Source organism: Gobius niger, assembly GCF_951799975.1.
Source record: "Gobius niger genome assembly, chromosome: 1".
In the NCBI taxonomy this organism is placed as follows: Eukaryota; Metazoa; Chordata; class Actinopteri; order Gobiiformes; family Gobiidae; genus Gobius; species Gobius niger.
Genome location: NC_136852.1, coordinates 48,066,549 through 48,138,637, shown reverse-complemented (window position 1 = coordinate 48,138,637; position 72,089 = coordinate 48,066,549). Strand labels below are relative to the sequence as shown.

Here is a 72,089-nt window from a genome sequence, read left to right as displayed (position 1 = left end):
ATGTTCCATCCATGTCCTAATGTGTAGAATGAGCCCCGACCTATTCACCACAACTGTAAATCCTGCACTGTCACTCAAAACTCTGTTACTTCGGGTCCGAGTTAATATAGAAACTGCAGTTACGCGTAAGACCTGAGGTGGCAGTAGCGAGTATGAAAATGACAGCTTCCTTCTAGGCTCTTTTAAAATATGGAATATTATTACGGCCACTGTATCACAATATACTTGAATGCCGATATGTATTGTGAAGTTGTTGGCAATAGCCAGCCCTAGTGGCACATGTCCTACTGTGTTTCAGTATCATACTTACAACATAATAACCTTGTTTTAACTAATAATGTGCTAGCTTTTCAATCCAGTTAGCTGTTTAAAACAAAGGCCTTTTTTTTTACTTTTCGTCCCTATTTAAGGGCCTCACTTTTTTTTGCTTTTTCACCTGTTAAAGGGACTATACGGAGTTTTAAAATGGTAAAACGATCTAATTTCCTCCCCCTAAATGTTCCAACAATGTCCTAAGGTGTAGAATGAGCCCCGACCTGTTCACCACAACTGTCTCTAAAATCTTGCACTGTCACTCAAAAAGGTGTCACTTCGGGTCCGAATTGCCGTCATGCATGCGCTTCATATAGAAGGTGCAGTTTACACGTATGACCTGAGGTGGCAGTAGTGAGTATAAAATGGCTAACTTGCATCTAGCCCCTTTAAGAATAATCCCTGCACTGAAGAGCATCAAAAGGATGTGCTTGTAAACATGCTTACACGATGTATAAAGACACAGAAGCCCACCATACATTTATTCATAATTGGGAATTGTATTTTATTATATATATGTCATTACGTGCCTATCTTTATCGAGAGGTTGCGTTGCTAACCACTCTGCCACCTTGCCCCTCCGTTTCTGTCGAATCCAAAAGCACCGAGAGACATTCTTGCATTTCATCATACCACAGAGTGAAGTTGTTGCAGTCGTCTGAAGAAAACAAGTGAAGAAAACAAGTGTGCGCTCTGAGAGAAGGCTTGAGGTGCCGCTGGACTTTGATCTAGCCTTCTGCCGCGTCCTCCTCCTCCTCCCCAACTCTTTGACCTCTCCTTTGAGTGCTGCGGCTTTCGGGCGTTGCGTCTGTAGACTACGGTCCTGTGGCTGTAATACAAGTCGTGCAAAAAAAAAAGGAAAAAAAAAAGACGTCACTGCTTTGACCTCGCACCCTCTGACTCTCTGCTGCGTCCCTGCGCCTCTCTGGGGGTGTCTGGGGGGGCACTAGGGGAGCTGAGTGAGGAGAGATCCCAGGGGAGGAGGAGGTGTCCCCCTGGGCTTTGGATTCGGTTGCAGCTCTAGACCGAGGGCAAACAGTGCAGTGAGCGACTGCGGGGGACGCGACGTGTCAACAGGCTTACAAGCGCCAGTCTCTCTCCATGTCTTTCATACATTATTCGCAATGGCTTTTATAGATAAAGTTCTACTGTGACACTCTTTCATGTCAACAGCCATGGTAAGGCTTACTAAGATGTATTACTGGTCAGTGTTTCTGCACTGTCTGAAGCCTCTTGTCCTTGAGTCTGGCCTTTTGTTTTCACATATTGTCATTAGGAAGGATTTCGTCCAAAACATATACAAGTAGGGCTGTCACGATAATTACTATATCGACTTTGTATTTTATGTTTATTACAGCTTGTGTGGTATTTTAGGATATGATCATGCACTTTTAGAACAAAGGTTTTCTTTCATATATATGCCTGAGGGTTGACAGTATCTAGTATCGTCAGTCAATAATATCGTTTATCGTGATACTTCCCTGCCTCAATATATCACACTTCAAATTTGTTATCGTGACAGGCTTATATATATAAGTTGATTTGTTTAAGTCCGTTAACTAACTGTAGTCGGCGCCCGTCACACACAAGAAACAGGACACAGCATTTTATGAATTACAGCTCCCACAAAATCTGTGGCTTACTTTCTTGTTTTTATGGGTTTGTAAACATTCAGCTGTTTTGTGACTATTATACAGTGAGGGGCAATGCTTACAACCTACTAGCGAATGTCCTGAATACAAACAGTAGGCCAGTCATTCTTAAAGTCCAGTGCATCGTGGCCCCCGTATCGAAAAGATAATCCCATGGGGGCCCCCCAGTGATAATAATATTCTACTGTCTAATTGTCCTGTCTTACTGATTTACAGCTTAAATGGTATAAAATAGTGAGTGGTAATATACTGATTTAAAGTAGTGCATTTTCTCCAGTTCAGCCTCACCGGTCACACACTATAGGCCAGAGTAACGCCTCATTTGAAAGCTAAGACCAACAAAACTGATCTAGAAGGATCTTTTTCCTCGCGTAGTTGCCGTGTTTTTACAACATTTTTAACATTTTGTTTTGTCATTTGTGTGTCTCTTTTTATTCCTCGTTTTCATCTTGTTTTTGTTGCCATTTTGACACTTTTTTCAAGAAGATTTTGAGAAAATGCGCCTTTCAGGTGGGGGTTAATACATGTAAACATCCTTGTAAAATATACACTTTGTGGACAAGCTTTGGGGGGGGCCCTATAGTGCTTCTGAGGACCCGCAGGGGGACCCCACTTTGGGAACCACTGCAGTAGGCTATTACATGTTTGCTCATTGGTAATAAGTACAAGTTGACTTTGGGTTCACTAAAACGTTTTCCTTATTGGAAGTGCCAGACATGAAAACGGTAAAGTTTGGGATTAAATGATACAAATTTAGTGTTACCATTAAAATCCGCAATCTTAGGAGTTACTGGCAAACGTTGTCCATAGACTAACATTAGCTAAAAGCACAACATATGAATAAATATAATCTAGAACTCTGTTAGCTGCCGGGTCACTGCTGGTAAAAAAAACAGTCGTGTCCAAATGCATTTAGTATATGAACAATAACAATATTTTAAATGTTAAAATCTCCATTGTTTTAATTTTATGGAATGCGCCAGAAATCCCTGAAATATTTGCGGTTCTGACGGCACAATACCACGCTCTAAAGAGAGGGAGAAAAAGGTTACGTTGCAGAAGTAAGAAACTGTATTGTCATTGCTGAATTTAAACAGACCTCTTGGGCTGCCTCCTGATTGGTTGATCTTCTGCCTGCTGTCTCTGTGATCCTCCGTTCCCACCACTTCTTCTTGAGGTTGGGATATTTTTAGACCGTTACTAAATAGAGGTCTTGTTTTGGGGGTGCACTCCCCTTTCCCCGCTGACAGCCCCACCCTTTTATCTAAACCACATTCAAAAGGCGAGCCCGACTTATTCAACCAAAACCGTACTATTTTTGATGCACATGAAGCAGCGCCGCACACTCGCAGCCAATCAGAAATCGACTTTCTTGCCACATAGGATTGGGTCATTTGTTGCCTAAAACGGGTTGGAGCCATAAAATACTAACAAATGTAGCAAAACATAAACGAGATCATTATGTCGAACAATATAAATGACCAGCTTTCTGAAATATCAAAGACACAATTGCAGAAATAGATTGTGCGGCAAGATTAACGCTGTTCCCAAGCTAAATAAAGTCAAGGATGATGCACCAAAAAGCTCTGATGCTTTTTGTTACTGTGACCGACTGGATGAATGGAGGTTGATGAAGAATTGACTATGGGAGAAAACAAAAATGTATTACAATCTTAAAGTGGACCTCTTTTGAGATTTTAACCATATTTAACCATGCCACACATTTCTTCATCAAACACTACCTTGAATAGTGTTTTGCTTCATTTACGTCGTTTTGAGTCATCCTGTTCACTTTGGAAATCTTCTTCTCTGATCTTGATTTCCTAGATTATGTTGTGTAAAAGATTTAATCCATACGTTAGCGCCTTTCTACCTACTTTAGGCACCCATTCATACGCCAGTGTACGCAGAAACTGGAGGCAAGGTGGGTGAAGTGTCTTGCTCAAGGACACCACGACATTGTGTGCCTGCGGGATTCGAACCGCCGACTTCATTTCTCATACTGCCAGAAAAAGGAAATCCAATGAACATACGAGATGCTTGAAAGAGCAGTCCTTGCTCATCAAGTGTCTCTAAAGGCCCTATACCTGATATACAGTGGGGGAAAAAAGTATTTGGCCAAAATCCAATACAATGTCTATGTGAAACTGACCAAATACTTTTTTTCCCCACTGTATACTGTATATATCTATATATTTTTTTAAATAATAAACAATGAAAGAGGAAACCACAAAATGAAAATAATAGTTGTGGTCCAAGCTCATTTCTAACTTAACATATTTCTCTTTAGCTTCCCAATTCTTCACAGGGACGAGTTTATAGGCACATTTAACGACTTGCGAAACGAAATTGTTCCAAATGCTTTATAATTAGAGGCACAGTGTTTTTACCACAGATGTCTGACTTCACAATACACTAAAGGACAAAACAAATTTGATCCTTTGTCACTGGTTCTGTTCATTACTTTTATGGACAGAATTTCTAGGCGCAGCCAGGGGCCGGAGGGTGTCCGGTTTGGGAGCCTCAGGATCTCATCTCTGCTGTTTGCGGATGATGTTGTTCTGTTGGCTTCAACGAACCAGGACCTTCAGCTGCTCTGGGGCGGTTTGCAGCCGAGTGTGTAGCGGCCGGGATGAGGATCAGCACCTCCAAATCTGAGGCCATGGTTCTCCACCGGAAAAAGGTGGCTTCCCCTCTACAGGTCGGTGGGGAGTCCTTACCTCAAGTGAAGGAGTTCAAGTATCTCGGGGTCTTGTTCACGAGTGAGGGGCGGATGGAGCGTGAGATCGATAGACGGATCGATGCAGCGTCAGCAGTGATGAGGTCGCTGTATCGGTCTGTCGTGGTGAAGAGGGAGCTGAGTCGGGGCAAAGCTCTCGATTTACCGATCGATCTACGTTCCCACCCTCACCTATGGTCATGAGATTTGCCCCAGTGGCATCGAAGGATGGGTTAAATGCAGAGGACAAATTTCCCTACGGGGACAATAAAGTATAAAGTAAGATTTGGGTCATGACCGAAAGGACAAGATCGCGAATACAAGCGGCCGAAATGAGTTTCCTCCGCAGGGTGGCTGGGCGCACCCTCCGAGATCGGGTGAGGAGCTCAGTTACCCGGGAGGAGCTCGGAGTAGAGTCGCTGCTCCTTCACGTCGAAAGGAGCCAGCTGAGGTGGCTAGGGCATCTGTTCCGGATGCCTCCTGGTCGCCTCCCGCGGGAGGTGTTCCATTCATGTCCTAGTGGGACAAGGCCTTGTGGAAGGCCCAGGACACGCTGGTGGGACTATGTCTCCGAGCTGGCCTGGTGTCGCCTCGGGGTCCCCCCAGAACAGCTGGAGGAGGTGTGTGTGGATCGGGAAGTTTGGGCATCTCTACTGAGACTGCTGCCCCCGCGACCCGGCCCCGGATAAAGCGGAAGAAAATGGATGGATGGATGGATGGATGGATGGACAAAACAAATTTCGTTCCAGTTGAAAAAAAAAAAAGTGCCTTTAAATATATTATTTTATATTTAATTGTAGAACGGATTTACCCAGGCGGCAGAGTGCTTGGTTACAAACCACAATTAAAAGATATTTTGAAATGACCTCAAATAATTGACCTCATCATGCTAGAAACATTCAATAATATGTATTTTTGCTTTGAGTAATACAAAGAAAGATCTATGTTTTGGCATTTTCTCACTATATGGCAGTGGCCTCGTAGCCCATTGAATTCTAACATAGCTGTCGAGTGGCGTGAACCTTTCATGGATTGCATGAAAATAACGTATATTTCATAACATAAGCAAATCCAAAGAATATGAACTGGGACAATGAAGGAAAGCTTCGTTTCTCTGCCTTGACATCAGTATAGTGTCTGTATCATATAAAGCTCAGTGGAGGGTTTCATACGTGATGGCTTTATGTCTCTATAGTCGCCTGATTCATCCCAGGTGTTTCCTTTCCCGCTTCAAAATGTGTGCATTAAAGATCAGACCCGATTCTTCTGTTTTCCCCGTTCAACTCCAGCAGCACCGTTTATGCACAATCGCACCCCCCCCCTCCCCACTCAATGCGGAATAATTCATTCGATTCTACGATCAGCGATAATGGACATGGTTAGGTATAATTCATATACGTCCCAGTTCTTTGCGGAAGGAGAGTCGATGGCTTCCACAAAGTGTCCCACCTCCCCTGGTTATACTACCCCCTTTCAAGACTCGGGCGTCTGTTTGAGAAAGACCCATTTATTATTTAAATCCCTCCATAATTCATCCAGTCGCCTCAATGCAGCCTCTTCTGCGCAAATTAGCATGAGCCTTGTATCCCAGTGTGCGTGTTGCCATACAAGGAACACAAGCAAAGCAAAGAGAGCGGGATTATAATAGTTTGGAGTACATAAAGAGCGAGGACCTCTGCAAAGGCATTGGGACGACGTAGTGCCCAGACATGGACTCACGTCAATGCAATTTTCATCGCACTAAAGCCTAATGTCCTGCAAAGTTGACAAATTGTTCTTTTTGAAAGCTGTTTCTTTTAAGCTTATCTCAAAATGGTTTCGAATTAAAACCAAGGGAAAAGGCTGCTTGCTCATTACAACGGCAATTCCTCCGTGGTTTGGTTTCGAGTTTTGGGGAAAATGCTCCCATTAAATCCTCAAGTTCTTAATGTTGAAGACACATTGTGTGCATGGTCTATACTCTGTTCACAATTAATTCCAAAGCAAACTAAAAACATCATTAAAGTAGGATGCACCGATCTGATACTAGTATCAAATATTGGAGCCGACGCCAGAAGAAATTATATCGGTGTCTCTGGCCAGAAAACCACCCTTGCAGGTTTTCTCCACCGTGTCGGAGCCACCAATACACAATAATGGAATCACTGTGTAATTGGATGTACAATATCCCTCTCTCCCTTTGTCTTTTCTGTCAGTGTAGTATTTATTCTGACGGACAATTAATGAGTAAAAAAGTCTTGTCATTATTTTATGTTTTTTCATTACAGTTTATTAAATGATCTCTTATAATTGAGAGATTGATGAACATCTTGTGTGCAAGGAAAAAATAGACTTTATTTATCTCACAATGGAGAACATATGACCAACTTTTTTAGTCACAGCAACAACTTTTAAGAAAGTCTCTTGGCATTGGCTAATATCGGATATTGGCAGATACTCAATACCAGCAAAAAGCTGGATCGGTGCGTATCTAGATTAAAGCACAAGCCTTTTATGCTCTTTTGGTGCTGGATCTCTCACGGGTATTGTCTTTTAATGTTTTCTACTGAGCTCAAAGCCCTAAGTCTTAATCAAAGCAGCACTTTATGAGCGTAATCTGTTCTCCAACTCGTATGTAGCTCACACAATACGTGCGATCGCGATGTCGTCACATCCGGGGGCCGTTTTAAACAAATAAGAATTCTAAAATCCTCAAAAACAGTGTTCATAAGCAGAGCATTGCTTCTCTTGCGCTGTAACAGATTGATCATTTCATAAAACTGTGTTACAGGCCTGGATGCATCAGCCTACCATTCACCAAAACATCTGGCGAAAATTGCGGAAGTAAACTAAATGTATGTTTTGGGCTGCTTTGTCAGACATAGTTCAGCAGATTAGAAAGTTACTTCAGTTTGTGAAACAAGCATGACATATGGTCCAAGTGTTCACTAAAGCCACCTCTGTCAAACAATCTGGGTGTCCATAAAAAATTCCAAGATAAAAAAAAATAGTCTGATGTGCACATCACATTGATGTATGGGATGCAAGTTAAGGTTAAGGTTAAGGTATACTTTATTAATCCCGTAGGGAAATTCATTCTCTGCATTTGACCCATCCTCAATGTCACTGGGGCGACCTGTAAGAGGAGTGAGCTACCAGCATGGGCCGGCGCTCGGGGACCCGTCTCCATGATGTGGAGCCAGGCTGGTGGTCAGAAATACCTGGCTGGAGGATTCACCTATTGTACATGTTTTAGTGGTAAGGGAAACCGGGGTACCCGGAGGAAACCTACGCAGACACGGGGAGAACATGCAAACTCCTCACAGAAAGGCCCCGTCCCTGGTGGGAATTGAACCCGAACCTTCTAGCTGTGAAGCATGAGCACTAACCACTGTACTACCGTGCCGCCCGCCGAAGTAGGTTCAGTTATCTTCTACCTTGCCCGATCATTCATCGAGTGCCATTTACGTCCCGTGTGATCTGTGCACCATCCGGGTAAGGCACGGTAGTGCAGTGGTTAGCGCTTGCGCTTCACAGCTAGAAGGTCCCGGGTTCGCTTTCCACCTGGACAGGGCCTTTCTGTGCGGAGTTTGCATTTTCTCCCTGTGTATGTGTAAGTTTCCTCCGGGTACTCTGGTTTCTCCTACCAATATAAACATGCACAATAGGTTAATCCTCCGACCAGGTGTTTCTGACCATTAACCCGGCACAACATCTGGAGATGGGTCTCCGAGCGCTGACTGCACACGACACATTGAGAATGGGTCAAATGCAGAGAACAACTCTCCCTACGGGGATTAATAAAGCATAACTTATTTACATGAGGGAGTCATGTATGGCCCCCTACCCTTGGCTCGGCTTTCTCACGCTGGCAGCCCAAACACGAGCCTCAAATCAAACGCGTGTTTTAGCTGCCCTCTAAAGCGAAAACAAAACGGAACATTTACGAGCACATGGCCAACACATGACAGTAAGCTGTTGCATTTGTTTTATTTATTTTTTACTCTAGAGCGCTACGATTTAGTTTTCTATTTTGTTTTACACTGCGAGCCCAGGGGCACATTTAATTTTAAAGCAGCTTTGGAAAAATTAGAAGACATTGCCAATTTTATTCTGAGATCATAATTACTGCCTAATGATGAACATTTAGGCTATTTTTATTGGCAAAACCAACTTATTATTTTCATATTGTAATTGCGCACAGTGATGCACCGAACCGACCCGTGAGATGGCTGAACCGTCATGGCCCTACCAACGGCGTGCAGTCGTTTTACTTAACCGTTTCAACTCCTTCCATTAAGTTGAAACAAAAAACATAAGCAACTACTTTGGTTTTGTTTCTTTTCCGTTTGACCATGACTGACCTTATATAAAAGTGACATAAAAAGCATAACTCTTTGCTCTACCACTTGTGCAGTACTGCTTTTGTAACCTTTGAAATTCAACTTAGATGTTCGCACGGAAACTCAGCTGTGCAAAGAAATGTAGAAAATAACATCTCAATTCAACATTGCTTATTCCAATGCAGTTTCTCTCTTGATTTGATATAGTGTGACATATTGAGTCTAATTTGTAGCCTACAGAAGCAAACAGCTGTGGCCTATTTAGCGCGGTGTTGTCGGGGTGATGTCAGTGCCCGGCCCCGCTCTGGGCGCTCTTCATGGGCATGTCAGGAGCGGTTTGCTGAGTGGCTCCTGAGGTGGGCAGGGGTCCGCCAGCTTTCACATTAATGTGATAAGTCAAGCGGCAATGTTAACATGCTGCTCTGGAGATGCCTAATAAGCATTGTTAAATATGTGCCACTGCCACATCCCACATCCGCTTCTGTGCAGCTAACACGGACAGATTGGTTTTAGAGGCAATTTGAACTAAAATGGTCCAAGAAGAGAATTGGGTCTTGTTCAAGTATTAGAAGTTGTAAATATTTTATGCTTTTGATAAGTTATAAAGTCAATTTAGTGGATTGTTCCAGTAAACATAGAATTAGCAATTTAGATTAAGTTTTAATTCTGTTGGCTATAATTTATTATAATACACACTGTAGTAGTTAAATCAAGTTAAGTAGCTAATACATAATCATCACATCTTTGTCTTTTCCAGGTCACCCCCATCTGCCCTTTAGTGTGTGTGGTGTTATTTGCATATTCAGTTAGGCATAATTTAATTCCAGATGCCCTTCCAATGTAAACTACTGGATAATCTCAATTTTAATAAATAAATGCTTTAACTAATCATACTCATGCACTCAATCTTTATAAGTTTGCCTCCTTTGGCACTTTCCCCCAGGGCATTAAAAAATAATCTCCGTTTAACAATATTCAAATGGTGATTTGAAGTATAAAACAATAAATGAACGTTTGTCTTAAATTAATTGAGTTACACAGTGTGTGTTTGCAACGTTTGAAACAAACGCTTGCGCTTCTGATGGTTTGCCCTATTTGTTCTTTCATACAGAAAAATCACTAAAGCGTGCATAAATGTTATGCATATTAGCTCTTCTTTTATGTCACCATTGCTTACTGTGGCTTAAATAAAGCTTCATTTTCCCAAAGGTATAACAGCTATTTCCAAACAACAGTGCTACCACCATAAAGAGGACAGCGTGACGAATGTATTGGTTAATCAGCTAAAAGGCTGTCAAAGTGGCCATTGCGTACTGTATAAGGGAAATTAAATTATATTTGCAAATATCGCATGACAGGGAGTTGCAATCCATTTCTGTGGCATTTGCGGATTATATTCATTGTCGAATGAAACTGAATGTAGTACAGGGATAGAGCAGGGTTTTACAGTTCGGAGCTGCACAATATATCACCAAATTATTTTTGCAAATTACAATATTACAGGACACAGTATCCATTTCGCAAAAAGCCACAATGAACCGCAAAATCACTGAGGTGAGATCTGACTGTGATTTACCTTTTTTTTTGTGTGTGTGCGCAAACATAACCTTAAATGCATAACTGAACCTGATTTTTATTTTTGGTTTAATGGAATGTACAATGTAGAAATAGTGGTGTCAAATATTACGCTAATATTTTACAATACGCAAGACATTTACCAGATATTGCCATTTATTCCTCATAATGCAGCCCTGCCCTGATAGCCTTGGCCTATTTTTGTGCCACTTTTCGCAGAAACAGTTTTTGGCTTGTATTGTTGAATTTCACATGTTTATTGGAAAAAAGAATAAAGGAAACTGAAACTTAACTGCCTTTGAAATTGTTAGACTAAAGTATGACACAGGGATATTTCACAATTTCAAGAGCGTCACCACATGTCAAAAACACTCACCCAGTGCCACAAACAGCACTTTTGGGAACTTGGTTTTCTTGGCATATCTTTGCACGACCTGAAATGTGTGCTTGAGGTCAGATTCCCTTGCACAGAGCGCAGTGGCTCCAGAATGCAGTCCCACAGTGGGGCAGGCCTCAGCTCGTCTGTCCGAGCGTCCCGCCTGAGCATATAGACACAACATGAGCAGCAAACATCACACGCTCACATTCCTGCCCTCTGCTCCGGTTCATGCAGCAAGGGGAGACATGGACATTACAGAGTCTGCTTTACCTGACATTTGTTAAAAGAAGGAAGACTTGCTGCTTGTATTTAGAAGCAAGTTAAAATTCTAGTGAGATATGAAGACTATTTTGTTAGTTTGGTTGTTTTCGAGGCTAAATATATGTATTTTTTAGGTTTCTGCCTGTCACGATGATTACTATATCAACGTATCAGTCAATGGTTTGTGCTTAATTACAGGAGAACTACCGCTATCACATTGCTGAGTATTAGTCTGATGTCTATGTAGTCTCCCTGTGTGTAAGACCCTACAAAACATTACATAGACATCCCACAAACCCACCTTCTTAAAAGGAAGGTGGCATATGCATATGTTGAACGCTTTGATCATATCAACGATAAATATTTTTGGTAAACTCAAGGCAGCGGAACACACAGGACCGAATAAAAACACCAACACTGTGAGAACAATTGATGTTATAGCCTAATGAACATAATGGGGAGAGAATTGCAACATTAATGAGCAGGTGTATCTGAGGTGAGAATTGCAACAACAACCCTAACCCACAAAAAGCAATTAAAAACAACCGGCGCAGTGACTGCGCTAGTGTAAACGAGGCCCCAGAGCCCTCTCATCTCAGTTTCCCGATCGCTTTAGCCAACAATCAAACTACAAGTGTTAGTCCCAGACCGACTACATTACTCTGTGTTGTCATGTTGCTGTTCTGCAGGCTTCGGTTCAAAAGCCAGATTTTACAAAAATGCTGCAGCTGTTTGACAAACAGACTACGGGTTGCCAATAAAAACTGCCTCTCTATGGCCAAATTCACACATGTGCCATCAACAAGACTGTCAGGATTAAGTTAGGGTTTTTCTCCAAAAACACTGACATTGCCACAAGAATGTCCTTGTACAGTTCTGTCTTGATCTACTTTCATTGATTACAAATTAGGTCTGTCTAAATGTTGTTTCTGCTTTGAAGTTGGCCTTGCCCTAGAGGAGAGCATACGTGGCTTTGTATAATTTGGTTCTGATTTTAGGTCATTATGGTTCTGATTTCAACCTGATTTAGTGGCGATATAGACTTTCTGCTACTTGGAAAGCCATGTATGTTTTATTGGCGTGAAAGCTGAGCAGGTTCATACTGTTTAAATTTGTTTGTTCGAATGGTCTTGTCACCAACTTGTCAACCAATTCATTCAACTTTGCCGTTGTGGGTTTAGCATAGGCATGATCCGATACTGATATTGAATATCGGAGCCGATACTGGAAAAAATACGATATAGGGTATCGGCTACAAATATCCGATACTGAACCAATACTACTTTTGGCTTTCTACGCCTTAAAAACACAACTTTTACCGCCTAAATCTAAGTGAATATGGGCATGCTGTATGTCATTGTAAAGCTAAGAACCTGGAGGATTCAACTGCTGAGTTAGATTCGACCGGGAGAATGTTAATGCTAACAAAAACTAAAATCAAGGCTGGGTCAAAAACTATGATAGAAATACCTTAAGAAGCCTAATACAATAAAATAACCACTGCTGAAGCCAAGTGTTTGTATTTTAGTTTAAGAAATAACTGATCTAACATATTTGTAATGATCAGATCACTTCATGTAAGTTATTTATGTTAATGTAACCTAAATCCTGTCATATTTTTTCACTCAGAGAATGCAACTTTTAAAAAATTCTCTTGGTATCGGTAAATATCGGAAAGCCCAGTATCAGTATCAGTAACAAAAAAGCTGGATCAGTGCATCTCTAGTTTAGCATATGCCCCCAATCCAAGGGATGGGCAATAAATAAGTGATTCATTTAAGTCATTCGTAGACTCTCTTCTCACCCTTTACCTGGGCCCCTGTATCCACGTATGAACTTGGAAGTGCTCAGGTGCATTTCTCACATATTTGAGTGTGTCGCAGCATATATATCCAGACAGGCAGGTATGCACCGCGCTGATTGTGTGTGATTAAGCCTGTAACACAGGATGTAGGCTTTAGCGCCAAGTTGCAATTCATTCCTCGCTTAACGGTGGCTTCAAGGTTTTGTCCACTACAAATAAACTGCTATGATAATCAGTCAATCATTGCTCCTGTGTTCAAAAAGAGTGGCCGGCGTGCCTGGCTATTGCAATTCTGCGTCAAAAATAGAAATGTATAAACTGCAGACTCATTCCATTGCTTTCAGTCTTGGCTGTGCTGTCAACATTTGAACCTTCGTAAAGGTTTGCTCATGGTACAGAAGAATAAGCTTCCATCCACGCAGAGAAGCAAAGACATTTACAATAAAACATTTTTTTGAAATCAGACATCAACATACGGAGTAAATGCAGAGGTATGAAGACTTCCCGAACCTACCGTAACTTCACTGGCTCGGCTATTCCCTCCGCTTTGGTTTCATGTTGGTTAATCCCCTTGAAGTAAGTGGAGTTTACTAGTGTCCTACTCGAAATATAAAGTACGTCTCTCATCTATAGGTTGTAATATAAACTTCAAAGCCGCTGCATTATATTGTAAGCACATTTGAATTTTGTTTGCTTTGGCTTCAGCGCTAGCCGTTTGAAGCGGTTTCCAATTGCTCTTTTAATACCACATCATAGGAATTACCATAAGCATGAGGCTGGATGTAATTAAAAGTGCAGTGGATGTCAGAGACGCTGGCAGGCCGAAGAATGGGCAGAGAAATCCTACATTTTAAACACGAGAAGCAGCAAAAGGAATGGGGCTCTTTCATAGCTCAGATGTCTTTAGCGCGAGCGTCACTTTGAGGAGAAATTATGTAAGAAGTCGAGAGAGCAGAACGGCCTGCATAATGAGCACCTGCAGAAAGGATTCAGGACCAGCCAAATAATGTAAAACTAAACCTCCTTGGAAGACCTTTTTGTCTTTTTTTATGTATTTTTTACCTTTTGGTCTTGCTTTAAAAGGTTTTGTGCAGATGTTTGAATTTAGAATAGATTGGCCATTTGAAGCAAGAAGTCGTAACTCTGATGGCGAACACACCATAGACCCGAATTTGATGTTTAGAGGTCTACATGGAGCAAGTCTGTTCTTCCCATGTGTGATTTCCTCTGGGTGCTTCCCTACCACTAAAAAACATGTGTCACCTCAAGGGCCAGGATTCCCTTATTACTGAAAGCCTACTCGGACATATTCATTTGGGTATCCATGACATTGTTGTCGCTGTGCAGATTAGAGATGATGGGCCCGATCTTCTGCCTGGTTCAACAACAGTGTTGCTCAAGATGAAGTTGGAATGATGCGTACAAACAACGGTGTGCCAGAGCTTTCACCGGTCGCCTGAAGGGGTCGCTTAGAGAAAAAAAGGGGTCGGCTGAGGCTTGATGCGCTACAAGCAGTGTTGACCACAAGGAGCTTGCTGCTTCCTAACCTTCGTGTGATCCTTCAATATTGCACCCTTTCAAGACCCTAATTTCAAAAAATGTACACTCCAAAAAAGAGCCTTAAAATAGCCATACATTCATATTTTTTCTGCTTCTTTTTACAAAATTCTTCAGTGGCTTTTGGGTCATTTTGGTAAGCGAATGGAGCCCGCAGCCTTCGGGTCAAAAAGATCCGAAGACTTAAGCCCTTAAAGGACAAACAACAAACTCTTTCTCCCACTGTGAGTTAAACACTGGCCATGTCCCGAATATAGCAATGGTCCTGTTGCTGTTCTGGTTCTTGCATTAGTGTCACTGTTTAATATCATTCTCTCCTCAAATGTGAATGCTAACGGCTTGCAAATGTAATTGCAGCAATGCTTCACAACTGAATACTCGCAGAGATCAATGTTCTGAATGCTGTCTGGCCAAAACGCGTCTTGAACAATCAATTTTCCTAAAGCCCAGTATCACAAAAGCAGTCGTCTCGCAAGCAAATGAAACATCAGTGTCAAGCAAATCTTGGTAAGTGCTCCTAAGTGCCAACCTTCTATCCCTTTGTGTCATGTTCTGGATCGTTTCCCGTTGGCTCTGAACCTGCCAAGTCGGACCCCGTGCACCGCCGCACACCTCTGCCTCTCGCCCCGATCCCAGTGCCCTGTGCCTGGGTCGCTGCCCGGTTGATTAGAGGTCTGCCCTGGGCGTAATGACAGAATCCTGTTCCTGTCGACTCCTGCAGCTCACAGTGGGCTAATAGCCACGTTAGCCCACGCAGCATGTCATTAGCTCCCCAGCCGTAGCCCATTTTGAGGCTAAATCACAGGGCAGAAGGGCCGGAGATCACAGTCACACCGGTGAAGCTCAGGCTGATCATCCACGCCCACTCCTCCACTCTTTTAGACTTAATATACAAAGACTTAAACAGGCTTTATCAACATGGTGGATTAACTTTCACACTGTTTTGTTAAAGGTTTTAAGATGTTATAAAATGCAGTTACACAACACAGCAGTAGAGGGAGCAGCACGTCTTCCTCTTGTGTGCTTTGGTGACCAGAGCAGCAGTGCAAAAACAAGACTTGGATGTGAGCCATTAATCATGTTAAAGAGAAGAGGGTTTGATCTCGGACAGGATCAGAACTGAACTTTGGTGAAGGTGCCCCAAACATTCTCAAATAGCATGGATCATGTGGGCCTCAGTTTGCCCACCTTTGCTACAGACTTTGAAATTCTGAGAAACTTTACGTTGATCGAAGTGTGGAGTTTGCAGAGGAGGAAGACTGACTGAACTGCAAAAACATGTGCAGATGAAACAAAACCCCATTCCAGATATGATGTAGCATAATAATGATGTGGATAAAAGCTCAATAAAGTTGATTTTGGATAATATACCCTTAAAGTGAGAATGTGCGCCGCTTCTTACCGTAATGCCTCGTGTTGTAAAACCTCCCACTCTCACACAAGTGACTGCTACCGTGAAGGCCAGTGTAAACGGTGTGCTTCAAGTTTTAGGGACTGTCAGAGAAGTATGTGCAAGTCAGTACGAAACACATCAAAAGACAGACGGCACCAGTGCGACTTGTGAAAGGTCCTGAGCCATTTTTCATTTGAACTTGTTTACATTGTTTGCGAAATATGTGCCCGTCCTTTTAAATCCAGATTCAAATGGTTGTAGTTCCTCTTTGCCTTGACTCCAACATGATCTATTGACGTGGAGGAATTCCGAGAACACGAGTAGGCGAACATATAGCCCGTGTTAAAACTCGTGTACGTGCGCGTTATCAGAATCGTAATTTGAAGCCCGCTGCTCATTTCTGACATTGATTGGATGTTGCATGGTTATCACTCAGATGATTAGCAGCGCGGCGTAGCATCTATCATAGCTTGGGCTAATCTGCTTTGATTATTAGCCGCTAAGCCTTCCCTCCATGCTGGGCCTGTCAAGTAGGCGCGGAGCAAGAAATTACCCTGCCCTCGTATTTGTATTAATCTATGAGTGCGCACTTGTCAGACTGATAATTGCATCTCTGGTGCAGGCCGTATCGCCACTTCTGGATCGGGACAGTGATCCTCCTGCGACGCACACATGCAAACAGATTTAGGCTCAATTAATTTCTTCCGTTTAAATACTTAGCCCATATGATTATCGCAAATGTGTTTTAGGGTGATGCGACTGACCTCTCATTTCCCACGTATGGCATGTGACTGTCAGCTTCAGTGTTTCCGAGGCGGTTCGGAAGATTTACGATTTATTTTTATCTCCAAAGAAAGCCTTTATAGTTTTCTTTTTGGGCTTAATATGATTATTGTGGGACAGTTTGCTGGGCAACAGAGTATATGGCAGGTCTTTTTCTTGTGTTTATTGATCTGTTATCTGTAATATTGAATTTGTATAAAATCTGTATCTACATCTCAAGCTGTTCTACTTTTTCAGTGGGAACTAATCAATGCCTGTTCCAGTCCAGTTCTCTTATGCCACGTTTTATGCAACAATTTTAACTGTCTTAACAGTACTTTCACGTAGTCCATTTGACCAACAGGCTCAGAAAAGCTGCGAGCAATTGTACAAAGAGTGGTCCCTACACATGCCATACTATGTAATTACATACAATTGCTTCTTATTCAAGGTATACAATGGCTGTCTTGACAGTGTTCTACCCCGAGCTTGAAGCTGTCCAACAAACGCCCATTTCACAGTGTGGCATACATTTACAGTCCATATTAAATCTACATATTACATGATTTGTTCTGCTTAAGATACTGTTATGCATTTAGCATCGACTACATCAAGCTCTAACTTATGGAGACACATGCAAAATTGACTTTTTTCTTTAGTTTTTAACCATGTTACAACCACAAAACCATGGGAATACAGTGGAATTGTGTTTTGCTTCATTCTTCCAGTTTTGAGGAATTCTTTGCCATTGTCTGTCAGACTTGTATTTCCTGGATTTTATTACATCAGGAAACTGAACTTGTCCATGTTTTTAAATCCTTAATCCGTCACTGGGCCTGTGCTGTGCTCAAAGGGCTGCACTCGGTCTGGTCGGGACTATAGGGCTGTCACGATAATCACATCGACTCATCGTTCAATAGATGACAGACTTTTGGGCTCAATATTTATCATCCGAACATTTATTTGCTTTTTTTTTGTCATGTTTTTCTAATGTAGTTCTTTGTGTTTTGATGAAGTATTTTTTAAACAAAGCTTTACTGTAATTTTTAAGATTCAGAGTTAATTTCTGTGGCATTGAAAGGCCTTAATAGAATCGTTTATCGCAATATTTCAAATAGGGCTGTGCAATTAATCGAAATTTGATTAAGATTTCTATAATAACACTAAACGAATACAAAAATATACTTTAAAAAAAACGTTTTTAATAAAAACAGGAATGTTTTTTTTTTTTTTTTAAAGTCAAAGAATATATAACAATTTCAACAGTTGCATTACATTTGACAATCTTACACCAAGCCAGGATTACAAAACAACACAAAATACTGTAGACAATAGTACTGACAAGACAGACAACACAGCACTTTAGCACAATGCATTCCAAAAATAAAAAATAGCAGTAGCTTTAGCAAATGGTTGATGATGAGGATATTCATCCTGTTAACTTATTGAAAAAAAAAACAATTATTAAGATGCCCTCCCACTTGTCCATCCGAAGTGACCTTACGAAGCAAAGCAAACTTGCATTATTTCATGCCTCTGGGATTATTTTCCCTTCGTATTTCACGTGCCATGGCTCATGCTTTTGCCTGACATGAAAACAAACTGAGCAGTGTGATGATGTCATCAGGCCGCGCTGCTCAGCTTACTTGCGCAGGTGTGAGGTTTGGCCAGCAGGGGGCAGGTGTGAAACAGAGACCTCTCCTCAATCAAGGCATACTTGAAATAATTTGTACTTTTATGACTGTTCAGAAAACAGAAAATATTCAGCATAGTTTTTTGATTAATAAGATTAATAAGAAAAGAGAAAAAAAGTGTTTTACTTTTTTTAAAGACAACAAGTAATCGTTTGAATAATCGTGATTTCATTTATGACTTAAATATTATTTTTTCAATAATCAACCATAATTTCAAGCTTCAAATTCTGTTATCGTCTCAGGCCTAGCTGGGCCTTTTCTCTGTGGTCTTTGCACGTTTCCTCTGGATTCTCCGGTTTCCCCGACCACTAAAAACATGTGCAATAGGCCAGGATGAATGAGAGCTAGTTTGTGAGTGCGAGTGCTGGATAACGGATGCAAAAAATAAGCCCAAGTCTGCAACTTGGCATGGTTTATTTACATGCTTGACTTCCATGCGTGTTCGTTTCCATGCACTGTCCTGACCAAATAAAGTGTGTTCTTCGAAGCATCATGACTTTTCCAGCATGTCGTTTGATGAAAGTGTTTGCATAGTCATTCTTTCACTTTTTACAACTTAAAAGGTCAGTACTGAGGTAGGGCTGTCACGATAATTACAATATCGACTTATCGTTCAATCAATGAATTGAATATTCTCTTCCCTCGATATATCGAGCATCAGATTTTGTTAACAGGCGCATAAAACAATGTTTCCCAGCCCGAGTTTTTTCCGTCCGCTTAAAAGAAACGGCTCATGCATGTAGTCCGAACTTGTTGCAGTTTCCCCGAAATCAGCCTCTTTCTAATTGGATGGGACAAAGTGCTAACAGCTTGAAATGCTGAGCCTAAACTGTGCTCTATTAGTTTCAGGTGTTGTACGCTAAAGCTGGACCAAGCGAGATGCTGGCTCTGGCTTCTTACTTCTACATTGGCGGCCATTCATATATGTTTGCATTTTCAAATCCGCCTATTAATCTGCTGGCGTTACATAAAAATACAAGCCCCTTAAAGAAATCCGGGTGAGTCGAATACATTAACGACATGGCATGGAAATTGCGCGTTTATGTGGAGCATTTGTTGGACGTATGCGTGCCATAACCGAATCATTGTACCCTGTTTCTCTTGCACAATGAAAAAACTTCTCTGCATTTTTGCCGCTTATTGGTCACAGTGGGATTTTTTTTCCTTTTTTCTCTTCTAACACCAACCACGACCTGCCCCCGCGGCGAAAACTTCATGGGAAATAATCCGAGTATGATATATTTAACAAATTTTTCAGGCCTTGCGGGTTCTATAAGAAGATAAGACGAAGTGGATTCGCGTTTTGATCCGCGGGAATCTTTTAGCCGAGCGGTGGGTCGATCCGCGAGTCAAGGGGGGACAAGCTGGTAATTATGAGCGAGCGTGACCGCGTTATACAATCTTCGTCTTTTTTTTTTTTTTTTTTTTACTTCTGACCTTTCTGTGGAGATTCGCCTAACTTTGCCCTTTTAACGGGGGCATGTTGTGTAAGAGGAGGAAAAGGGAAAAAAAACAAAACAAGAATAAATCGGGGGGCACGGCATGAATAACATTGGTATTTGCGTCGTGAGAGCTAACTAGAGCAGGAGAATGCCGCTGTTCGGCGAGGTTCACGGCTGTTATTCCTACGGGCCATGAGCGTGAAACGAACTAATGCCATCTGACAGTTTTGGAGCAAGAAGAGGAGGGCTGGACAGCGACGGAGGAGAGCCAGGGATGGAGAGCGCTTGTACGGATGGGGGTGTGGGGGGGAGGTCGGGGTGGAGCGATATGAAGCAGTAGCGGATGATATAGACAAAGCGCGGAAGAAGGGGAAGGGCTAAAGACGAGGAAAACTGTAGAGGCTTCTTTTGTTGTCGTCGCTAAAAAGAAAATGGCCTCCGACAAAAAAACGGGAGCGTTTTTCGGGGCAGATTTGCGGGAAAAAACGACGGAGCAGCTTCTCGCGAAAATTGTGTCGAGGAGGAGGGGGGGTTAAAAAAAAAAAAGAAAAAACAATCAAAAAAAGTCTAAATCGCGGAGCTCAAAGTGGGAGGTGAAGGTTCGTCAGCACTTAGACGCCGGAGATATTCCTTCAGTAGTTATCGGGGAGCGGCACAGTCGGACTCCCTGCGGTGCTCGCGCGGCTGCCATTTTGAAAATCTGCCTTTGAAAACAGCAGTCCGCACAGAATGGGTTTTTTTCTTTTCTTTTTTTGCCTTCATCTCAATCACATTTAACCCAACACAAATGTCGTCATGTATACATTTTTAGCTTTTTGCTTTTTCATTTTAAGCCATGACTGTTTTATTAACCGATACAATAAAATGTCAGTAAAGTCAACAAAGGAAGGATGAAATATTAATACAAACACTGCAATATTTATGCACTGAAAGCATTGGCCGATTAACGTTCCAAATTATATGTGTATAGGGGGGTTTTATTTACTGTTTTAAAATAACTCAAAACGATTACAAATAAGAAAACGATCATTTAATAATGAAATAGTTTTGGAATATATTTTGTATCCCCTTGTGGCGCTTTCATCTGTTATAGCTGCACTGCAGGCTGAACTGTGTATTTGGGTTTATTATAACCATTTCCCACTTAGAAATATGCTTCAAATTTTCAAGTAAGTTTATTCAGTAGAGTTGGCTCTTTTTTACTCTGAAAATGAAATATTGTTTTATTCCTTAGGCCTTTAATACATTTCACTTATATTGCTTGAACGAACATGTCGCTAATTCATATTCGTAAGAACAAAAACCAACACATTGTTCGTATTACAGCCGAGCTCCAGAGAGCAAAGACTAGTCATGGGATTTACGGCTCTTTACTGGGAGCCGAGGCTTTGGGATTCGTTCATTTCAAAGAGTCGTTCAAAAGACTGGCTGTTTGTAATATTTGTATGTAACATTTTAAGAACACCAGCCAGATAACTCACAATATCTAAGATGAGATCAATAAAAGACACTTGTTTTATGTATTTAAATCTATAATGACAATGGGACAGATATTAACGCTTTCAAAAACATGTGTGTGAATTAAATCTTGGGCCACAACTAATAAAAAGAGGCTGCAACTTTCTGACAAATCATTTGCAGTGCATTTTGCTTTGACTTAAGTGCAAAAAGCTTTGTCGCCTGCTCCGTTGTTGGGCTGATTCTTGTGTTCGTTCGTTGGAATTCTGGGTAAAATTGACTGATAAAAAAAAAAGATCCGGTTCTTTTCACAATTGACCTGAAAGAAAGAGCCGTTCAAAAGAGGCGCTCGCTCATAGACGTCACATCACTTGCACAGACTCTTCTAAAAGTTTCTTAAAAGTATCTTTCACAGAAGCTTGTCGTCGTCCTTGTTGGCGCCAGCCTGATTTACTTGCATATGTAAAAAAAAACACATGTCAAACTTTCATAACTTTCTCACACCTTACTTGGGCTGCAGAAGGAAATGTATATCACAAAAAAGCCAGAATTTTCCCGCAAAATCAAAGGTCTTCCATTGGAGATTTTTCAAATTGTTTGCTAGCACAGCCTTAAACGAAAACACAGGGGACTTAAACAAAAGCTCAATTTAAGCCACGATTTTCCTAATTCAGTGCCGAGTCTTATTTCGAAAATCGAATATCCCTTCGTTTTACTGTCAGCTGGGGAAACGGGAGTTACTATACGGCTCAAAATACCATCTTAAACATGAAATAAAGTTGACTTAGTCTTCTAGCAACTTCAAAACAAGTGTCAGTGTCTCAAACCTCCTGCACGTGGTGGATGGCTGACCAAAAAGAAACGAGGTTCTTAAGTTCTTAATTTTGAGCGTTCATCTTGAGTGCTTTTTTTTTTTTTTCGACAAACCCTCATTGCAAGTCCGGTAAAAACCCGCCTCATCTCCAGTTGGTACGGCATTGACAGGCCTGTGTGTAATGTGCATAAACCGATCGGATAATAATGTTTCTTCCCGGGCTTAGGCGTTCTCTTCAAACCATCAACTCTTCTTTGGAAAACAAAGTTGATTGAGCAAATACAATAAGGAGCTAATCTGCGTGGCTTTCATTTCTTAAGTGAACTCCCATTGTCAGGACAAAACAAAGGCATTAATTTTTCAGCCTCGACGTTCTCCCGACGCTCCACCGCTGCGCGTTTAAAAGACAAACTCCTGTCAGAGAATTAGGCCCAGTGGCTCCCCTTGTCGCTGCGGTAATAAAGACATGCCCCCCCCCCCCCCTCATAGACGCAGACAGCAGACAGAAGGAGGCTCGGAGCGGGACACGGTGAGGAGGGACCCACTGTAATTTGACAGGCTCCAGTCCCTCACGGGCCTTTTGAAGCAGCAGACGTCCCGCTAACATGCTAACCTGTTATTACACAGACGCAGGCATGTGACAAGGTAGACGAAGAAGGAAAAAAAGAAGCGCCGTCGCATTAGCTTCAGCAGTTTAAACGTGGGGAAAGAGGTGCCCACATCTGTCCACTTTACTGCGCACGTTTTAAACGCCGTTAATGCACACACGGCATGACAAAAGACGCCTGCAGACCGAAGCAGGAAGGAATTAGCGGGGAGCGACGCTCGGGACGTGGCTTTCTGGATCGTTCGGTTCTTGAACACTTTGGTAATCAGTGGCAGATGATGTAGTTCATTCACAAGTTGCGGTAACAAGTGAGCTAAATGACAACCTTAAAGCTCCCATTCAGGTTCTGATTGTATGAGCAAATTTGACTTCACTCCTCAAAGGCCCGATTCCACTCGATTTGAGCGATTTGCGATTCAGTTAAGGATATCACCCAGTTTGACTTGGATATGGAAGACTTTCTCTGAAGAACTAATGCTGCAAATAGTAGAAACTAACTCCAACTTGGTGCAGCAGGAAGAATATGAATTTTTACTTTATGAATTGAACCCAACGCAGTTGCATTAACCATGTGCTTTTTATTGAACGTGACCTGACCAGAACAGAAATGCAAGAAGTCACATGGCAGAGGCACTTAACTTTTTAAAATCTTAACCTCCACATTAGCAAAAGTTAGAAAAAGTTTTCCATTTAGTTAGTATTTAGTTTCACTTGTAAGGCTGGCTTTAATGAATCGATTTGAACTGACTTTTCCTTTGAATAGCGCTATACCCCTTAACCGAGCACATTTTCTTCAGTTCGACTGCACCCAAAGCTAAAACGCTTGGAAGAAAACGTCAATATAGCGACAAAAACGTGGCGTAAACGAGGATGAAAAGGCAACACAACAGGCGACAAAAACGTGACAAAGGTGTGACAAAAACGTGGCAAAAAAACATGACCAATCATGTCTGACGAAGGGCATGAGGCCCGAAACGTCACTTTAAAGAGGGGGTATTATGCAAAATTGACTTTTTCAAGCTTTACATCATGTTATTCTGTCATTCCCTCATTAAAAACATGCCTGAAGTGTTGCCTTGGCACATTCACGTATTTTTGAGTAATCTGTAAAAACTCTGATTGCAGCCATTTTAGGGATAGGTTTGCCTGAGTCCTCCTAGGAACGCCCCCACCTCCTGGAGACGCCTCCGAGCTTTCGTCACCAGCCGAGTAACCAACCACTGCTCCTCAGCAGAACCCCCTCCCCACTGACGCCAAAGACAGCGTGTGAAGGGGGCGAGTCGGAAAGAGTCAGAGGTTCTTAAAGAGACAGGCCTATTTCAAGACATACAGCCATTTTGAGAGAGCAATTTTATACAAGGCAGTTATTCTAATTTACTGCATTTACAGACCAACAGAATGTTTCGTCATCATTGTAGTGTGCTATAGACTGGTGCTATGTGATTGAAAAAAGCATAATACTCCCTCTTTAAATGGTGTAAGAAATAAATAAAAAAAATTGGGACAAAAACGTGAAAGAAGCGTGACTAAAATACCAATAATGAGTGACGACAGCGCTGTACGCTCCAATCGAGAAGCTTTCAGATTTGGGTAAAGCTGAACTGGAGAAAATGTGCTCGGTTAAGGGGTGTAGGGCCATTCAAAGGAAAAGTCAATTCAAATCGATTCATTAAAGCCAGCCTTACAAGTGAAACTAAATAACTTTTTCTATAGATCCTTTAATGTGGGGAATAAATGAGGTCAAAATGATGTTTCACTGATGTGTTAAAAGCCCTTTGACTTACTGACATTTGCAATTGTACACAAAAAAGAAAACACATTATCAAATTTAAAGGCCCTCTCCATTTAAACCAGTATTTAAGCCGATTCCTCTTGTCAAGATCGAAGGCCAATGTTTCTCAAAGATGGTGCTCGAGGTCATCTGCGTTTTGAAACTGTATTCATTTCAATGGGATAAAGATTCAATAATGCTGCAATGCTTTTAAATGAGTCGTTTCTACACCCAGTTTAGACATCATTTTGTCCAATTTAGACTCAATTGATATCAGGTCTAAGTCAGGTAGGTCTGATATCTTATGACTCGCTAAGCTTCACCGCTTCTTAATTCTTCAAATGATAATCATAATAACACTGTGCCACAATGCTTGTTTTTCTACAGGTTGTTGTTCGAAAGCAGCTTTAAAACTACGACTATTCCCCTTTTTCTCCTAAAACTGTTTACATAAAAGGACAAACCACAAACCAATATGTTACAGTGAGCGTCAGACGCGCCGCTCTTTCAGCCCAATCCATTCGGGGCACGCTTTAATTTTCAGCCATTCATCATTTTAATTGCATCATGTCTTAAGTCTGTGAGTGCTGCCGCTGCCAATAAATCTACACTTTATTGATTTGCATGCAGATTATTATTTTTTTTTTTTAGGGGGGGATAAATAGATTTAAGGAAATGGTTAATTACTGGAACGCGTTTTTCGAGCGTGTATCTTGAAGTACGTTAAAGAGAGTCAGTCATTCAATAAGATGTGTGTATATAAATATATATATATAGGGCTGAAATGTGGGTCATATTGATCGCTGCTCTGCTATAGGCCGACAAAAACCCCATCTGCAAGAGAGACAAAATCGTTTGTTTTCTTTAGTTAAGTTACTGATTACGTTTCTACTTTTAAAATGAATTATTATTTATAAAGAATATGGTTTTGTATGGGTTATTGTACTTCATAACCCTCAGTTTTATCATGGTAATTCGATTAAGTAGCTCTATTTCTGTAAATGCTTCACACTTGGGAATTGTGTCCAGACATTATGATAATACATAAACCGTTTTAAGAGCAGTTTCTCCTACAGGCTTCCATTTTTTTTTTTTTGCCTTCTGTCAATTTTTTTTTCATTAGCTTCAACTTGGCAACTTTATCGGCAATACCCGCGGGCCGTTTTGCCCCATTGAAGTCATTTTTTTTCTTTTTTTTTCTTTTTTTGGGGGTTAAGGGAGGGGTCCCGATTGCCCTCATCCGTAAAAAAAAAAAACCCTGTCTAGAGAAATTTGTCCGGGCATGCAATTGTCGGGACGTTTTCAAGGAACTGCGGCTGCCTTTTGAATAATCATGACACAGCCAAAATATTTTGACAAAAGTGACTGGCCTCGCGCTATTAATGGCTATCTGCAGGTTTAATGTTACGCCTATGAAGAAAAAAAAGGAACCCCCTTTTTTTCTTTTTTTTTGGAAACATCCACGCCTTGATCCCAAATTAAAGACACGGGAGAAGCCGCTTGCTTTAAAACACAGCCCGTATCAAAGGTGATGCTGCTGGTGGCTTTGGCTGCAGATGAGTGGATTAAAGTCGGGAGCCCCCCTCGAGGACCCCCATCATTAACTTCTATGGAGTCAGTCGGCGCTGTGCTTTGATCACAGCCGCTGTTTTGGAACGCACCAATCCCTGACTCTGCACATGCTGCTCACGTCCCAGCGACAGGCAGCTCGTAGTACAGTGATGTGGTGTGATGTGGCACTGCCCTCTGGTGGACAAGTGCGACGCTACAGGATGAGACTTGCAAAAAGTCATAATTTATTATGTCATATATTTAGTAAATGTTCAAAGGCAACCACTACCTCAAGAGGCTCTTTAACCCCTTAACCAAGCGCGTTTTCTCCAGCCCCTAGGCCAGTGTAATGCCTCGTTTGAAAGCTAAGACCTACAAAACTGATCTAAACGGATCTTTTTCCTCGCATTGTTGCTGTCACTTTTTTCACTTTTTGTTTCATTTCATTTTAGCCACTGTTTTGCTGAGTTTCTGTTCTTTTTTTTTTTGTCACGTTTTTGTTGCTTTTCAGTTGCTCCTGTTACTGTTTTTGTTCCGCCATTGTAAAAAAAAAAAAATGTGTGTGTTGCTTTTTTTATTGTGTTTTTGTCACTTTTTTGCTGCACTTCCATCATGTTTTGTCACTTTTTTGTTGTTGTTTTTTTTTGCTTTTCTGATGCTCCCTTCACTTTTTTTTGTTGCACTTTTGTTGATTTTTGTTGTGGCTCTTTTATAGCACGTTTGTCACATTTTTGACACATTTTTGTTGGTTATTTGGGGTTTTTTTGTACGTTTTTTTAAATACTTTTTTAATGCTTTTTCTGAAGAAACTGGAGATAATGTGCTTTGTCCAGGTGGGGGTTAAAGCCTGTGGTTTTGAGCTTTGATCAAGCTAATCCTAGAGGTTCTTGAGTCATCATCTGTACTGCAGTTGATAAAAAATAAACCCACAATGTGTGTTTATATTAGGGACCACCTGCAATACTATGATGCAAAATATGCGCCACAACGAAGGTGGTGACATATGATTTGTTGAAATTCGCAAGGAAGGACCATCAAGATCCACTTATTTACTACAATTAGAAAATATTTTTAAAAATTTTCCTTTTTTTTAAGCTCTTAATTCCTTTATTCATCATCATATACTATCAATTAAGATTTCGTCCCGAATCCCTCCTATTTATTTGACTCTGCAGGATTATAGGGGCAATCGCAGTGATCACAGAGGAGCTCATTCTGCACATCAGGCAATTGTTTAAGCATGTATGGGTTAGAATTTTTTTTATTTTTAACATTTAACGTTGCGCTTAGCACCTTTCAAAAAGAAAATACTATTGTGAAAATACTATTTCTCTTTGAGACTTTGTTTCGGTTTGTTTCGGTTTGTTTCTTGAACCTGACCCATAAGAAAATACTGGAAATATATAGATGTGAATATTTGACCTCTTTACCCCCACGTGAAGCGAGGACATTTTCTCCAGTTCGGCATTACCCAAATCTTAAAGCAAAAAAAAAAAGTGCCAAAAGAGCGGCAAAAACCTGTCTGACAAGCAAACATAATACAAAAACACACGACTGAAGAGTTATGAAAAAACACTAAAAAGAAGTTGCATAAATGAGATGAAAAAGTGACAAAAACACGACAAAAAGAGTGACAAAAACGTGCAACAAAAAAGTGAGAACACAAGACTAAAGAGTGATGAAAAAGTGACAAAAAAATCAACAAGAAATCCACAAAAGTGTATCAAAAAAATGCGATGAATAAAATGATCAAAACACGACCAAAAAAAACAACTACGAAAACGAAACGAAGCAGCGACAGTGCAACAAAAAAGTTTCAGTTTTGGTTAATAACTTGTTAGTTACTTCAAATGCAACACAGAACCTAATATTTTAATGAACCTGGCAAACTTTATTTTTTTTGTTACTTCATGTATTACAACGCTCAATGAGAAAAGGGGCTGTGCAATATGAGAAGAAATGAAATACAAAATCGGAACAAAATAATAAAGTGTAAGTAAATACATTTTGTGGATACCATGCACTTTTGTTTTAGGCTACATTTGCAGAACATGTCAATCTCCTTGGTGATTTAGCGATATGTTGTGGCTTATTGCTATATAAATGTTCTCCTAATAATAATAATAATAATCATAATAAGCGATAGTATGTGCCACCCGACAATTAGACGCCATATTGATCATATTTCAACTCCATTTCCATTTAGTGTAAAAAGGTTACATTTAGCCGACAGAAGCTCTTACACAACTTGGTGTCTGTCCACAAGAGCCAGTGAAATTGTGATCATGTTATCTGTTTACTGGCCAGTTTGTTAAAGTTGAGCACATCTTGACTTTTTTTCCCCAACATGTGGAACCAAAACAGAGGGGTGCAAAGGTCGCGAGGTCAAAAGGCAAACGCAGTCATTCGTCACTGCGTCGGGATACATTGCTCTGTTTAATCCAATGCTAAAGGTGAATTGTCGGATGATATTTTGCCAAGAAAGAAAGACGTCGTTGATTAAGAATCTAAGAAGTAGTGACGGATTTGTCCACGTCCAGTTTCCGAATGACCTGGGGGTGCTGCGCTTCCTGGACAACTTTTTCTGGTTAGTCACAGGGTTAACGCTTTAGAACGGACATTGACTGATCTGCATTCACACTTCCATTCTCTCATGTGGGCAATTTGAAAATCACTGGTCACATGTCTCATGACTCCAAGAAATGGACAAGCGGAATTGGTTCAACTCGTCTTTTTGCCAGATCCTAGAGTTTAAATCAGTTTGGAAATAAACTCTCTCACTTGCTCATTTCCAGCTCCTGTCCCCAGTACAGTCCCTATCACTGCCAGGTTCTTAGCTTTCAAATGTTCACACAAACCCCCAGTGTTCATGAGCAGCTTTAGGGCAAACCAAGTCGCGCTGTGGTGGCTTTTTTAACCTCTTAACCCCCGCCTTAACAGAGTGCATTTTCTCCAGTTCAGCTTAACCCAAATCCATAAAGTCACAGCCTATAGGCCAGTGTTGCGCCTCATTTGAAAGTAAGACCAACAAAATATCTAAATGGAGCTTTTTACTCGCGTTGTTACCGTGTTGTCCTCACTTTTTAAACTTTTTGTCTGCATCGCTTATTTGTTGGGTTTTTATCAAATTTCTGCCACCTTTTTATAGCTTTTTGCACTTTCGTCACTTTTTCCTTTCTCTTTCGTCACTTTTTCCTTACTCTTTCGTCACTCGTCACTTTTTCTTCACTCTTTGGTCACTTTTTCGTCACTCTTTCGACTCTTTTCCGTTACTCTTTTGTCACCTTTTCCTTACTCTTTCGTCACTCTTTCATCACTTTTTCCTTACTCTCTTGTCACTCTTTTGTCACTCTTTCGTCACTCTTTCATCACTTTTTCCTTACTCTCTTGTCACTCTTTTGTCACTCTTTCGTCACTCTTTCGACTCTTTTCCTTCACTCTTTTGTCACCTTTTCCTTACTCTTTCGTCACCTTTTCCTTACTCTTTTATCACTCTTTCTGCTTTTTCGTCCTTGTTTTCGTCGCGATTTTGGCACTGTTTTTATCAAGGAGATTTTAGATTTGGGTGTAGCCAAATTGGAGAAAATGTGCTCGGTTCAGGTGGGGATTAAGAGGTAAAAGCATTCAGAGCCTCCCATAAACCTTCACTTTACTCCATCAACACGTCCACTTTCACTCTATGTGGGGAAAAGTTTGATAAAAATAAAACTGTTGTATCGATGAATCGAATAATCGTAAAGCGAATCGGCAAATTAATCGATTACCAAAATGGGCGTTGGTTGCAGCCCTAATTGCAATTAATATTCATTTATAATCAGGATTATTACACTCAACAACTGCAAAAATAACAATAAAAGACTGTTGATCAGGCCTATTTTGCAAACAGTAATATCCATTTATATGCACTGTCCCAATCAACTAAATTTACACAAACCTTGTAACATTTCTTTTCCAAATCCTGTTTTCGGAGTTTTGCAAAACCATATTGAAGTTGAGACATTGAGCGGGATGAATGATGCAGCCCTGATCACTGTGTGTCGTGAAGCGTCAGGCCGGTCAGTGCAGCTTTATTTGCCCTTTGGAAGTTCAGCAGCAGAACAGTGGCATTGATCCGCACACCTCCATCGGAGCACCCCACAGGCAGACGTACCGGGACCGTCCCATGACAGACCTGGGGCCGATCATTGTAAATCTAATCTTCGGGAGTGGACAGGCCCAGGGGTCATATGACCGTCAATCGATCGTTATTTTGTCATTTTGGAACTAAAATTGCCCAAAATCTTTTCTAAAACTGGACTTGAGCACACTTTTAAGTTGCCATGCGTTTGTTTTTTGCTGCGTCAGATGGAACATGTGATTTGGATTTGAACATTTGGGTTACAATAGTTTGGTGACATTTTGCGCAGCCCTAATAAGAATCAAATCGTTATTCTTGGCATCAGTCATTTTGAAATGTGTTCCCTTGCACCACCTTTGCTCATGTTGACTTAAACCAGCTGCTTGCCTCAGCAAACTACAGTAAAGCCATTGACAAATGCTTTGGCTATTTGCTTAATGGCCCTTGAAGCAGTGAGCTACTGTAGATCCACTGTTGATTTAATTTCTTTGACTTTGTTTGATGTAAACTTAGTAATGTTCATTGTGTGTGCTTGTTACTACTTTAAGATTTCAACATCTTTAATCCTAGTGTCTGACTAAACGAAGATAAAGATGTATTTGTTTGATGTAAATATGTCTGCCAAAAATTAAGGAATAAAGACATCAATCCAATAAAAAACATCAACATCAATCAAATCCTGTTCGATTCATCCAGTTTTGGAGACATTTCCCAATGAAATTAAACTAATTTCTCGATGGAAAGATAATCCCCTTGCTACTATTGTACTTATTTCATTGGTTCTCTTCAAAGTGGCTCCGGGCTCCAGGATAAGGATTAGGTTTAAGGCCCACACCCGAAGGCTGAAAGAGGCTTGTGTATTTCTACTGTGGGAAAGACCAAGACAGAACTTGGGTGGGAAATACTATTATATTTTCTCGATAATTATCATGAAGCAATGTTTATGCCAATACGGTATGTGTGGAAACGTGTTGGTGCTTTTGTCATCCAGAAATGTGTCAATAGTACTATTGGACTGGATTGATTGAGCTTATAATGCAGAAGTATCTACTGTATATCCTTCAATGGTTACAAAGTTTTTTCTTCATCAGAAGTATTTTGTAGCGTTCGTGGCATTGCAGCGTGTCGTTCAGTGTATCATATAACCAGTGCATCTGGTTTTGGGATGCAGATGCGGTTATATGCAGCTGAACCAGAACAGGCTTTTTCCTGCTTTTCTTGTATGTCTTTGTTTGTGAAGTGGATAGTTTCGACCTGATGTGACAATGCTGTCTGGGGGAGGGGCGCACAACAAATGACTTGCCCTTTGTGGCTCCAGTGTTTAGGGAAATGCAGAAAACAGGCCACACCGCGGCTGACCTGGGATGACATTTAGTGAAATTAGCGTCAGCATATGCTTGAAGCGCTTTTTTCTACATTGGTAAACTGTCTATGAAATGGAATACGCCTTAGGATAGATTTCTGCCGAGGGATACAGCAAATGCACTGGGTTTGTTAAGAGTTATGCAAGAATTGAAATGTTTATGTAACTACGGCTTGTTGGCTTTAATGAGCACATCTTCATTTATGTTTCAAAATCAAGATTCAGTAAACTGTGTTTAAGCATGTCCCGGAGCTTTAGCATTTGAAAGCAGATTAAAACAGCTAAACTTGCACAAATACACAGACGATTCAGAACCTAAAAAGAGGAGACAGATGATTTTTATTTGTAAGAATATTGTACTCCCTATTAATAACAGACTTTGCGGCGTGGTATTTGGTCAATGTTTGCTTAACTATTCAAAACAACAAATACAGTACCTGTCCAAAGTTTAGAAACGCTTTTAATATATAGGCTTTTCTTTATTTAGATTTTGTGATTCTCATTGATGACACTGAGTTATTTCACCCTTTTTTATTCCTAGTTTCATTCATAATTGAGTGATTTTATTTGAAATTCTTGCCGCCCTTTATTCTTGGCATTTTCTCAATGAGCTTCATAAGGCAGCCCCCCTGAAATGGTTTTCAGCAAAATAAAGCTGCCCGTTAGTGCTGGGATGTTCATACAGAAAAAGGATCACTGATATCCATCAAATGCTGTCGTGGCCTTTGCTCCAAATTAAAATACAACACAACCTTTTGTTATTTCTAAAGAAAACCATTCTGACTGGTCAACCTCAATGTTTGTTCAAAAAATTTAAATATGTATATATATACCAAACTCACTCACATGGCACGCGTTAGGCCTGTGGAGTGGACTTGGTCCTACCTCGTCCTAGGACTCATTTTTTTAAGAAATCTGTTTCATACAGAGCCAATGCACTATGGAATGAGCTGCCAAAAGAGCTCCCAACAGCACAATCTTTAAGAAAAAAGTAAAATGCTTAATGAAATAATGCATATTTAATATGTTCTTGAATGTTTACTGCATTTCTAATTGTATTTGTTGTTTTTAATGGCATAATTGACACAATCACTTTATAATTCAATATTCTATTGTCTTAGTGATTGTACATTTTTATATTCTGCTAAAATTGCTGTGAAAACACTGTATATTTATTCATTGTAATGTCTCACTGGCAATTTTCTCTTTTAATCGGAACCCCAGGAAGACTAGCAACCACCATGGTGGAAGCTAATGGGGATTCCAAACTAAATAAACAAATAAACAGTCTGAGATGTGAAAACCAAAATGTCAAAAGAGTGCAAAGCATATTTTGAAGAATCTTTTTCACCTTTTTTCTTTTTAAACCTTAATTCCATTCTGACACTTACATGAAGCTGCATATTTGCAACAAGTACCATCTACTTCTAAAATAAATAATAATTTAAAAAGCAACTTCATTCTAGAGGTTGACCGATATATCTGACCGATATTTGGGGATTTTACAATCTCTGCTATCGGTCAATCTAGCGCAGGTAAAAGGCAACATTTCCGGGACCGAAAGTGATAGAGACATCCCATTTTTTTGCATTGGAAAGAGCGAAATGAGGGCTTTAAAACGAGTCCTCCCACAACTTCCTGGGCCTCGGGAACAGTGAAACATTGGGATGAAAATTGGTTAGCTACAAGTTTGTTAAACACAAGTTTCACCAACTAAACCTCTGTCAACACAGGCTGCATGCCATTTGAAGCACAGAACCTGGAGAATTCACTGAGTTAGTTTTAACAGCCGCAATTGTATTTTTGATCGCCACACAAAATGCAGTGGCTAGCAACAGTATGCTAATGCTACCGGTAGCTAATCAAGGCTGAGACAAACTATGAATTCAAAAATTGCCCACTGCGGGAGCCGCCAAGTGTTGTCAAAAATATCGGCCGAGCATTTTGACCAATAAAATCCAAAATAATCCGCATCATAATTCCACGTGTTCATTCACAGTTTATTGCCTTCAGTGAGAATCTACAATGTAAATGTTAAGCAAACCATTCCAAAAAAAAAAAAAATATTCCAAACCTTTGATCAGTAAGGTATAGAATATGTAGGCCACTTAAACAAAAATGATGGTCTTAAACATGTGCAGCTGTAGTTTTGGCTGAAAGTGACCATGTGTTGCCAATTCTGTCCAATTCTCTTTCCTCTGTTTGATGAAATGTCTCCAAATCTTAAGAAATGGATTATGCACAATTTGTTTTCGTTTGTGTCCTTAAAATTTAATGTTTGGGCATTAAAAAGCATTAAATATGACTTGCTTCTGCCTGTATAAACCCTGTTATAGCATTGGTTCTTAAATAGTGAGTCATTTATGTGCTGTAGAAATAAAACAAGCTATAAAATGTCCTGCAGTATCTCGAGAAGTATTTCCCAGATAAGATGGGTCTAGCATTAACATAGAGTGGTCCCCTGGCCCCCTGCGTCCCCTCCCGCGCCGCTCCGTCCCGGCCCAGCACCCCTGACTTCCAAGGTTAAAGCCAACATGGCCGACGATTCTGCTGGTCATCTTCGCCCACGCGGGATAAAAGGTGCTGGGGTCAAGGGTGACATATGGCGCCCCCGCTGCCCTCCCCCCTCCATCGCCGCGCGGGTTTGTTTTGCTATTTGTATGGACAAGACAAGGTTATCCTTCTGAGACGTGTCTACATCCGAGTCGGATCAAGGACTGCATAATGGGCAGCTATTGTAACCCGTAACCTCTGGTATGTTGGTTGGCTTGAGGTGGTTCTCTTAGCACTGCCTCTCAAAAGATATGCAGCTCTCCAGTGAGGACTGAAATTATCAAGAGGTCAAGAAATTTGACGAACCACAAAGATAGCGCCATACTTGCAGGACTAAAGCAAACAAAGGAATGTCTAAAGTGGTGTGGGTGACAGACAGCAGTAATTCAAGTCGGTCTGGTCTAAACTGGGACTAAACTAGAACAGAAACCGGTTTACTCAAGGATAGATTGGACAATACCCGTTACAAATCTGGATAAGACTCAATTCAAACCAAAGAAAAGCATTCACTATCGGATCAAAACTCAAATAAGATGAACCAGAGCTGAAATTGTAATTCACTACAATAGTGTACTGCTACAATAAACCTCATTCCTCATTTGCCTGCACGTCTTCGCTGGCTTCCTGCTGTGATGTCCACCTGCTAACCTTTATAAAATGTTACCTGGATGTAAACATTAGAAAATCGTCTTGTCTCCAGCACGATTTTGCTCGCTGAACTAATACTACAATCTCCATGTAAAACCGTATCCGGTAGCAACGCCTCATCCCTTGCTTTCCTGTAAGCCTTACCTTTGACACAGTGACATATGGCAGCACACTCTTATGGTATTAGTGCAAACGTAGAGACTGCGAGACTCTTTGATCACACATCTCTACGTCTACCTGTCTGCCTGCTGACCTGCCGGGGCCTAAACGGCGTCATGCATTGAAAACCACCCTGAATAAATTGCGTTCACGACATTTAAGAAGCTTGTTATCGTTGCAGATTATGGCACGCACCAGTACATGACTCTGTACGGCTCTGGGCGAATGTTGTACCTTTTAATTGGTTAGGATTTCACTCACATTCGCCATATTTATCGCGTGGCTTAGTCTTTTAATCTGACAAAAATTGTGCTATTATGGCGATCACACCACCGAAACAAAATCACATGATCGATATCTGATAGATGAGAGAGGCTTGTACTCAAATGGTTGTCTCCCGCTGGTCCCGACTGGCAATATGTCCTTAAGCAAGACACTACGTCCACCTTGCCTGTGTGAACTTGGTGTGCAAGTGAGTCTTTGCTTGTGGTCAGAGGGGCTGATGGTGCAGATTGGCAGTCTCACCTCTGTCAGTCTGCCCTTGGGCAACTGTGGGTAGTGGGTACATTATGCCCCTTTTCAACTTGTCACATTTACATGGTTTAGGGTGTGGTACACTGCTTCACCTGGTTTCTGTACTATTTTCATTAGAAATGGAACATAGTCCTGTAGGTGATGCTCCAACGGACAACACTGGAATACACATTATTGAGTCAAATAACGGAGCAGTGATGAACGTTTTGTGAGCAGTGATAAAACGCTGTGGACAAACACAGCCTTTTGATGGAGTTTATGAAATTATTCAGAAAAGAAGTAACTTAAAGACTAATGAAGAACGTTAGCTACGTGCAGATGATATGCTAGCCAGTTTAAGTTCTGCCAACTGCGGCTATAATCGAGAAAGTCACCTGTTTTGTCCGTGTAAAGCATCATCAGTTGCTTAGTTTGGAGTGAATGAATGATTCAGGTCTTCTTGAACTGCACTAGGTAGTGTTTGAGCTACTTCAGGTGCTACTCGGGGTCATATTCATTTTAATTAGCGGTAATTTAATTTTCGATGTGGTGGTTTTCAGGTTTAGACATAGTTTTGTAGCTCTGGTGGTACTTGGAAGGTCTAATACACTGATCCAAAAAGAGAAGTAACCACCTGAGCATCAGTGGATTTCTTCTTCCCTGATGTCATGGGCTTATTCCAAGATGACAATGCCAAGATTCATCAGGCTCACAGTTGGAAGAGGGTTCAGACATGGATTGGCCACCACAGAGTCCAGATCTTAACCCCATTGAGTATCCGGGATGTGCTGGAGAAATGCAGCACTGATCTTTTGACATGACATAAGCTTATTGGAACAATGCTTGCTGCAATGAAACCAGTGAAATTATGACTGCAACGTGGCCCTTTTGAGAATTTCGACAAGCGCTTAAAGCACGAATGTAAGTTGTGATAGTGTTTTGTGTTTACTGATGAAGACACTGTACAAAGCTCACGACAGAGATAACCATAAAGATGAGAACCATTGGCAGTAAAAGTCTTATTCTCGTCCTGATCTTTTCCTCCCAATATAGAATGTTATGATGAAACATGAAAGCAACAGATCTATCCTATGCATTAGCCTTATAGCCAGGCTGTCTTCGGAGTCAGGCGCTACTTGCTTGCCTCTTTTGCATTCCGTATAACAAGACAATCAGATGTGTGCCTCTTGCCCGTCGCGTTTGAATGTGAAAAGCTCCTTATATGTGATTTAGTGCGGCCGGGTCATTAGCATTGACAAGGTGTGTGGAGAAGAGGGGCTGGAGGGGAAGGGGTGTGTATGGGGGGTAGGGTATCCCGGTGTAGGCTGCTCCTACCACTACTATTGCTACTGCGAGATTGGAACAAGTGGTGTGGCATTAGTGGGATGGGGTGGAGCTGGGATAGTTTGGTTATACAGGGGAGGGCGGGGGGTGGGGGGGTGGTTGACGGGGGTGGGATGGCTAGGTCAGGTTTGGCCCATGTACAGTTAAGCCTTAGTCAGGGTCAAGGCACAAGCTCCCGGGTGGGTTACTCAAGCACATCATCCCATTTCGCGCCGTTGGCCGTACGTAGGATTTACACTGGATACTTCGCATTATGGACCCCTAGCCCGGCAGCTTGAGGGGATGAACGACGTCATTACTCTGGATGGTAAGATATTTCTTTGCACTAAAGTTTTAGCTTGTTGCTGGCTAATGCATGCTACCAATCATTGGGGTCATCATTGTGTTTCCAGTTAGCGTCCTTAGCATTGTACTTGCACTATAATTGGTAGGCCTTTGCTGCAATTGGCAAACGTGCAGACTCACAAATTGGTGAGAGTTTTTGCTTCAACTTCAACTGTTTTTAAATCCCTAATGAAGTTAAACTAGCTTTTGTTTTGTAAATTACACTGGGATAGGTGCAAAAAGCTTTAGTTTCTGCCTATTCCACTTCAGACTCTATGTACATGTTTTCCTCTAGTTACTTGGAAAATGTTTAAATGTCTGAATAAATTGAATCTGAATCTGAAAAGATCTTTCTCTTCTCAGCTTTTCCTTCAGCCCATCATTGCCAAGATGATCAGCCACAAACTCGTGCAAATTTTAGTTAAAGAATACTCTTTCTGCACCATACCATCGAAGAGTTTCACACTCTTGGATTCTAAATTACACTGATTAATGACTAACACCAGTTTGGCTATTCTGGCTGCCATATCTTTCAATAACCACCGTTTTAACTACTCATTAGCTTCTACGGTGTGTTGATGCAATGCTCTATCCCATGGGAGGACATAGGAATTTGGATACCAAAGCGTCCCTTTCGTGTCCAATGATTTACCTTAAAAATTGATGGGGGTTACACAAGGAACACATGGGTCATCATTTCGTGTGATGTGGAGTTGAAGCGGTTGGAGTTTTAAGGTCAAAGAAGTTTACCATATCAGCATTCTTGAGAAGCAAAATCAATACAAGCACAAAAGAGTCTTTACATTTACAGACACCATGTTTTGACCTTATTTTATGGACATGATAGATTTCGTAGATACCAAAGTAGAAGGAACTTGGTGTCTTTCTTGCTAGACAATGCTAATAAATGTTCTACCTGTTATGGAAATGTAATGCTAGATGTATTAAGCCTCGAGAGAGAGGCTAAATATAACCATAGTGTAACATCAGAGAAGCGGGTGCATGCGTGTTGCTGCGTCGTCAGGGGTCTGATTGCTTGATGCCTGTTGTCATGGGAATAGGTTCAGCTGATTGTTGTGATGTGGCTTATGGCTTAAAAATACAGCTGTTCCAATTGGTGCAAAAATGCCCTTAGAAAGCAGCCAACGTTTGACTCTCCATAAACCTTTAAAGGTCCCTCGTGGCGTGTTTTTTGGTGCCCACAACAACAGAAGTTTGTGTTTTCGAATGACATCATTGTACATAGCCTTCATTCCAAACCATGACATGTGCATCCTCTGCACGGCTCTGTCCCAGGTGGGCGGCAGCTGGAACTGCAATTAAAATGCTGCTTTGAACCACTTTTGGGTGTGGATTCACTTGTTTTTTATAATAATTCAACCAGATTGTATTTAAATTTTGTGACAGGGGCAGTAGCTTACTTGGTAGAGCATTTGATTACCTTTCTAAGTTCAGTCGATTGATCTCGGGTCCCATCAATGTTTCCTGACCTCTTGTGTTTTGGACATAACATTTTCCTTGCCTCCTTGTGTAAATGGTTTCTTCAAGACAGTGTCCATATTAGAGGTAGAATAGTGCTGTGTAATCGTGATCATTTACTTACCATTTATGTTCTTTATAACTGTTGAATATGGCTTCTTACATGGACGATGTTAACATACTCTATAGTCTACCTACCATTACCATACCCTATAATCGTCATTTAATTTAAGATCTGTCAGGGTTGACAATTCAATCCAGTTCCTAACTTGTTGTTACTTAATGTCCATGGCTAATGTTAACTATCGTTTAGAACTGGTTTGTTTGCCTGGCTATCTTCAATCATAATGTTGCCTTTCTTTGCCCTAAATAGGTAACTTTGTGTGTTTTGTGAGGTTCACCCTGTGTTTTTGCTTGGACAATATTGATAAAACCTGGGCGTGTGCTATTGCAATATTTTACTGTTTCAACCATGTTTCATTCAATTTAAACTGTAAGGCTGCACAATATATTGCAAAATCACTAAAGTCTGACCGAGAACATTTTTTGCAAACTCTGCATTAAATTGAAATGTGTGGAATTTATGAACATGCAAAAGTTAAGTTATAGTTTAAATAAAAGCCATGTTTTGGTCCTGGTTTAGTGTTGTTTTTTTGTTTTGACTAAAACAATTTACTTACAATTTGTTTCTATTGAATGGAACATGCCATGTTGAAATGGATTAGAATAGGCAAATAGAATATGGCGAAAACATAATTGCAACATTGCACACCCACATCACTTTTTTTTTTTTTTCATGTAGCCTAAATTTTGCTCATATTGTGGATTCTTGTATCACCTAATACTTTGATATGATACTTTTGGCAATATATTATGCAGCCCTACTCTACAACGATAACTTAGTGTCTGTAGACTTAGTGAGGGTTTAAAGTCTGATGCACTTTTTGCTTTGTTGACACTTTCATCTATTTCCTTCGCCGTAACTATTAACTGTACAACATAAGGTAAAGGCCCTGTATTTATTTTTGTTACAATACTTGGTCCAAACTCATATCTAGCTTTCTAAACATCCAAATTGAGCTACACTGCCTACCAAAAAAAAAAGGACACTCTAATATTTCGTTGGACTGAGCTTTGATTTCAACAAGCTCCTGCAATGAAATCAAAAGATGATGATAGGCGAGTGTGACCACTGCGCAAAGCCTTCTCCAGCACATCCCAAAGATTCTCAATGAGGCTCAGCTCTGGACTCCTAAATGGACCTGACCTACTATAGGAACCCCAGATCATAACGGTTACTTAAATCCGGGTGGTAACCTTGTTTGCTCAGGCAGTGTAGCTTGTTTGTTGTTTACGATACTGTAAAGGTAACTGAGGGACACAATTATGTAATGTAAGATATTTCTACTTGGAAAAAAGGAGATTCAGGGCCAGAGCTAGAAAGCCTGGCTGGTTTGAAACCCAACCTTGCCCCTCTTTGCCTTAAGTGCCTCAATTGGTTAATGTCTATTTGTTTTGTCAGCTTCAACCTGTGTTTTTGCTTGGACGTGCACTTTGGTCATCCCAGGCACATGTCCCGAGGCACTGTAGAGATGCTGCTGCTCCCATAGCTTTTTTGCTTTTCTTTTTTTTGGGTGAGGGGAGGTTGGCTAATTTGGGTACTGGGGGGTGTGTTTGCAAGGGGTGGGGTCTCGGTGTATTGTTAAGCGTCAGTGAAAATAGGACTATCAGTTCCACCCAGATAACCCCTGGCTGTCATTGGACCTCAAGCCAAGGCGCTGACCCGGGGGCTTGAACTCCGGCGGTCACGTGACGCGAGGCAGTAAAGTGACCACCACTGCTGCTGCGCTGGGCTCTGGTCAGTCGGGGGCAGGCGGTCGAGGGGAGAGGTTGTGTGTAAGCGGAGAAAGAGTGAGAGAGAAAGAGGGGGGAGAGAGAGAAAGACCTCAAGCGGGCGGCAGTCAAAGGAAAGAGAAAAAAAAAAAGGCGAGTCATCATGAGAGGAACAGGCCTGCTGGCTTCTTTTTAACACAGTCCATGCATGAATGGGGCCAGGCGGGCTGGGAGAAGCATGCAATGGATACATGGGAAGGTAAGATAGCATCACAACACAATGCTTTGTATATGTGTCTCTGATCTTGATTCCTGCATAAGATTATCCCACCTATGCACCTTCATTGCATCTCACTCTGACTGAGCTTGCATTTGAATAGCCTGCTCCAGATGCTTTATTGCTTTTCTTGCTTATTTACAAGGATCATGTTGGCTTAGCGCATGGGGTAATTTTAATGATTTTTGTAGCTAACGAGCAAGCGATATATCCCATGTCGTTTTTGTTTTCTCTCCCCCAGCCAATCAATGCCTCCAAGTGCTTTGTTTATGTGTGTGCGTTATGACGTATGTGGAAGTCGGCGTGGCTCTGGAGCGCTTTAGCACACGGCAGCGCGCCTTCATATTCATTGATCCCTGTGGTATGTGGTTTGGACAGTCAGCAAGGTTGCTATGATTGAAGAAGGGTGGGGGGAGAATGGAAGTCCCAAGAAGCAGCTAAAATATCGTCAGGGAAATTGCACTTTGGGAAGCCCGTGTGACTAATCTCTCTCTCCCCCAGATGCAATTGGGACAGTATAACCATCTCCTGGCAGTTTTACGCCCCCAAGCTAATTCCCCCTAACCACTGCACACCCCCTGCCCCCTTTCTGGAATTTGGAAAATGTCCCCTCAATATTTTTCCTCTCTCTCTTTCTGTCTCTTAAGATGCACTACAAGAGGGCAAGTTGTTATTAACCCCAACCTCCTTTACAGCTCATATTGTCCTTCTAATACATTAGTGTTTGTCAGTGGGTTTATCAAAGCCATAGTTCACCCTGAATTACTCGCTAATCTCCCAACCGCACAGGGACCGCAAGGCAACGCAACAGTCCTTCATTTTATATCTTTCTTCAAGGACTTTGGTGGGAGAAGCATGTTACTGTATGCCTCCCTTCCCCCTCAAGCTAATCCCTGCAAGCAGCCATGTTGGGTTGTGTTCCAGCTGAGAGGCAGAGGCCCTCCATTGAGCTATTGCTGGAAGGTGGAATAACCGCAATTTACCTCCGAGCAATTTCGCTACCTCCAAATTGGAAAAAAGGGCCATGATGAATGTCGTATGCCGCACATTAGCTTAGCCGTGAAGGTACATGCCCAGGCAGGAGCGGAGCACGGATCAATATACTATCAGTGGGGGGAGGTCAGGGACCCCTATGACTTTATAATGCAGGGCTATAAATAGCTTTGGGATGCATGCATGCTCCCCTTTTGCTAATTTCACTGAAACCTATCTGTCACTTGTGGCCGCTGCCTTGTCAAACTAAACCATCAAGTCCATTGGATATATATTTGACAAGGGTGTGTTATTTCAACTGCCCCATCCCCCAGTGTTAGACAAGGTGAGCTTATCTAGTGCACTGGAGACGGAAGGCCGTGTCAGGAAATACAGGCAAGATCTTTAGCGCAATATTTTTGCTCCTATTTTAACAGTGTTTTTGAAGTGAGTTTTGCGAGCTAAGAGAAGGTTCCCTGCTGTTGATGCTCAAAGTGGGAGTTCATTAGTGTTTCCTATAACATACATCATCACACATGCCTGATCAAGCTCAGAGATGAAAAGGGAGAGAAGGAGCTCAGGGCCAAAGCCGCTGCCTCTTAGGACTACGGTTTCATGTTCTGCAAAAGCAAAACTAAAGCTGGATTAAACAGGGACTTGTAAAGGCTTTAATTTCCACCTCCTCCATTAAATGGTGTTGTATTGGGCGTAGCAAGCTTAACTTCCTGCTTCACTGAGTCATTGCACCGCTGGCTGTGTGTTTCTGTTCAGTTTATTTTTGTACAGCCCATTATCACGACAGCGATATTGCTGATTTGATCAAACTGAAGAATTAGTTGAACATTTGTCCAACATGTCATCTGAATGTCATCCATGCTAGTTATTTCCTATAGTAGCAGCAGTTGTGGTCGCAGAAGCAGTACAGTAGAGTAACCATCTCTCATTTTGTGTTACAAAGTTGTGTTACGGAAGCCTTTATACGCACTACTATACACTTTGAAATGTATGTTGTTGTTTTTTTCATTATTTTTTTAAATAATTGAATCATAAATGACTTAATCTAATACTCCATATACTGTATTACTTCAGACTTGTTGCATACCTAAGCTGTTTATGTCAGCCAGCTTTATGTTAGCTTTATGTTAGCTTAAAAAGGCTAATATGTAAGCCAGCTCATGTAAGTTCAAATGCAGATGACTGATGTTACCATGTGGATTAAATAAACATTTCAATTAGCTTTTCAGGTGGTAAAACAGTGGCAGACTCCCCCAGTCAAGGCCTTTCCCCTCATTACTTCACAAAGTAGCATCGCATGTGGCTTCTTTTAGCATAGCATTAATATGTAACTTATCTGTGTTTCGACTCAATGCAAATCCTCAGCTGTATATTATCAACAGGACATTATCAACAGGTCGCCATTGTCTCGCGCGCCCTTCATTATCTGCAGCTGCATGCATGTAATCTTGTAGATTACCATCACAGTGTGGGCAGCAGGAATGCTGGATTAGGTTATCCACAGGGTTTCCTCTTGACTTTTAAGGAAGAAGAAGCAAATGTATCATTTTGATCATGGGTTTACCGTAAAAGCAAAAATGGGGTATGGGTATTCTAGATAAGAGTGCACACGTGGTTACCTTTATTTTGGGCAGGACAGTGCAAATGTTGAAGTAAATACATTGTCATCACACATCTGAAACTCAACTTCGACCTTTCTTGACCCGCCGAGTCCAATCATATATTTCATTGTGAATTCAAATTAAACTCTCACTTCTTTATTTTCTACCTTTTTAAAAAAAAAATATGATTTCAAAGGTGTATTTTGCGTTGGCCCATCCTGATAGTCGGCAGCTCACCGGCTCATCTGCAGGTACCTTCAGTGTAAGCCAATAGAGAGAGGAGGGCGGGCCACAGGCGGCAGCAGCGGAAAATTACAAGAGATCCGTGCATCCCCCGCTCTGTAGTCGAGCCCAAGACAAAACCTGCGGAGAAGCCTCTTGAGCCGCAGTCCTTGTTCCTGTCAGCTGCTCAAAGGGCTGCTTTACACTATACATGGGCTTTGTGTGGCTCTGCTTTTAGACAATAGTGAGATTTAGCCACGATACATCTCATTCACAGCAGGGAGACGGACATACCCATCATATGCAATTATCAGGCTTTTACAAGTTAATTAACTTTACATATATATTCAGTTCAAAAGGTGGAGATGTCCAACGTGATCTGTTTTACCAATAGTCAACAGTAGTTTGATTCAATTGAGTTAGCATCTAATAGGATTTTAGGAAAGTTAAATGAGATATGTAGATATATTATTGCTCATCTGCAACAGAGCTCAGTGCTTGCAGCCGTTCAAACTACAAAGTTTTGGCCAATCATAATTCGATTTGACCGCCGTTCATCTTACAGTGATGGCTACGTCTTTTCATTGACTGTGTGCGATGTGTCTTTTTTGTGGTTTTGTCAATGTTCAAACACTGAATTTTAACTCAAATCAACTTATTTTTAAGCCCTTGCATCTGTCCTTGAGTCTTGCATGTCTTTTAACAGCTGTAAACCCTATTGTGACTTTCTTTTTGCTGAAATATTTGCAGAATTGGTACATCTTCCAGCCCTTTGACTGGGGGCTTAGAACATCCCACTTGCATTTCCTGGTTTGTGTTAAACGTTTGGAATGAAACCCAGGCTGACCTCTGGGAAACAATGCAGCCTTTAATGGGCCTTAGGGCGGGTGGTGGTCATGGCGTGGTGGGGGTCACTGCATCTATGTGCCGGGATGACTTGGCCAACAGTAGGCTACTTCTCATCGGGGGTTTCCTAACAGAGGGAGAGAGGGTGGAGTTCAAGATGCTTTAACACGTTTTTGAATTTTTTGTCGGTGAATCATGTTGACCCCAAAGTTACTGCAAGAGTAATTTAGTTTGGTGCATGTAACCTGTTACCACTTCCTACATTTCCCACAATGCACCAGAAAAGTTCCAGGAATGTTTGTTTTTTGTTTATTTAGTGGCACATACTTCCTGGTAATGAGATACCCAAAGCAGTAGCTGATGATGTTGACGTCACTGAGTTAAGTCAACTTGTAAAGTGAACCGGAAAATGGAACTGGATTTTTGTATCGGAACTTTAAAGTTTCCCCTTTCTGTTATTTATCACTTGGACACACAAAAGAGTGATAATAGTTAAGAGTTTAAAAGAATGCTGTACAGCTCTGTGGTAATTCATGTCTATAAATCACACATTTACAACCCGAATATTTGTGTGAAGCTTTAAAAAACAAAATGTCATTTAAGTACTTTGTCATGTTTTCCACTATTTTGAATTGCACCAAGGTATAATATAGTTAACACAAAGCTTTATACTGGCAGTAGCAAGACAAATGTAATGCCCAAACACTATAGTTGAATGCCACAGACGCAGATCCTAAGATTTGCAAAAGTGCAACTGAATATGGATGAGAAGAAAATGTAATGTCCGAGACACTAAGCTACTTAAAGTTAAAAGTCCTTTATCTGACAAGGGATGCCAACGCGTTTCGACCTGGCACGCTCTCCTTCAGGGCATGTGATTTCATGCGTTAATTGAAGGTGAGCATCACGTGAGAAGACCCCGTGAGCCACCCTACCCTGTTTACAAGTGTATAGAAACAGGAAGTGTTTTACAAAAGATATACAAATACAAATATGCCAAAAAATCTAAATGCATAATGTAGGAATTTCGGCCGAATTGGAGTTGAAGTGTTTTTTGAAAGTAGTATCTAACTGTTAAAGGTACACTGCGTAACATTTTGGACTATACTGCTGCGGCAAAACAAAACATGCTCCTAATGACACAGATAATGGTGTTACTGCAGTGTGTAATAAAAGAATGGACTTGGATGAGAACCTAACCTGCTTAAATCTCAAATTCTACTGCCTTTCATCACATCTCCATAGAGACGAGCTGGAGACGCACCCACTCCTGGTAAAGTTTACAGTCATATCTTAGGAGGGGTGAGCCTCATAAATGTTTGTTTGTACATTTATGAGGTGTTTTTCAATGATGAAAATAACTCATAAAATAAATGCTTGTATTTGAATTTTATTAATTGGGTAAAGTTCTATGCAGTGTGGCTTTAACTTGTACTGTAAGAAATATTGAGCAATGTCACGACTGATTTTTTTAATGACATTTAAGGCCTTGGCCCAATTCATGTAATGACTTTTAACGCTCCATTAGCTTCCATTGTGACTGTAAACTTTTGATAGATGTGTTTTTCAGTTAGTTAATGGGAAACATGAATGAAATTTCTACCGTCCTGCTCCATTACAAAATCTGTGAATGATACAAAGCCAAACCAATTTTGTCCTGTTGTAAATACTGCTTTAGCACATGGTATGCGCATGAACCTGAGGCTAAAAAGGATTACAGCAATAAACTAGAGATGCCATTCGCTTGATGGGCTTTAGCGACTCTTATATCATACAAAAGTTGCTTTGTCTTGCCCTTCATATCCTCAGCCGTAAATACCTCTCCTGATTTCAAAAGGGGCCTTCTTTTACTTCTACCCTTGAAGTTGCCCCCTTTTTTTTTTCTTTTTCCGACAAACTCTCCCAGACATTTGGCCCGGAGACATTGTAATGCCGTGATGTTAGTTTGTTTGTTGCGGAGCCATATCCTGATATAAATGCCATGAATATTTAATTATCGCATTCACAGGTGGAGAGATAAAGGGAGGAGGGGGGAGGAGCACTACTGTCCCGGGACAGGCTGAGATCAAGTGTGTTTGACTGAGGTGTGACTTCTGGGGCCAGATTATATGGTGGCCATGCACTTGAAAGAGAGGGTGATAAATTTGGCAAATAAGGCCCTATTGAGGATTGTTATTTCTGCTTCTTCTAAGGAAGTCAGGCATTTCACATAACGTTGCTCCGAGAACGGGCAAATGGCCAGTTGATGAACGCGGGTATTTATTTGATCTTGAGTGCGTGTTATTTGTTGTTTGACTTCCTGTGGTCGGCCGGTCTTGGATTGCGTCGGCATTATCAAGGGCTGAGAGTCGCGGAGTTTTTTCACCTACGAGTGTGCTTTTGTGCAGAGGGGAAACTGAGAAGGGCAGCGTTTTGCAGCGCGGTTCACCCAGGCGTCTCGAGGCTTTATTCCGCGGCTTAACGCTCGAAAAGCTCTTTATTATCAGAGACTTGAACTCGGTTTGTGCTGAACCTGTGTGCTTCACTGAGCCACATTCAGAGCCAAAGCGTGCGCAGGGGACCCTAAAGGAATATACACTCCCATTGGGAAGCGCAGGGCAATGCACCATTAACTTACGGTGAACTTTGCCTGAACCCAACTTGTGCCCTGTTAAAACAAAGGCCTCCGTGTGGCTCAGTTGAAAGCATTTTATGTGCTTCATACAAATTTCACCCGAGAAAATTGTAGCTTAATGGCTTTGATAAACTGTTTCTAGCAACACAATCAGCCCCTTGTATAGCTTTTATTTTGATTCAGTAGCCAACATTGCATTTGTTCCACCCATCTTGAAATCCACTCCGGTCCCAGAAGTGAAAATCCGGTTCTCTTTTCCCCATAGCCTGTTTTAACCTCTTATCCCCCCACCTGAACTGTCCACATTTTCTCCAGTTTGGCTTTACCCAAATCTAAAAGCTTCTTGAGAAAGAAAAGGCATCAAAAGCGAAAATGTGATGCGAACGCAAGAAAAGAGCAACAAAAACATGACAAAAAGTGATGAAAAAGTGACAACAGTGTGAGGTAAACACAACAAAGAAGGGATGATGAAAAATAAATAAATTCAAATGACCTATAGGCTGTAAAATCTCCAGTAGAGAAGCTTTTAGATTTGGGTAAAGCCGAACTGGAGAAAATGCACTCAGTTAAGGCGCGGAGTAAGAGCTTAAACATTCAGTTGTTAGAGTTTAAAGGCACAGTAAAGGGTGATCAGGCTAGTGGTAACTATCCACCTTTCTGTATTTATTCTTAATATAAATGAATACCTAATATTTGACAATACAATTCAATTCTTATATATAATATAGCTTTTTGATTAAGTTTCAGATGCTTATTCTGATCAAATGCATGTTTTTTGATTAGGTGTTACCACATTGCTCCTTAATTTGTGAATTGATTTTAAGTCTATGGAACAAAATGAGTGGAATTTCTGCTTGCAAGTAACTGGAATCTGATTTTGCCCTGATATTCCTTAGCCTATTTGCGCACTTTGAATCATAACATTGAACCACCTGGATTGTTCCCTCGTAAAAAATAACCTGGAGTTGTATTTTTGCTTCATTGACAGTTTTTAAGTCGCCTAGTTCACGTTGGTCGTTTCTTTTTCTACTGCTGAAGCGCTCCGATCTGTATCCCAGCTGTTATTGCATCATATATGGGACTCTAAACTGTGCTCCACATAATCCGTCACTGTCCTGCTCACAAAGTGTGTTCTTCACAACGCTGTTACATGAATTTGAAAGTTTGTTTTCACCATTTTGTACTATGACATGTCAATCCCACTGCTGCCTGCAGAGGGAGCTCCAGGCCAATTAAAAAACCCTAACCAGCCCAGTCTCATGTCGTACTGTCTTCTTTTTTTCTTTTTTTTACCAATTTTAAAATATGATTACTGTGGTACCCAAAAGAATGTTTTGAAGCTGCAATTATGCTTGATAGAGTTCACTTTAAATGAAAAACTGAAACCACTGATATTCCATTTCTCAGCCTTGCATTCGGTTTAATGAATGTCACTTGTGGCACGTATGCTTTCAAGGATTAATACACAGTCACACTACTTTATCCCATCTCCCTCCGCAAATGCCGAGCGGTTGGCTTTTTGATCAGATTCCCTTCTCGTTCCCGGCTGTAGAGCGGGGTATCTCGGAAGCCTTTAACCCCGGCGCCGCGCCGAGTTAATCGCTAAAACAGTCCCAATCCTCCGCGGGGGCTCACCGTGTGTCGCCCCTTTGTCCCCAGTACAGTACAGGCTTCAACCTCGCACCATTTAAATGTTAATCTCTCCATGGGCTTTGGAAGTCCTCCATTCACCTTCATTATCTGCATGCGAGAGAGCGAGAGAGAGAAAGAGAGAGGGGGCTTTGGCTGCGCTCACCCCCTGCCTTCGCTTTAATTACCTTCAGTACATGAACCCTGCCGCCCCACCACCCCCCCTCCGCCGTAGGAGACGCTTGGAGAGGCTTATCCGGTAGCCACCAATAACAGCCGCATGTCCCTGCCCTAATCCAGTTTATTTGAATATTAAAGATTATCGTACCGAGGCTTGTTTATTGTTAAAACAACCAGGCTTTTAATGATCAGTACCGGGTGACTGGGTTAAACGCCGACAGCAGGCCACAGGGTCGGGTTACCCCCCTCCTCTCAAACTGCCGGGGCATTTACATTTGACCAAACTGGGGGCCTATTGTGATGCGCTGGAATCTACACCATCTGGTCAAAGTCAGTCAAGGATGTGGGGGCAATTACAGGAGCGATCTTGCGTGGCGGTCCGGGGGAGTGCGACCATCTCTGCAATCGTCCAAATGATTTGAAGTGATGTAGCATTTTTATCATTTTGAAGATGACCTGTTGGGTTATGCACATTCTGACAGGTCGTGCCTCGTCTCCTCTGGGTTTATAACGTACTATAAAAGCTGCTTTACAGTTTGTTTGTTTTGGGTTGTCTATATTTTAGTATTGAGTGTAATGTTGCAGTCATTCCGTTTTGTTAAGACGTTCAAGATGTAATTGTAATGTGACATGTTGTGCACTGTGACCTGGATATTGATGCTAAAACATGTTATCTCATCGAAATATTGGAGAGAATACTTGCAATTGGACATATTCTTTTACTTTGCAGGTAAATTCGAAAAGCTCCTCTATACCACTAGAGAGAGCCAATGCGCCATGATGTTCACGTTTCACCATCTTGATTTTTAACACCACAGAACTGAATTAACCCATTACAAAGCGGAATGCTTCCTGCCATGTTAAAAGCCGAGTTAAGTCAATGACAAAAGTAAAGCAATCCAACATTCTAAACTATGTCCTTTACTCTTCGATTATTTTGATTTTTTTGACTTCTTTTTTTGTTTTGTTGCTGTAGCTTCTTCTTTGCTGTCCCGTAGTTGGCGTCCCACCACAAAGGGAGGAGATTAAAAGTCCTCTCACTGTGGGGCAGAGCAGAGGGGCAGTGCGAGGCATTACACAAGAGTCTTACAATAATCAGGTGTTGGGTTTAACCTGAAGAGGCTGGACGCTGCCACACACTCCCGTGGCCCTTCGTTCACCTCTGCACTTCTAAACTGGAGCAAATGCTTTAAGTGCAGTAGCTCCAGCTCTTTCCCACCTCTTATGCTGTAGAAAGAAGTTATACATAGATTCTATTGGTAAAAAATCTACACTGGAAACACCACAATTATTTATCAGAGGGCGTATATCATCCAAAAGTGATATTTTCATGTGCTTAAGTGGGTGCAGGGGAGATGCTAAAAGGCCACAGGTGTAACTTATTTACATATCAGATTTGCGCCGCTATTAATATGCAGTTTCTTACGTGTTAAATAAAGTGTGATGCGCTACAAAAAATAACATGTGATCATTGTAAATAGCACTTGCAATGTAGCACCTGGCTTAATAAGTCAGGCCCATAGTTTTAATTTATCATCACAGCTCACCAAAGGAGGAAGCACGCCTTCTGCTGGCATGTTGCATAAATACATTTTTAGAACATCTATAAACCTATGGGTATTTTCTCAACACTTACATTATGTATAAGTTAATCTTAATCAAAAATACCATGCCTGAGGTGTTTAAAGTAGTTGTATAAACTGGAATAACACAATGCAACCTTTAAAATTAGAAGTTTAAACATTTGTGGAACAAAACGAGGAAAAAAGCAAACATTCCTTTGTAACATTAATGATTTCAGACGTGGAATGGGTCTAAAAAACTAGACACATTCCACGTCTAGTTTTTTAACTCAATTTGCAACAAACTACAAGACATTTTTCTAATTACTTATTAGTATTTTCAAACATGTTTGTAGAGGTCTTACAGTATTGGCGTAGGTCACATAGATATGTGCTTGTTGGTTGTGGCAATCATTACATTTTCAATTGGATTGCAATTCAATCCTTCGGCTCTCGTATAAAGCAGCAGCTTTGAAACTTTCTTCTAATTCTTCAGATGCAGTAATCCAAAGAATGTGTTGCTGCAAACTGGCATGTAATGATCAAACTTGGCCATTTATTGCATTAATTCCTGCCATATTCTCACATCATATTTTTGGAAAATAAAATTTTTCTCTCCAACATTGAATGAGAGCCTTTAATTTTTAGCCATTTTCTGTTTTCCTCACCCAAGGAGCCTTTTCTTTGCATGTATATTGCAGGGCTTTGTGGTCACAGATGCTGAATGTGTAGATGCTGAATGTGGACAAGCAATATTGTGTCATATTTTGTGAAATTATAATAATTATAATCTTAACTTCAACTTCAATCTTTACACTAAAAGTTAAAACATGTTTATTTATTTACATTTCTTTAAATTTAAATATTTTTTGTCGTAAACATACGGCATTTCTTTTCCCAGTCCATGAACATATGCAACACCCCACTCCAAATGTCTTGGGATAATCTTGACCAACATTGTGAAACTTTGCGGTAATAAATGTTTTCGAATGCGCACTTTTCACGCGGACCTTTCGTTGCGTTGCATCATCTGGCAGCAGCATCGGTCACTACTCTTTGGTCCATCTCTCAGACCTCTAGGATCCTTTTATGTGCACCTCTCACGTAGAGCTCGTTGGATTGAAGAATAAAGGGCTCAGGATGGAGCTGGTGTTGCTTAGTAACAGGAAGTTTAAAGATTTAAGTTGCAGCTGCAAAGTGACAAAGGCTGTTGATGGCTGCTGTGGTGGTGACATGTCTTCATAAATCCAGGAGCTTTGTCCTTTGTATTTAACCCCTTTGGTAAGATGGTGCCAAATCAGCATGCATATTGTTACTTACTGTAGTGAAATTTGTAGTGAAATGTAACGGTGCAATAGAGGGTATGCAGATTATATTTCTGTTTAAATATAAATATAAATGGAAACTCAAATCGAGGGACAAATCAAAGAAATGTTCACAGCATGCAAGATGCCCTTCGGAGTCAGTGCAGTCAGTAAGTTAAATACAATGTTTGGAATACCAAGTAAAAGGAAATTTGTTCATGGGTTGCCCCCGTCCCTGTGTTAATTTGTACAAAAGCTGCTAACCTTGTGTTGTAGACCTCTGTGATCAAGTTCTGAAACATGAAATTCATGTCTTTGTTTAGCTGTTCTTATTGAACTCTTCTCTGCCAACTTCTGGATGTGTAAAATGTGTGCTGTCTATATATTTAGAAGAGTTTGATTGAGGGCTGTTGGGCTGGGGCGCCCACTGCAGGCAGCATTGGAAATGAAAAAAACATTCTGAATGGGTCTGTGTGATGACTTATGGACTTTGAAAACGTGAAGCGCAATGCAATGTAGGTCCAAAATTGGGTAATATATGCTGCCAAAGAAGAACCAGCCTTAGGATTATTTAAACGTGCATGAATGAAGTGAAATGACTACTTTATTACAAGGCAAGGCATGTTTATTTACTACACAAGGCAACTCGATGTGCCCAACACTGCTATGAGTACAAAAAAGGAGGTGTTCTGCATGGTATGTTCCCTTTAATTCAAATCGATTTATTTATATTCCCTCGTCACAGCTTCAGGGGTTCCCAGAAAGACAGATGACCAAAAAGCAATCCAGCCATTAAACACAGAAACAAGATTCTCAATCTCTGCTGGGAAAACTCTTCGTCTTCTCATTTTACATTACCCTTCAGATCAATAATTGGAGTCAGCCTAGTAGTGAACAAGTGAGCTGACATTGAGTGAGTGGTCAGTTCCAGGAAGCACCCGTCAGTCAGGGCGCATCTCCATCTTGTATCTCCCCGCTTCAGACATGTTTGATACCAGCCTGCCCCCGGCCACATTCCTCTCACTGGAGCCGGCCCGGCTTCAGGCATAAAAAAAAGGGCCTTTTCTTGGTCACCATAGAGTCCTGGCCTCAGGAGGGGGTGAGGACAGAGTGAGAGACAAAGATAGTGGGTTGGACAAAAGAGAGAGGAAGTAGGGGCCAAGAGAGAAGAGCTGGATTTCGACCTGAGCGTTGTGGACACCTGGCAAGAGCACGCAGTTGCAACAGTGGTGTGATGCATCGAAGCAAATGAGGAAAAAACAGAAATGGGAGCAAGTTTAGCTCAACATTAAGTTCCCCGGGGCTGAAGGGATCTAGGGTCAGTTCGACCTCCATTTTGGGGCGTCGAACGGTTCATTTTTGGCTGTGGAAACACCAGAAAAACGTTCCGTCCCTTTCCTGTCGAAATGGGGCTACTGCAAAGTAGTATGGGGGGGAGGAAATAGAAATAAAGTGAGGGAGTTGCTGAGAGAGGAGGAGAGCTTCTTACAGAGCGCGAGAGCTTAACGGCGGAGGACAGCAAAGAATATGCGCATCGACTTAAAGTGTGAGGCCGGTTTGATTCAGTGGGTTTTGTGTCCCGGAGGTAGAGAGGGATTAGGAGAGATCTGAACAGCTTTCCCAGATCACTGTCTGAACTGTTCGAGAGCACCTCCATGATCGGCGAAAGCAGAAGCCGAACAAGTCTTGGGTCTAAAAGATGGTGTTCAGCCGCACTTTGATCAACTACGAAAGAGTTGGGGTTTTTTTTCTTTCTTTACATCGCGGTTCAAACAATCCATCATTCCAGCTACTGTTTTCGCGGCCTCCTAAATCCACCCATGTCCGATCAGCCCCCCCCCCCACCCACACACACACTCTAAACGCGAGGTACATGTGGTCCGAATTAAGCAGGCTCACTCGTTCGTTCCCGTCTTGTACAACTTTTCACCGTTCGTCGCGATCAGCAGAAAGTTCAGGAAATAAGGCGAAGGTTAATGACGGAGAGGGCTGAGCTCAGCAGACGCAGAGCCAGAATGAAACCCAAGAGTTTTGGAAAGTGTAATGAGAGGACCGGGATGGCTGCCAGAGAAGGGAAGCTCGTAACACTCGGGTTGTCGGGTTTGAGTCATGTTTCCGTCTTCGCTCAAATGTAAAAAGGCGCCTGATCATATATATAAAAAAAAAAGCAAATGGCGAAGTCGATATGAGTATATAAATACAGCATAGGGAAAAAAACGCTTGTAGATCTTTTTCCAGCACCGTTCAGCTCAGAGAGTCCTCAGTCAGTTCAGGGATATGTTCGAAAGAAGACACTTTAGAGGAGTGATTTCACCCGGCTGGCTCCGAATCAAGCTCCTCTGAATAAAACATACCCCATACTTGTCTCCGTTCACTCTGCTCTATGTTACACCTCCACCTTCTCCAAATGGGGAGTTGGAGCTTAAGACTCTCATGGATTAGCTGCAGCGGCTAGTGCTTAAGCCTTAACCGCCCCCATGATCTCAATTAAAATCATGCCTTCAGCGAGGTTTTTTTTCACACCCACCATGTTTTTTAGAAAGCCTGCGCAACACGTCAGAAAGTGATTAGCGGCGTATAGGGCTGCAACTAACGCCCATTATGTTAATTAATGAATTTATAGATTATTTTCACGATTAATCGGTCAATTAACTTTTTGCTGTCTTTTTGTTGCTTTTAGGGTTCAAGTAGGTTGATCAGACATACATGAAGTCTGATCTTAGTTCTTGCAACACTGTTTTTTTTGGTCGGTGTCTTGAGTTGGGAGCAGCCTTGCCTCACAACCAGAAGGTCCGTGGTTCAATCAACCTGAAATATGCGCAATAGGTTAAAACCCGAGTGGCATTGAAGGATGGGATCAAATGCAGTGGACACATTTAACAAAGTATAAATAAGCTTGCCTTAACAGCGCTAGTGTTAAGCCGCACTGTTGGCCTGAGCTGGTTCGAGTAAGTCTAAACGTTTCCTCGTCTCTCTCGTTGGCAGATGATCCAGTTGACCAGCGCACTTGCCTTATCTGTGGAGACCGCGCCACCGGCCTGCACTATGGCATCATCTCCTGTGAGGGCTGCAAGGGCTTCTTCAAGCGCAGCATCTGCAACAAGCGCGTGTACCGCTGCAGCCGGGACAAGAACTGCGAGATGTCCCGCAAGCAACGCAACCGCTGCCAGTACTGCCGCCTGCTCAAGTGCCTGCAGATGGGGATGAACCGCAAAGGTACAGGACCTGGAGCTATTCTCCATAAAGATAGCACTTTATGGAGCACCTAAAACTACAGTCTAACTCTTGATTATTAAATTATTTTAAGTAGGGTAGACTAAACTAACATGTATGCTTAGTAGTACATTGGCAATTATTATATGTTCAATATCTATTAAACCATAGAAAATGTATCATTTTCTAGATATAAATATATAGTAATGTTGAGATTATTTTTAGTGTTAATATGAAGTACTTTCAAGTACACTCTGCTAATGCTTGAATACTCCCAGAGTGCAGCACCCCTGGCTGGGACATATTAATGTTAATGAAGCTAATGCTCCCTCCATAAAGGTGACGTTGCTAAAGTCAAATGATGCCCTCTAGTGGGGAAATAGTTGAGACAATTCTCGTTGTCTTGGAGCGCTGATGTTATGCTCCTGAATTTGCTCCCACAAATACTGTGGATTTTAAAGAGCGCTGTAGCCCTCTAGTGGCTATGTGGAGAATTGAATGAGACTTCCATAATTTATGATGCTTTTTCCTTCATCTCAGTATGCTGTTTCTAAAATTCTGCAAATTGTTTTACACCTTTTGTTAAACAAGCAACCAACATTGGATGATTTATTTATTTTATTTTGTAAAATTGCTGCAAATTAATTTTTTAGCCCCTAGGTTGAGCAATGACCAAAATGTAGGAGTCAAATGAACTGTTCTCTAAACTGTATCTTGTGTTTGTTATTTAGCCATCAGGGAGGATGGCATGCCGGGAGGGAGAAACAAAAGCATCGGGCCCGTTCAGGTAAAGGTTCATTTTAATAACCCTTGATCCTGGTGTTTGTTGCTGACAGGTTTTATATACACCCAATAAATGAACACTGCAATTTGGGGAAGAAATATTACTAAAATGATGGGGGGGTTCTGTGTTTTGCTGCGGGTGATCAGGAATATGGCAAAAGAGAAGTTAGCCCTGGCATTTGCTGCACCACCGTACACTCGCACAAACACAATACGTGCAAAGCTGCCATCTTGTCTTCCAGTGCAGTCCGCACGCACACACGGTTAGAAAAATGTTTGACACCAGGCTAAGCGCCCTTCAGTAAATGGACCCGATAATGAGGCTGATCTGTCGTTGATATGGAGCAAAATGCTTTTCATTCCCCGCTTAATGCAGGGAATGAATAGATAGCGATGAAAGTGCCGTGACCTTAGTCAGCGATGCAAACCACATATATTTTCTGGTATGCTAATGCGTTTCTAAATAGCCTTTGTCTGCCTTTTTTATTGTGTTAGGATTTGGAAATTGTCGTCGTGCCTCTCGGCTTTCTGCAAGCAACCAACCAACGCATACCTGTTTGCTTGCTTTATTTTTTTTGTACCTTTTGTCTCTGACTTGGTGCATTGTGTGGGGATGTCCTTGCTCCGATAGCTGTTTGATATCTTGATGGAGGGCAGAGGTGTGTGAACATCTTTTGAGTGGGGAAAAAGTGCTCAGATTGGTGTTGGTAGCAGGAAAAAGTCACTGAAACGCTAAATTGATTAAGTCTTGCGTTTGTTTTATGATTAATATTGTTATTTTATTTGAAAAAAAAACTGATTATTCTTGCTCCATCACTGTCGCATCTTGGTGAAATATTAATATTTTTGAACCTTTTATGAGGCAGTGGCTTCTCAATATGACTGCACTCCAACAGAGAAGGCCACTACACATCAAGAGCTTTCAAACACAATTATACGAAAAATTAAAGAAGTCAGCATTTCACTAACCACAAATGTAGTGTGTCTCTTTCGTCCACACTCCCTGGCTTTGTTTTGTGTTTTTGTCTTCTCTGGTTGTCGTTTTTTTGAGGGATTGGAAGTGAAGAGTAGTAAGTGTTTTGCTTTCGAGTGAAGGTTTCTAGACCATGCAATCTTTCAAAACGTCGTGTAATCCTCTGTGTGCCGTGTACCAGAGTGTGGGCTTACGATATAGTAAAAGCGGGAGTATATATACAGGAGTATAAAAACATACTCTAATGACACAAAAGACCTGATACATTTTTGATGAGAATATAAACGGTCGTTAGCATGTAGCATGATGCCAACATGGAGCGTTATGTTAGCATTCTCCGTTATTTATGTATTTATGGGCTGTTGAACCACTTTGCTCCTATCCTTGCCTCTGTATCTTACTTTGTAGAAAACTATATTCATAATTCAGCATTTGTTAAAGTAGTTTTGGAGTAGAACATTTAGATCTTTCTCCGATTTGTTTTCCCCCTCAACTGCTTCAAACATGACCATATATGGGCAGTTCCAGAGATGCCACCTGTATCTATATAGCGGTCAGAAGATGAGACTGTTCCAACTCGGACAAATAGACTGCGATTTTGTTGATTTGTGTTTGTGTTTTTAGATCACAGAGGAGGAGATCGAGCGGATCATGTCAGGGCAGGAGTTCAAGGAAGAGGCCCCGGACCTGCCCTGGGGTAACAACGGCGACAGTGACCACAGCTCTCCCAGTAACGGAGCGTCGGAGGGGAACCAGCCTTCGCCTGCCTCTACTCTGTCATCCAAGTGAGTAGTCTTTTTTTTGACTATTGAGAGGCAAGTTAATGTGCCAAGTGCATATGACAGGTTTTAAGGCTTTTGAAAATATGACTTGGATGACATCTGCTGTAAGTAATAATTATCATTTTATTTCCGTGAAGCTGCATTTAAATGAAGAAAAGTCATTGTTATTGGAGTTTTTAAGCTACTGACAGGAAGTGACAGAGGGAAGTTTTGATTCACTCGTTTTCCATTGACATAACATGGTCGGCACGGCAACAGTTTAAATTGTTTGCCTTCATCTATATCACTTCCTTGCAGTGTCCGATAAGAAAGTGAAACTAACTAAAGGAAGCTGGGGAAAATATTTAGCAAAATATAATTGTGTTAACTATGTTTTAGCAAAAATGTAGCGAAACATCTGGCCTTTAAATCTATGCTGTTATTAATTTTGTATATGGATTTTATTTAGGTGAATGTAATATTCGATAGTCATTTACCCGTAAAATATGGATAATTCAAAATACAACAAATGCTCAAAAAGGATAGATATGTTTAAAATGAATTCAACTAAATTCTGAGCCGCTGTTTCTTCTCCATAAGTAAGTCATTAAATCAAGAATTGAAGTAGAAGATGCTCCAGCACAAGAACGACTTTTTTTCAACAAAAAAAAGAAAGTGGGGAAAATGAAGAATGTTATGTAGAAATATACACCAATTGCCTCCAACTCTGAGCCAAAACTCACGCCCCCAGCCATCATCTGTATTGTCAATGTATCAAATACAAGTTGCACAGTGCAGTGGCTTCATTAGCAACGTAAACTTTTTAACCTCTTCTGAACGCCTTAACCGAGCACATTTTCTCCAGTTTGGCTTTACCCAAATCTAAAAGCTTCTCGACTTGTGACTTTTCAGTCTATAGGCTAGTGTAACACCTCATTTGAATGCTAAGACCTACAAAACTCTTGAAAGGAGAAAAAGAGATTCTCCATGAGTTTCATTGTGTAAAATAAAGGTCAAATAAAAAAAGTACCGTCATTTTTTTGTTGACACATTTCTCTTTTTTTTTCTTTTTTTTAAAGTGTTTTGTTGTTTTTTTCGTCTTTTTTTTCTTTTTTCATTGTTTTTGTTTTGCTTTTTTTGTCACGTTTTTGTTGTGTTTTCGTCACATTTTTATTATGCTTTTGTTGCTTTATTGTTTCACGTTTTTGTCGCTCTTTTGTGGCTTTTTTGTTGCATTTTCATCACTCTTTAGTCAAGTTTTTGTCGCTTGTTTATTGTGTTGTCGTTGCTTTTCCAGCACTTTTTTGTCGCTCTTTTGTCACTTTTATCCTCGTTTTTTGGAGAAAATGTGCTTGGTTCAGGTGGGAGTTAAGAGGTTGAAAGTCGTATCATATGCAAACATTAATTGTATTGAATGAAAACGACAATTTTAATATTCTCCTTTATACCACAAATATTAAGGTACTGTATGTACGACATGTAACTCTTCTCTCAAAAGCTCATGCTCCTGGACCCATTTTTAAAATGTGAGCTGTGGACTGAAGCTTAAATCAATTGCCAGTTTATTCATGAAACTTGCTCAGAAATTCCAATCAATATGATCATTCTCCAAACTCGCCCAGCCCTTGTTTGCAAACGAACAGAAAATGCCCTGGAAAGTCTAAACCACGATCAACAAAGGAACCAAAAGATCTTTAAATTTTAACTCTGCTCATTAGTAACACAATGGGTCGGCCATGACAGTCTTCTGCCCCGTTCCCATCCGAGCGAGTCCTTCGTTAAAGCATTCATCAGGCATTCAAAAAACCTCCTGAATGCGCAGCTCCTCGCGGCCGATGCCGCACATGTAACAATCTCGCCGCATTATCTCCTGCTTTTTGCTACAGAGACACGCTTTTTGTCTATCTGCTCTCATCAAGGACGAACATTGTCTCGTTGGCTTGGCGGCATATATTTTTGCTAATTCATATAAACACAAGGCTTATCTGAGACGTCTCGCTGCCTGATTGCCGCTCGGATCGGGGGGTGGGGGGGGTTTGTCTTATCGGATGAAATCTCAACAGAAATGAACAGCAGTAACAGAATGCCGGGCGTCTTAGAGTACACTGGTATGTCATGGCTGGTTCAGGATGAATGCCGTTTTGTCTAGGGCCTAATGTACATAAATAGTTTTTGAGAAAAAGAACAAGTCTTTAGTATTTCTCCCATGGAAAGGTTGCTCACATTTCTGCTCGAGTTATTCAGCACAAAGTGGGAAAAGTTTGTTTAATGGCTCACAGAAAACACTAAAATCACTGTTAGGAATGATAACATATGACATGACAAGTTATAGCGAGACGATATAGTTTTGCTTAACCATATACACATATTTGTAATTGGTTTACGTTCACACAATTGTGTTCCAATAATTAAGTATGTAAAGTAATCTTACAAGGCAAACTATTAACATTGACAACTATAAATCAGGGTTTCCAGAGGTCATTAAAAGTCACTCAATTTGACACAAAAAGCATTCAATCGGAAACTGTTTTTTTCTCCGCGGTGACCGAACCCACTCAATGCCATTGCTCAACTATTCTTTCTCTGTGCTTTTGTCAAATCACAAACAACTATTGTCTAAAACAGTGGTTCTGAACCTTTTGGAGCCGCGACCCCATTATAACGGGTAAAGGGCTTTGTGACCCCCGCCCGGGTCACACCGTGAGAAATATGAACATTAGCCTGCATATTGGATTTTCAATGAGCCAAAAGACAAATTTCTGCTCTCTGGAACAGACAATAAAGTTCTATTCTATTCTATTCTACTCTATAATATTTTTATTTATTTTTTAAGATAAAAAAACAAATGGCTGAAATTAAATTCATCAAACTACGAACAAATAATGGCAAATAACGTGCTGAAAGACAAATGTCTGCTCTCTGGAACAGACAATAAAGCTCTATTCTATTCTATTCTATTCTATTCTATTCTATTCTATTCTATTCTATTCTATTCTATTCCACAATTTTAAAAAACAAAGATAAAAAACAAATGGCTGAAATTAAATTCATCAAACTACGAACAAATAATGGCACTCTGGTAAAATAGCAAACACATGCTACAACATGCTACAACAGATTATATGCTAATGAAAATATGTCTATTTTATCTAAATGATCTGGTGACCCCCCAAATTTATCTGGCAACCCCCAGGTTGAGAACCACTGGTCTAAAACAATATCAAAATTCCCCCTCTTTCCTCTGTTTGATTGAATGAATTGCATATGTGGCATTAAAATGGCATTTAAAAAAAAATAGCATGTAGACATTAACATGGCAATACATTTGACTTGCTGCCACCTGTAGAAACCCTGTTAATGTCCAACCTATTATGTACGAGGGTGGAGTTACTACGCTTCATGTCTCACTGTTGGAAACACACTACAGTTGAAACTGACAGGGTTTCTGCAGGGCATTAACAAGCATTAAAAGTCATTCAATGAAAAATGCCAAAATGGTGGCCTTTTAAAAGTCATTCAAACTGGCATTAGAGCTACATTTCTTCGGAAATATAATGTTGACAGAACCCGCAACAATGTCATTGCTCAACTGATTTTACGGCATACATTTGTCAAAAACACAAAAACTAAGGTCTAAAATTAATTCAGCCGCAGTTCTTACTGCAATGACGCTGACTCTTACACAAGCTTTTCCTCAGATTTGCATGTCCAATTTAGATTTAAATAGCAACATTTCCCATCGTTCCCCTGTTTGATTAAATGTTTACAAATCTTCTTTCTTTCTTTTTCTTTGCATTTGTATTTAGGGATTAAAAAGCATTAAATCGGACTTGCTGGCACCTGTAGATACCGCGATGGATGTATTTTATGTGATATTTGGAAAAAGATTGTGTCACTTTAGGGCAACCAGGTTAATCGCAATCGAAATCACAAGTTGCAATTGGCAAAAGGTATTTCCAAAAAACCCTGTTATCTTGACCTCGACCAACACATTAAAAAATGTCTGTTATTCTTGAATTTGTTGTTTTCTCAAAAGGTAATTGCTGGGTATGTTTTATCAGAATCGATTGATGTAATCAGTTCTAATTTATTAAGCTGTGCATCCCTCCGTCATGTCCTGTTAACCTTTGGCCCGCCCTCATCCTCTCTCTGTCTTTTCCCCTCTCTCCTTCCGTTCCAGTCGCTCGGTGGAGATGAACGGCTACACCGCGGCTCTCAGGGACCAGTACATAAACACGTCGATGCCCGCTCACTACCAGCTGATCCCCCACCTGTTCAGCTACGCGGCTCAGTCCGGTCTGCTGGCCCCTCAGCCCCGCAACGGCGTGTACCCCCAGTCACACTCTCTGGTTGTCCAGCTGGTGGCAGCAGAGGACCTCAGCCCCCTGGCCACACCCATGCTCATTGAGGACGGGTCAGTAGATCAATTCACACATAAATGCTGCTTTAAATTGAATAAAAAGTATCAGAATCAGTATAGTTTTTTTTTTTGTGACTTTTTTTCTGTTAATTTAGTATGTTTTAGGCACTACATGTAATCTTTTTTCCCTCCACTATATTATAGACTCAGATAATGAGGAAAAAATATGTTGCAACTATTTGTAAAGCATTTGTATCATTTTCATGAACACGCAATCTAGTTTAAAGCACTTCTGTGACAGTGACCCTGAAAAGTGACCCCGTCAGTTGTCAAATAAACTCATCCCTGTTTGTGGAAATGTGTTTGAAAAGTTAGCATTGAGTCTGAACTGCAACTAACAATTGGATTTACTTCTTTTCCTCTTTCTTTGTCTGTAAATACAGGTGTAGGTGCTAGGGCTGTCACAATAATTACTATATCAACTTATCGTTCAATAAATGACAGATAAACTATATATTTTTGGGCTTGATGTTTATAGTATGTACATTTATTAGCATTTCCCCATTTGGTTTGGTACTCCTGCATTTTTAAGCCTAGGACACACTAGAGCAGTGTTTATCGACCAGGGGTACGGGGAACTATTTCAGCTTGAAAAGGAAGGTGATATTGAATACTATTTTAGCATAATTTTGAAAGGAAAAGATATATTTTTTCAGTAAAAATGTATATTTTTGAGATAATTTTAGGTTTATTTAGAACACGCAACATTGTCTTTTGAAATTCAATTGTCAAAAAATTGTCAAATTCAAACATTTTAATGAAAACATCATTCAAATTATTATTATTATTATTATTATTTTTTTTTATTTTTTTTTTTTGTGTGTGTAAGGTCATCTGGTCAGCCAGAGTACCACCTAAAAGGATTGTACCACCAGTGTGACAGACTATATTGTGAAATTGTCATCTGCTCCATAATGGTATATAAAAAAAAAATAAAGCAAACAAAATGTGGTAATATTGGCAAGTTAAACTGCCATTTATTATTCCCATAGTCTTATTTTATAATGAATGAATGAAGTAATATTTTTATTCGGACCATAAGAAAAAACAAAATTTATATAATCTGCCACAAGTGAAAAAAGGAGGACAGCACATGAAAATAAAGTTTAGAAAAAAAAGTTTATAGTTGTGAGTATTTTACATTGTAGTGAGTGACCCAGCGGCTGTGTTAGTGGTCATTAATGGCACCTTCACTTTCCATCGCAATTTTTTGTTTTCACCGCTGTGGTTTTCACTGCTGTCAGACCCTCTCACCAGAAAACCTACAAAACAATTGATCCTGGAGCATTGTAGAGATCACTGTGATAGAAAGTAAAGGCGCCATGCTGACCACTCATACAGCCGCTGGGTCACTACAATGTAAAATACTCATAAATGTGAACTCCGCATGAAAAGTTGCATAATGTACCTTTAACCTCACAATGAGCTGTCCCACCTGCCGGCGTCATGTTGTGCTCCTCTGAGTTTTCTTCACTCTTAGGCCTTCAGTTGAAATGCATTGCTGCCTCTCGGCCTAGTTGTCTTCATAAATGAGTGTTTGTTTACAATTAGGGCTGGCATGATAATTACTATTTCAACTCATCGTTCAATAAATGATACATTTTTGGGCTCAGTATTTTTCGTTTCTGCATTTATTTGCATTTTATGTCACATTTTTGTAATTTGTAACGTATGTTTGTCTCTTTTTGCTTGGTTGTACTACATCGTATTTCATGTTAATTATGGGATAATTATGGGATATTTTGAGATTAAGTACTTTTCAAACAAAGTTTTACTGTCATTTTATGGCATTAAAAGGTCTTAAAATATTGTTTATTGTGATATTTTCATGGCTCAATATATCGAACTTCAGATTCAGTGATCGTGAGGCCTATTCACAATCGACACCATCTGGTTAATTAAAGGTCAAATAAAATCTGCAAAAGTCTGTCTGAAGTATCTTTACGTTTTAGGTTCTTTTTAGGTTTCTCTCGTGTATACTCACAGCTTTTTATGTGCACAAAACAGTTTGGCATCTTCCTCACCCGCAGTCATGGTGCTGTCGTTGCAGGTATAAGGTGACCCAGGTGGAGCTGTTTGCCCTGCTGTGCCGTCTGGCCGATGAGCTTCTGTTCCGTCAGATCTCATGGATCAAGAAGCTGCCGTTCTTCTGCGAGCTGTCCATCGAGGACTACACCTGCCTGCTGAGCTCCACCTGGCAGGAGCTGATCCTTCTGTCCTGCCTCACCATCTACAGTGCTCAGATCTTTGGAGACCTGGCCGACGTCACCGCCAAATACACTCCGTCGGACGAGGAGCTGCAGGGGTGAGAGTCACATAACTGACGACACAATTAAAAGAAAAAAGTTGGTTCAAGAGAATATAGTGTCATGAATTTAAATCTACGAAGGCAAGGCAGGGCAAGTTTATTTGTAGAGCACAATTCATACACAAGGCAATTCAAAGTGCTTCACAGTTAAAGCAGCATAAAATATAAGAAAAACAAATACAATCAATAAAAAACATCAACATATAACTAATCAATTACAGTAAGAGGCAAGAGTGTAGATAAAATTCTTTCAGTTATATGCATTTTTAAGTCTTGTTTGGATTCGCTCTGTCTTGAGAACTATTTTAAGTCTTGTTTTGACTCGCTCTGTCTTGAGCACTATTTCACTCTGTCTTGAGCACTATTTCACTCTGTCTTGAGCACTATTTCACTCTGTCTTGAGCACTATAGGTGAGACACTGTCATATATATATTTAATAAATTCTAGATTACACACATAAATATGAGGAAAAAATAGAGTGCAATTTTTGTTTAATAAAATGCTTTAATGGGTATAAATTGCCAATATTTTTCGATCCAAATATTATAAATGGACACATTGAAGATTTTTTTTTGTCTTATTGTTTATTGCAATGTCCATTACATATAATTTTAAATTCAAAATGAAGAAATAAAAAATATTAAAAGTGTTAAAATATTCACTGTATTGTTTCCAAATCAACAGTCTAAATTCAGAGTGTAAAATTCACAGTAGAAAATAATTCACCCTTCAAATATTCAATATTTGAAAAATCAAGCCCTTCAATTCAACTGTAGAAATTCAGAGAGTGAAATTTGCAGTGAAAATTCACACAGAACATCCTGGACACTGCGGCCTGAGCAACCGATCCAGAGTCGAGTCAAACTTTGGATCAGCAAATAGGGCAAGGGACCAATCAAAAGTCTTAGATTTGACTCGTCAACTCCTGTTTACTCTGCTATAAGTCCTGCCCACAAAAGACACAAACCAATTGGAAATATCCTGTTTCTCGGCTCTCAGTCATACAGGAACGATTGCTCATGACCTTTGGATTTTCATCTACATTTAATATGGTGAATTTATGTATTTTAATTGTTTTATTGCAAATTTTACACTGTTATTTTTCAACACATCCAATTCAACAGTATAAATTCACAGTCAATATTGTGCATATATATATATATATATATATATATATATATATATATATATATATATATATATATATATATATATATATATATAGGTTTTTCATTTTCTTCCCTATGTATGGGTCCATGTTTAAATTTGTGGGTTTATTTTGTCGACATATTAGTTAAAAAGAATGAATTTGAAAATATCTTTAGTAAATGAATAAACTATAATCCATCTATCCATCCATTTTCTTCCACTTGTCCATTGCCGGGTCGTTGGTCGGCAACCATCCGGGCGCTCAAACCCCTCCACCACGTTAAAGTGCCGGTTCAAGGAGAAGAGGAGCTATAATGTAAAATTCTTTAATTTTTGTGGTTCAAAGTTTAATAAATCAGGTCTGGAAGTAGATATCGAAAAATCCCTCTGCGCAAACCTAAAAATTGAAGAGAGTTTTGTTTTAAAGAAGAGAAAGATTTACAGCAGTGTTGCTCTTACCTCACAACAACAACAAGGTCTGGGTTAGATTCCTGGACCCTGTAGACCTTTCCCTTTTAGAGTTTGAATGCCTGATATGAAAACACTTACTTTAGAATGCACTCCAGAGCCAAGACTATATAAGAGATTCTGATTGTCATGAGGACTTTTCATGTTACATAAATGTCAAGTAACAAACAAAAAATAATAAGATAACATTGCCCTCTCTTGCTAACTTGTGTAACAGTAAATATGTACAGTTTATCCTTTTTTTTTTTTGTCATGGAAATACCAAGAAATTGCGAAATGTATTCCTATAAATACACATGTTCGAGTGCAGCCAAATTGACTCATTCATTTTGCCTGTATCGTGGTTAGCAAAACATGTCGGTGTTTACCTGATTTGGCTTCTTCATTTCCTATTCCTAAATGTTATTATCAAAATTACTGCTGTGTAGTTTAGCTCTATTCAACCTGGTTAATTAAAGGCCAGAATACTGGGAACATTTTATTAAATAATAGAATAAACTCTAGATTTATCCACTGGAGCTCAGCCAACATATCCTCCTTTTCTCTCGCAAAGGCCTGACTGTGAACTTTAAAGTTTAACTAAAGTATTATGATTGGATTTGGGCCAAGGAAGTGGTCCGTGAACAGGGAGGACTCCACAGGACAGTGCAGGGGCCAGCACCGTCCCGCGCTTAGACAGAGGAGCATATTCGAGATCTAAATCACGCCGAAATGATCTGCCCCTCGGACACATGTTAGACTAATATACAGCGCTGTTGTTTTAAGAGCACAGTAGGAGTGCGTGTCCTGATTTACAGTGGCAAAGTTTGTTGATACTGTTGAGCATAAAGATTAGAGAGTTGATGAAGGGGAATTAGGAGCGGTGGGACGGGCAGCCAAAATATTTACTCAAATGAGAGTAATTTCTCAAGAAATGTATTTGGTGATAATGCCACTTAAATACTGCGTAAGTGTTAGGGTTACCATGAGTGTAAAAATCTGATTTATGTTCATTGTGGTGGCAAAGCAGTGTCGACAAGACAACTAAAAATGTGACATTTCCAATTTTCCATATTAAAGTCTATGCCTTTTTCTTTTCTAGTAAAGGGATAAAATGTGTGTTGCCTTTCAGTATTTTCTTCAGGAGTGTGTGTATAAATAAACACTAAGTTCTTCTACTCACTCCTTTTCGAATTTGTAGTTGAAAGTCAAGGGATTTGTTAGTTGTTGTAATCTTGAAATTTGAAATAAATAATAATTTGACAGACATTTGTGGACAAGACCTCTGAGCCGTGAACTATCAGGCTGGTTGCTGCTGCTGTTTCCATTGCTGTGACAGAAATATGCTCTGAAATATGTTCTGAAATATGCTTAAAGTCATCCCTGTGAATATATGTGATGCTAGAAATGTGTTATTGAAGTTAAAGGTGCTTAATGGAACTTTTTATTTGAAAAAAATATATATTTATACTTATATTCAAGTATAACTTGAATTTGCTCTTCTCCCTGCTCCTCTTCATTCAAGCTTCAAATGACTTAGCAGTTTTATTGTACATATTTTAATGTCACCTTTGAATGAAATAAACAAATAATTGAAAACAAGTAAATGAAAAAAATGAAACTGAGAAATGCACGGGATGGTAATGGTGCCTCTCTGCTAAATTATGGAAAGAGAGTTGAGGGCTGCACAAAATTGCTTGGCTGATCAGGCTGTTGTTTGGGGATTTCACAATATCAGCCATCATCCGATCTAGCACCAATAAAAGCCGATATCTCTGGGACCAAATATGATAGAGACTTCTCGTTTTTTGCATTGGGAAGAGTGAAATGAAGGTAAAACCGTCCTCCAACAACTTCCGAGGACTCGGGGGAACAGAGAAACATTGCAATGAAAATTGATTAGCTACAACTTTCACAAAGTCAGTATGGACATGCTGTATTTTTGATAGGCGCACAAAACGCCAGCAGAGTGCTAATGCTAATGGCAGCATGCTAATGCTAACGGCAGCTAATCAACGCTGGGACAGAAACTATGATTGAATCACCTTAAGTAATAGAATAAAATCGGTTAAGTATTTGTTTTACAGGATTATAGATCAGACATTTAGAAAAATCGGCCAAAAATATCGGCCATGCATATCAGCATCGGCCAATAAAAATCCAAAAGCATCGGCCTTAGGAAAACCCATATCGGTCGACCTCTAGTCTGCATTAGTGTGCGTATTTGACCTTTTAGTTTCCCAGCAGCTGTATGGGTGCTAAGCCTGGCACGGCGCCTTTACTTTCCATCCCAGTGGCCTCACTCCAGGATTGATTGTTTTAAGGGTTTCTTGTAGGTTTTCTCTGCTCTTGGAAATTGTTCCAAAAATTGTTTTTGCATTAAAAGTTCATTAATGCACCTTTTAAGAATGAACTACTAATTTAAGAGTTATTGAGCATTCAGCAAACCCTAAAAGACATAATTCATAAAAAAAAATAGTGTCAAGAAAACTGTAGTAAGTTTCAAATGCCAAGATAGAAAATGTCCTGGCAGAATATGATTAACTTCTTTTCTATATTGATACAAAAATGAAATATTAGTTAAGTATAAAGTTCTGTGCCTCAAAGCTATTCTTAGCAGTTACTCACCTCTGGGACGTGATCATAAAGATGTTTGCTTAGCACTTTTGACAGATGGCCTCCCTAACTTCTGCCTTGGTCAGTGAAGCAGATCAACTTTGGGGATTTTAAGACTTGCCATCTTGCAGATTTCCTATGTGAAACTGTGGAGGATTAACCTGACTTGGTTTTTAATTTTGAAAGCAGTGATTTATTTGTCCATAAGATGTCTACATGCCGTATATTAACCGCTGTGAACTCCTTTTAGCTTCAGCGAAGACGGCATGGAGGTAATGGAGCGCCTGATCTATCTGTACCGCAAGTTCCACCAGCTGAAGATCAGTAATGAGGAGTATGCCTGCATGAAAGCCATCAATTTTCTCAATCAGGGTAAGAAAAACGTGTGCAAACTTTCCCACGAGGCATTAGCAAAGCATTACAATTGTACACATTTTAAGGAGTGTTACCACTGAATACTTGTCTTTTTGAATAAAGCATTGAAGTTTTAACGGCACAACTTGGGCTGTCACGATAATCACTATATCGACTTATCGTTCAATAAATAACAGATAAACGATATATTTTTGGGCTGGATGTTTATCGTCTGTACATTTCTTAGCATTGCCCCCCTATTTTTTCTTTATTGCAGCTTGTGTGGTATTTTAAGATGTGATGATGCACTTTTTACTGTTATTTTTATGCCTGAAGAGCTGACAGTATCTAGTATCATCAAAGTCAATAGTACAGTTTATCGCGACACTTTCCTGCCACAATATATCGGACTTCAAATTTGTTATCGTGACAGGCCAACTTACAACTTTCATGATCCAGCTTTTTTGGTTTGATTTATTTCCTGCTGGAAGTGCTCTCAACACCATCTGAACCAAGATCGACTAAAACCAACATGGTCTAAATCTTATGTCTGCTTATCAAAAAAGGCCTTGTATATTTCTAAAATGTCTGCTTTTTCCGCCCCGGTGCAGATATACGCGGGTTGTCCAACGTGTCCCAGCTGGAGCAGTTGAACAAGCGTTACTGGTACGTGTGCCAGGACTACACCGAGTACAAGTACCCGCACCAGCCCAAACGCTTCCCTGAAATCATGATGTGTCTGCCCGAGATCCGCTGCATCGCCGGTAAGTCACAGTGCTACTCTGGATTACGTTGATGAATCATTCTGGGCAGAGGAGGAGAAGCTTTGGGACTTCAGATATGCCCTCACTGCTTCAGGGATCGTGATCCAGTCAGACGTTCAAGACGATTAGTTTCATCCACTGCTCCCGTTACAAATCCTCAACTTTCTTAGCGAATTTGTAACTCAAATCTTCCATCTGATTTTTTTTTTTTATGTGACTGTTATGTTTTGTAGACAGTATGTTGCACTGTAGAGTCAATTATTAGTTCAATTAATTTAACCAACTGGATAATCTTGACTTAAATGCTGCTCCATTGTTTGATTAAATCAGAAGTTAGTAGATTTCTGTGTGACTGGAAATTCATCAAAAACACCTGTGCTCTCTATTGTTTTATCGTCGACTAGAATATGATTGAGGCTTTGTAAGAATTTCCATTGATCGCTGTCAGACTGCTCAACAAAAGGCACTGGTAGATTGAAGGAATACACTGACCTTGAATTGTTATGTTGGACTTTACAATAAAAAATGAAAACTGTGTAACATTGATTGAAGTTGCATTCGAGTAGCTGCCATTGCCAAGGCTTAACCTTCTGTCGTATGCAAATTTCCACTCAAAACATCTTCAAAGTAGAGAAACTTTGATACTTTGAGAAACGCTTCTGCTCCAAGGAAATCCTCATTCTAACAGTGAGTTTTGTGTTGATTTTCAGGCAAGCTGGTGAATGTCCCACTGGAACAGCTCCCCCTGTTGTTCAAAGCAGTATTGCACTCCTGCAAATCCAGCCTGAACAACTACAAGAGCGCCCAGTCGCCCGGCGTGACCACTGTCCCGGGAAACTAATCCCATCCTCCCCCAGCCCCCCACCCCATCCCGCCCTGCCCTGCCCCGCCCCATCCCACGACAGACCGAACAAATGAGGGCCTGGTCTCCCCTCTTTGTGAATGTGACAAGCAGCTGTAGTTTGTTTTTTGTAACTTGTTTCTTTATATATTTATTACACGACAGAGCTGAATGTATGCTGATTTACACTGTGCACATGCTTCTGTACAAAAGAGATGCTCGTAGATGCATTGCTCTTTGGGGTTTACATCACCTGGTTCGCTGAACATGTCAGTGTGTTGCCATAGTTAGAGCTAGACTTAAAAGAAGATTATATAGATTATTTTATCCCGTCGGGCGGACAGACGTGCGACAAGTGTTTTGAGACTACCTCAGGAAGTTGTTTCTATTTTGGTTTTCTTTTTCTTAATCGAAGAGTGGCCCAGTCTGAAACCCAAACGCCTGCGGATGCTCCTGCACCTCAATCACTGAACGAACTGTTGGAGTGATTTGTTACAAATCAGTGTCTAATGTGGCCGCGCTGTCCGCCTGACGAAAGAGGCAGATTTATCCATTGAACATTCCATCAGTTTAAGTGACAGCTGGATCTGTGGGATCTTCAATAGAAAGAAAAAAAACTAGGAGCATACGGGTATTTTTTACAATCATAGATTGGGGTTGTATGACTAAAGGGATGGCTCAGTTTTACATGAAAATCTGTGAGCTATGTAGTCCATTTAAACTATCTGCGTAAGTGTAAAAATGGCTTACAAAGTTGGAAGTGACAACAGGCCGACATTAACATTGCTACATTAACTACGCTTATAACCGTATTTAAAACTGAGCCGGCCCTTTGTCTCAAGGGAAAGGAGGATAGCTAGGTTTGCTGTTAGTTTTATTATTTTTGACCAAAGTGTTATGCAAAATCTTTTCCAACGCCCATAGACGGGCTGGAAGCTCAACTTGACCACTAAGGATCAGGGTGAGAAGTGAATCAATCTGCATAAAAGGGGGGGAGCCTCTGCTGGACAGACTTAGAACATGTGGCCAGATCTTATTGGAAATGCTGCTAAACGCGCAGACTCCTCGTGCACATACAAATCTATATGAATATATATGCATAGGGCAGAGAGTTTCGACCCTCCGCCGCTGCCTTTGGTGCCAGGATCCTAGCGTAGCTGCTTTGAGTTTAGGGCCACAGACAGTCTACGTCATAGTTGAGGTTAAAAAAAAAAAGAAAAAGAAGAAAAATGTTGCTTTTTGATTGGCTGACCAAAAAGCAGTATATTGCACAGTCCATTCAGATATTTAAACTTTTTAAAACTAAGGGATGTAAGAAAAAAAAAATCGACTAATGACCCAGTTTAAACCATGTGTGGCTGGACAGGCTTAATCTTCAGTCCAGGTTTACAGGCTTGAGGCGACGTACCTTCGACTTGCTTTACATTCTCTGTGACAGAAACGCACATGTTAGAAAGACAAAGCCGCATGAAATTGAGGCGCTTTTTTTTTTTTTATCAAATGAATTTTTGAAGATGATCATGAATTGGGGCCGTCTTGACGCGTCCTCGGGGATATATCGCACCATGTCACGCGGATGTAGTAACAGTGAAATGCAGACAGAATGCAGTGGTTTTGCACACGCGGCTGCAGCTGTCCCCCCGGTGTGCTCCGCTCGGGTCCGCGTGGCCCGGGTCTAAACAGGGTAATGTGGTGATTCAGGAGTGCCTCGGCCAGACGCTGATGTACTTTAGTGTTTCGTAGAAGTAGGTTGCCAGGACATTGTAGGTCCTCTTTAGACAAGTGTTTTTTCTTTGTTCCCCACACCCCCACAATCCTCGTTTTGGAGATC

The 72,089-nt window shown here is 40.7% G+C and overlaps 1 protein-coding gene across 1 annotated transcript; it reads left to right on the top strand.

Annotated features, from left to right (window-relative positions):
• Positions 1-40,480: 40,480 nt before the first annotated feature.
• Positions 40,481-70,347, top strand: nr6a1a (nuclear receptor subfamily 6, group A, member 1a). The gene is made up of 9 exons (XM_079568285.1): positions 40,481-40,665; positions 54,614-54,844; positions 55,573-55,628; positions 57,222-57,382; positions 61,539-61,772; positions 63,829-64,083; positions 68,550-68,671; positions 69,265-69,417; positions 70,128-70,347. Exons 1-9 carry the CDS (start codon positions 40,611-40,613, stop codon positions 70,256-70,258), a joined length of 1,398 nt encoding a protein of 465 aa, XP_079424411.1. The 5' UTR covers positions 40,481-40,610; the 3' UTR covers positions 70,259-70,347.
• The last annotated feature ends 1,742 nt before the right edge of the window (positions 70,348-72,089 follow it).

What these genes read in the sequence shown, in the direction of transcription:
- nr6a1a (XM_079568285.1), top strand. Translation starts at nt 40,611, where the DNA reads ATGCATGAATGGGGCCAGGCGGGCTGGGAGAAGCATGCAATGGATACA. An exon ending in GCCTCTACTCTGTCATCCAA is followed by an intron (nt 57,383 to 61,538) that starts GTGAGTAGTCTT and finishes CTTCCGTTCCAG; the next exon opens with TCGCTCGGTGGAGATGAACG. An exon ending in CCCATGCTCATTGAGGACGG is followed by an intron (nt 61,773 to 63,828) that starts GTCAGTAGATCA and finishes CTGTCGTTGCAG; the next exon opens with GTATAAGGTGACCCAGGTGG.